Consider the following 61815-nt stretch of genomic DNA (forward strand, 5'->3'; position numbering starts at 1 on the left):
GTATTGTATAGCTCCACCGTCGATTGATTCGTATTTAGAATTTTAAAATTTATGAATTTTTAGCATTGATGTTAAATTTGAATTCCATCGTAAATTCGTACAGTGGAACCAAAGACAACAAATATTGTGGATGGATGGAGAGAGTATATGAACTTTGTCTGACTTAATTTATGTGACACATTTTTTCTAAATTAATTTATCCCTAAAAATAGTTATAACTTTATAATTGAAAATGAATTTAACTTTAAAGTTTCATTTTCTATCTCTAATGAAATAATTAACAGTTACACAAATAATCAAAGTATGTTTTTAAATCATAAATTTAAAAGTCTTTTATGATATAATTAAATCAAAACACATATAATGCATCTCTCTCTTTTTATATATATATATATAAAACTCGATAAAAATTATTGAATTCACGTTAATTCGTAGGTGAGGTAGGATTGGGAGGGGGGAGACTTCCTGATTCAAATCTGGAGTGTTTAGAAGATCGAGGTAAAAATGCATGGTGGATGATAAATATTACTAAATATAATTAATTACACATAAAAAACATGAATTTTTTTTTGGAATTTTAAATTAAAAAAAGTGTATATAATATGGACATATGGTTAACTGAGGTGGCAAACAGTAGATATATAGGGCAGTGGGGTTTGTAGTAACAGTGTACCCACAACCAGCAGGCAAAAATATTTAATTTGTCTATTATCATTTTTATTATTTTATTACTTCATCAAATAAAAGAGGCTAACAAATTAACTCAACAAAGATGGTTCCACAAGACCACAACAAATGGCGTGAACAGAGTCAGATAGGATTGATGAGGTTTATTTGAATTCATTTTAGTAAAAAATTATAATATTTATATATGATTAAATTATCATTTTTAAGTGTGAATGAAAGATGTTGAACTTTTTAAACTTTTTTATATGTTTATTTTGACATATTTTAAACGTTTTAATCGGAATTTTAATTATGTCACTTGATTATTTTCTCAATCTACAACTTTACAAACATAATTGTTGTGTTATTGTGATATATGTGTATATATGTATCTATATATTTCTATAGGTGGAGTAGAGAGAGGAGGGTAGGGTGGGGTGGTTAGTAATGGGAAAGGTAAAAGTGAAAGTTATGTCCATTATCCCCACACTGGAGCGGATATAGTCTTCGAAATACGAGTTCGATATGATTTAATAATTTTGATTTGTATTATATATTAGTATTCGTTAAAAGATGTTATTTTACATGCATAAAAATTAAATTTTGAAATTCAATTACCGACTAAAATATATCAGACAATGATGAAATAGTTAAAATCTTTCCAATATTTATTTGGTGCCTTATTTGATTAGTTGGGAGTGTGGTTTGTGATCATATAATGTTAATTTATATAGTAGTTGTGATCCTTTGGCTCTTAGTTAAAACCTTCAAACGTGAACCGCACTGACGAAGTCGTTAATAAAAATATTCCAACAATGATAATATAATAAAAAAAATTTAGGAATCAAAAAAATTGAAAGAATAGAAGAGTCACAACAAAGTGTATTAGTCAAAAAGACGTACTTAAGCTCATCGATGTGTACTTACTTGATAGTAAAGCAATTCTTGTAAAATTCTTTTATTTAATGAATATTACATTGTAAATTTATTTGTCTCGAGTATCACTAATTTTTATAGAAATGTATTTAGTCAAAATAAATTCAAATTAATCGAGACGTAAAAGAACCATAAATAATTTTAAAAGGAAATGAAAGTGTTTTTAGAGGAAATTGTGGACTAATTATAGTGGACGGGGGTGCAATTGTGGATCAATTACACTTTTTGTGCGTATTTTTTCTCATTTTCCTTTCATAAACTATAAATATTCTTGTATGTTTTTTTAGGAAAAATTATATAAATTGGTATATTTTAATAAATAATTATTGATTTTAGCGATATTTTTTATTTATTACAATCTATAATAAGTAAAATATGCAATATGAATTAAAAGTGAATTACCTATGCAAATATACATGGATTATAATTGGTTTTTGAAATATATTATGTTTGTAGTAAAAATTTGACACGTTGTATTGTAAATGTATTAAAATGTGTGAAAATGTATTATTCATCATTAAAACTTATATTATATGTGAATAATAAATGTTCTTTGTAATATGTATTAAACTTGTATTATAAATGAATTTAAAAATGATTAAGTAAAAAAAATTTATTATTGCTATAAATGGTAAATATTTTCTTATTATAGTATAGTTATGTAAGTTCCCCTTTTGTTTAATATAGGGCTCATTTAGTTTGATAACAAGATTTTTCAAGACTAATTATTTTAAAATTAGTTATTTTAGAATGTTATTTCATTTTTAATGTGAGATAAAAATAATATGTCAATTTCTTAATAAATTTTTTCGTAATTTTATCTCAACCTAATATGAAATAGACTCATTCTAAAATTAATATCAAAATTGATTTTCCTTTATCCATGAAACAAACGAACCTATAGTGTTCGAATTTTACTACGCATAGCTCAACTAATTTCATATAAATACCGAATAATTTTATTCGTTTGAATATTAAAAGAAAATGACCTAATATATTTTATCTGGATTAATAATTAAATTTAAGTGATCCATATTCTTAGGACTTAATATTTTATGATTTCAAAATTTAAAAAAGTAACACAAAAGCTAAACAAATGTGACATATGGACAGACCTACAAATTCTTTGGTGCGCCGGTCTTTAATTCTTATGCTGGTCTCTTAGATAGGGCTCCTATATTGACATAGTGTTTTATCTCGTAAAACGTGTAAACAAAGGCTCATATTAATTATCGAAATTAAAAATAAAGGTTTCGTGTAACATTTATAAGTATTCGTTTTCAAAAAATTTATGCGATCTTAGCTTGAAGCGGCCATTATTGATATATATTACATATACTGATCGTAATAAGCTTATAAGAGGTGATGGTGATTTTTTGACCTCTGTTTGTTCCGGGAACAAACTTTTAAAGTCAGAAGTCAAAACTTGTTAGATTTTAAGTAGTCTATAAAAAAAGTGAAGACAAAAGTGGTAAACCATCTTTCAAATTCATTCTTGTAGATCGACCAAAATCATAATCATATTAAATTTTATTCTTTTGCAAATCGAAACAGATTCTCAGGTTTTATCAATTATAAACTCATGGTATAAGGCGATTTCATCTTTAAAAATTCTAAACAATACAAATCTGAATCAATCGAAAATAATCAAAACCAAATCATAGCAATATCCATCCTTCATTTTTCACTATAGGCATCTAGTTCCATTCCTTAGCCATTCATTATAAAATTTTGTACCAAAAAAGCTGAAAACAATTTGTCAGTGTACCATATAATATATGGTTATTATAATTGCACAAATCACTTATTGTACCAATTTAACTAGGCTTTTGATTATGATTATGATGCTTGCATTTTCACAGCTTGTTAATGTAGATGTTACATGATGATTAGCAATTATTTGAGTTGGCAATGAAGGTATAAGGAAATTTGAATACAAATAACAAATAATTTTTGTAATTGAACAATAGTTACTGTTACGAAGGTTCAAATTTTTAAGGTGAGCGTTATTTTTTCTTTATAGATATAGATAAAAATTAAAAAATAATCACTTTTTAGTCATTGTAATGAAAAAAACTAATTGTGGCTTCAGATTTCAAAATTTGAAACTCTAGGATATTGTCATGGAGTTTCACTTGGTGAAATCTAAATTTTTAGATAGTCTAAAAGTGATTGTAACGGCTTAGCCCACTAGTGATCTGCTCTGAGCCTATGTCTGCATGGCTTTAAAATGTGTCATTACCTAGTTGATAAGATCTGCTTATTTATTTATCCAACATCTCTCTTATATTTCATCGATGTGAGACTTTTAATCTTAAGATGGGGCGTCACAATAATATATAACGAAATGGATAAAATCCGTTCATCTTTATTAACAAAACACATTTTAATTTCAATAACAATAATATAACTAATGTAATTTCCACAAATGATGTCTGAGGGAATGTGATATTTACGCAGTTTCATTGCTACGTTGTAAAGATAAAAATGTTATATATGATGAACGTAGATAAATATAAAGAAAAAGTAGCTTAACCATTAGTTTTGCTACTCATGTATTGTACAAAAAGGAGCTCAATTACCATTATAAACAAGTTGTTAACCCTAAGTTGTGATTTATAGGTGTATTATCTCTCAATAGTTGAAGTGGTTAGTTATTCTATTAATTTCACAAAATCTCACTTGATTAATTCATTAATTGTAACCGTTTTGGCAACGAGATATATCGATTCAGTTAAATTTAGTAAGTTTGACTTATATTTTATATTTTTACTAGAAAATAAAATATAAATAATTCATTCAGAATTATGATAACCAAAAAAGGAAAAAAGAGAGAAGAAAAAGTTAATGTCTAATATTTATATATTTAAAATTCAGAATTTGAAATAAATATAATTTGTGGTTGTTAAATCGACAAAGTTTTAGAATAATTTTTTTAAAATCAATATCACATGATTTAAATTTTTGCAGGGAAAATAAATGGTAAAAATTCTTCAAAATATTCAGAGAGACAATTGATTATTTTTTTCTGCAAAAATAATTTTAGTACTGAATATTATATGATTTGGTAATAAAAAAAAACCACAAAAAGTTTATTATTTTATTTTTCATTCTGTTATGCATTTGAAACATTAGGTAAATGAAATCTCTTTGATTTGACTTGGAAAAAAGTGGACTGTCCCACCATTGCAATGTACAAAATTTGAAATTGATACTAACATTGTAAATTTGAAAATGTCTACTTTATTTTTTTTAAAGAAAAAAACTATTACAATCATACTCATAACAAAAATAATTTTAAAAAAATACTAATATTGTCATATTAATAAGACAAAGGAAGTGGAGTATTTGGTAAATGTTAAAAACCCCACAAATTTAAAAATCGACATTACTTTTAAGACTCAAAGATCATGATTTTATGAAATATCGCTTAAAAAATCTTGAAAAAAATTACAATTTTATTTTTTTTATATAAGCTGCGTAAATTTACTTATGTATAGTAAATTATAAGCCACATAAGAAATGTAAATTATTACAATGCAACAAAATCAACTGGAAAAATCAATCGCCGACCTTTTTATGAAATATTATTTGTTGCACTAACTCAAACATCTTTACCTTATTAACTTTCAAATACTATTAATTATTAATTCAAACAATTTGACTTTTTTTTTTTATTATTATTCTTTCAAAATCTTTTAAATTGGGGAATGTTTGTGAAAAGAAAAAAGGACAATCTACTTTCTACATATTTTGAATTGACACATTGCTTTTTATATTCTAAAGGGATATATATTTCAAGAATGAAAAAAAAATAGTAATTATTTTACAGATAAAAAAAAAAATCTAAGAATATTCTTTCTATTTTTCACTAAGGTGGAATTATTTTATCTTTTAGTCCCTGTATTTTAGTGGCATGCCTATATATTTTCTGGATTTCAGCTTTCATCTTTGTCAGATTTAAGCTTTAACTTTTACAAAAATGTAGTCAATAATAATAATAATAATAATGATAATAATTTTATATTTATGTTTACAAGTACAACAAAATCTAATAAATTTTAATTTGAATATTGTATTGTATTAAGGAAATTTACTTTATACGTATAAATTATTTATATTGAATCAAATTGTTGTTCTATCTTAAAATTCAGAAATTTATTAGGTATGTAAATTTAGAAAAATTGTCTTCTTCCTCCTTTAATTTTTATGTTTTACTTTTAAAAAATTTGACTTATTTAAATTTTGTTATTTAATCCATGAAATTAGGATTAGAAATATCCACTAGTTTTTTTTCTTTTTTGACTAAATCACATATTAATTTATCTATTTTAAAAGATAAATTGTACATTTAGAGTCTATATAAGAAAGTTACAAAATAATAAGTAAAATTAACAATTGTCTCACAACAAATAAATTCCTTGATAACCTAAATAATAACTAGTCAAATAAACGTAGAGGCGGAATTATACAATATTGATCTTATATTCGTTCTTTATCAGAAAAATATATTGTGTTGATAATTTTTATAGCATATATTTTTATTTTAGATCTTATATTCGTTCTTTATCAGAAAAATATATTGCGTTGATAATTTTTATAGCATATATTTTTATTTTATTTTTTGGCTTCGTATTAAAATAATATGCCTTTTGCGCACTATATCCTAAAATAAGCTCTTTTTTTTTAAATGTAATTAGAATATTTATAGTACAAAAAAAATATATAAAAAGACTCTACTTTTAACATTAAAAGTTACTCAATTTTTTAAGTATTGTGCATGCTTAATTTAAATTTAAAGAATCAATAAAATCTTTTTCGTATTTGTTCTTTTTATGCCAACAAATTATTGCCTCTTTGCTGTTGAATATGTACTTTTTTCCATTTTTTTTAAAAAAAAGTTTATAGTATTTTGAATCTGTCCTCACAAGGAGTACAAATTTGGATTATTCAATATTAGCCATATATATAATTAAAAAAAATTAATTTTTTTTGGTGTCATCCATATTTGAGTATAATGACTTTGATATCAATTATTTTAAAACAATTTAAAAAATGCTTAATATAAGTTATATTATAAATTTGAGCTAAAAATACAAACTTTCACAAAATATTCAACACTTTATAAATAATTTTGTACACCCAAAACTTACAATGAAACAATTCCTTTACCATAAATCAACTTATTTTCTCTTTTTCACTATATTTTTGGTTTATCTATTTTTGTAAAAGGACTCAATTACTTAATTGAGTCAACTTTATAGAGAAATTTTGGGAAAAAAGGAAAAAATAAAAACAGAAGACAGAAAATTAAGATAATTGTCATGTCATATATATAAAAAAAGGTAGATGTGAAGGCTTAAAGTACAACACACAAAACCAAACATGTAAAGGGTATCCTATGCTTTTTTTTTTCAAAAAAAAAAAATAAATTTAAATTATCATTGTAAATTAAAATAAAATTATAGTAAAAACTCATAAACTTTACATATTTTTGTCCTTCTAATTAAATAAAGGGAAAAGAGACAAATATATTCCCGGACAATCGTAAAATAACGTGCAGATATCATTTGTCATACTTTAGGGACATTGGTGCTCATGCCGTCAAAAAATTAGAGCGTATATGCCCTTCACTCTAACGGAAGACTAAATAGGGACACGTGACACAATCTTATCCATCGTTCTGATATCGGATCGGTGGATGAGATTTTTACACGTGTATGTACATGTCCGTTAATATAAAGGGTATATATGCCCTAACTTTTAGACGATAGGGACACCAATATCACTAATGTATGACCGAGGATATCCGCATACCATTTACAATAATTCGATGTATATTTACTCTCTTTTCGAACTATTAAAATAGATATTAATATAATGCAACAATTATTCACTTGTCGATGACTTTGAACTGTGCTAATTAGCTTGTTGTCCCTAATCTGTTTTCCCCATGTTGTTCTTTTTTGTCATTTTCCTCATTAATTAAATGCTAATTAGCGTTTATCATTGGCCTTAGGTCAAATTAACTAAAGGGAATCCCTTAATTATATTGTGCATGCATATAATCGTGACAAACATTATACTTAATTAAAACAATTTTGTCTAGAATTTCACCTTTGATCCTAATATTTTAATGTATAGCAGACATAATTTGTGTTTACAACATTATTATTATTGTTAACAATTTGGGATCTTAAGCCAAGTGGATTAAGCTTTTTTTGTCATTACTATTACAAAATTTACTACTATCACTATTTATTTTTTTAATTAATTCAATTAGGTTGTAATAATGGAACTTAATGTACACATGTGATGCCATGACGAAGAATAAACTCATTCTGCTCTAATTTTTAGACGGTAGAGATATCATCATCTCAAAAATTTAATAGAAAATATATTTATATATCATTTACGATAATTTTTGAGAATATATTTACCTTTAAATAGCGAACCAAAAAAAATTGTATAAATATCTTTTATATCGTCCAAATTTATATTGTGAATGCACTTTATAATGAAGGGAATGTGGAAAGGTGGAAAAAAAAAAGTAGTCAAAAAATGATTGTGTGTATATAAAGAAGATATATTTTGTCTCTCTTTTAATTATTTGTGTGAACATATATAAATTTGTAGTGTTCATATTCACGGCATAAATAAGAGGTTGTTTGATTAATAAGATAAAAGATAATAATTTCGAAATAAAATGAAAAATATATTATCTCCTATTTTCTAGACATATTCATAGTACTTCGATTTTTTAAAACAAAATGCATGTATGCTCAAACACAAGATCAAATTGTCTAAAATCGTGACCGTAAAATTCGAAGTTTTAAATTTCAAATTTCAACTTCAAAATCTATAACTAAACGGTGGCTTGATTTATGAAAAGAAAAGAGCAGCTTTTCAATCAAATTGGAAAGATATGAGAATGAAACAAACTGAATTTTCACATAAAGAAAAGGTGTAAATGTCCCTTTCTATTTTTCATTCATCACCATTGTGAAAACATCTATTTATCTTTTAGTTTATGTATTTTAGTGGCATGTATATATATATATATATATATATATATATATATTTCTGAATTTCATGTATATAAACTTTTATCAGCTTTGTGTGTTTAACTTTTGTATCTTGTCAATTGTCAAGATAGATTTGTTAGCCCCCCTTGTGATATCCTTTGGTTAACTAGAGTAATCTTTTAAAATATTATCCGTGTCCGATACTTGTATTATATATGATATTATTAATTTGAATTCATGCCACGTAAAGTATATTACAAGAAAAAATAATTTCGATAAAAAAAAATAACACTTTCATATGTAAAATCATGATGCCACCCCTGAATGATCCAAATTTTTTTGAGACTTCAAACGCTAGATAAACGATAAAAAGATGATAATAAGGTCATATTCACCTCACAATAGCCCTTGGTGGTAACTAAAGTGAGTTAGTGAATATTTTGAAAGATTGGAATTTAGGAATGTGGGAGTTTGAAAAGAAAAATATTATTAGGAATGTGGGAGTTTGAAAAGAAAAATATTATTTTTTCTTGAAATACTTGTTTATCTCTATGTTTTCAATTTTTTTTTATTTTTCAACCTATTTATAATTTGATAATTATCCATGATACTTACCTGCAAAAGGCAAAGTTATTCGTACATAATTTCTTATTTTTAATTAGAGATTTAAGATTAAAGATCAATCTATATGTGAACTGATTTTTTTTTTTTATATAGAAAACACTTCTTCTTTTATAGATTATGCGCAATGCACACTTTCACTAATCCGACTTGTGAGTTTCGAATACAAAAAATAAGTATATATATAAATTTGTGTTATGCCCTACAAAACAACACTCTCCTTTTCTCGATATGAGATTTTATAAGATATGATATACATTTTTAATTTTTATCAAAATCTTTTTGAAATAAGATTTTACGTAGCCATCGACCCATCTCATCAATCCATCTAATCATCATCGTCATCAATACATTCACTTTAGAGATTCGACGTAATAATAATAACAACAACAATAATAATTAAACGTATTCAATATAGTCCAACGTATCGTTATAATACCCTCAAGTGCACATAAATGACACACAAAAGGGGTATCCTATGCTATTTTTAACCATCCATATTATTAAAATGTTTTCTCAGTATCTTGACAAAAATAAGAGATTTAATTGTATTTATAATTTGGTCAAAATTTTCCAAATATGTTACTACAAGTAGCTATAGCCATATGGTTAATATAAACTAGATTCTCATTGTACTTGAAAAAAAAAATTAAAAGTAGAAAAGAATCCAATGTTGTCCTCTCCTTCATAGAAAGTACATAATCAAAATTTTCTTGTAAAGAGAAAAAAATTTATGCTAATTTTCTTGGTCAAAGATAAGATTCCAAAATTATTTTTAACAACAATACATCACTATGGCATTCAAATTTTCTCTCTAACCGATTTCAATAACATGTTATATTATACGTTCTTTATAACAATCAAAACATACTTGAAAAAATGGTGCCGTTATAAAGAGGTTCCATTGTACTTCATTTCAATTTATTTTTCAGTTAGTATCCAATATCCGCTCTGATCCCTTGATTAATATAAATATATATCACGTAAGGCCTATTCAAGATGGAAATTCTCCATCATTTTTTTTTCCTGCTCAAATTCGAAATGTCCAGTTAAGAATAAGAAAATTCTATTCATCTCAACATAACTTTGAGAGTGATAAATTATTATATTGTTCTCATTCAAGTGAGACAAAATTATCAAAATAAACAAAGTAGAATCTGTCAAATTTATTGGAATTTTCATCAAACCTAAGAAGGCAACAAAATGCCTGCATGCTATGACTTGGACTGTGCTTATATCTCTTTGCCCTAAACTATTATCCCCATGTTGCTCTTCTTTGTCTTTTACTTTGTTAATTTAATCTTAATTGCCTTCTACTTGTTGGACTTAGGTCATATTAATTATACTATACATGAGCATAATTGTGATAAAGTTTGGATTAGTTATATCTACTTAACTAGTCTATGAGGGAGGCAGAGGTAGGTCAATGAAATATCGAAAATGACAGATAATTAGATAAGACATGATATATTTATAGCTTATCGAGGATATGACCTTAGATAAAAGAATATGAAGGTTGAGGATTAGTGTAGTAAATTCAATAGTTAGTCAATCATTATCCAGTTTTCCGTGTCAATACTTTTAAGTATTTCTCGCACATACTATCTTCTTCTTCGATTTCATTTTTACATATTATTTCTTTGATTTTGGTTATTGTATTTTGTATGATTGCTAATTTTTTTCTTTCACTATGTTCAGCATGACTGTTTTACTACAGTAATTTTTTTTCTTTATTATGTTCAGCATGACTGCTTCACTACTGAAGTTTTCTTTCCTTATTTGATTTCATTATGCTTAACTCGAGTCGAGGGTACTATATTGAAAACATCACATTTACCTTCATAAGATAGAGATAAAATTACGTATACATCATTCTTTCTAGATCCTACTTGTAATAATATTACATTCGATATATTCTTGTTGTTATACTTAATTATATTAGTCTATGGTTTTACCCTATATATAGTTTACTTAATTTAATCTTCTAGCAGATACAATAATTGCATTATGACAGAAATAACTAATTGTTCTAAGATCATACTTTATATATATATATATAGCTTCTATATTTTGATATGATATAGTAACAACTAAGATCTTGGCTAGGCCTAGTGGAGTAAGCTTTGTCATTAATCAGTCAAAAGTCAAGACAATGTATCATTTTTTATTTCATATGAAGTGTATATTGTATATTTTTGGTGTTATAAACATTTTTTTTTTTACATTAACTAGCTATATTGTTAGTTCTCATACATTCAAAATATTTTATGAATTTGTTTCTTGAGCTATCGCGCATCAAGTTGTGAATTACATGCGTACCATATAAATTTTTACTCGATTCATCTTTTTAATGTGCCTAAAGTATCGATCAAACGTACTCAATATACCTAGGACCCATCATCTACCATGGAGTCGTTACGTTGAACATACCTTCATTAGAAATACAACGTTTTTCGTCCCACAATTTAAATACGGATTTATAATTTAAAGTTTACAGCTCTTATATGTCATATTACTCTTAATTGTTTTTTCCTTCCTTTATATTCATGATATAAGACAAATATCACTAAAATGACATATAATTTGTATTATGTATTGATTGAACACGTACTATACTAATGTACACACAATTTTTCACATAAAAAAACAAGACAAATAAATGACAATGTGATAAATAGGGGCAAAAAAAATGAGGAAAAAAACAAATAAAATAAGGCATTTAATTAAATTCGTTTGTGAACGTTCATATATGAAAAACCAAATGAAGGTGAAGCATATATAATTATTTATTGGGGGAAATTAATGGAGAAAAAAACAAGTATTTTTTGGAAAGAATAAATCACAAACGAGACAATATTAAAGACAAAATTGAGAAAAATAAAAGAATTGTATTTGGACTTTACTAGTTTAATTAATTTTAATTCGATGCTCTAACGTCCATACCGGATATGGACATATATCGAAAATCTCCCCTACAAAGGTCCAAGCCTATTAGATTTGACTATAAAACTTACCTTTTTAACGTTACTTTCTTTCATAACAGAGTCGTTATTCCTTACGAAAATTGAAGTCTCTCGCATGGACGAGTAGGTTTCAAATTCATATTCTTATGGAAAGGGATGGTTGAGTTGCACATGGGCGGAATATAAAATTTGTGTTCCTTTAAATGATCTTAGACTATACTGAATGTACGAATTATTTTCTTGATTGAGTCTCAAATCTTATATATGCATCAAAAGATCTACCAAAATATGTACAAATGTTGAAATGTGAACACAATAACTCAAACAGTCGGTGGATTTAGTGACATCTATCGATAAAGTTTAAACTCGATCTGAAGCTACTATTTTATTCTCTATCAAAAAATTTCTTCATTTTTAAATCTCAAACTCGTCAAAATTTCTAATAAATGACAAAAAAATCTCATTCATCACAACACATTCGAGCTCGTATACCTTTAATACATCCCAACACGTCTCTTGCACGCATGCAAATAATAAAATGTCACATTTGTTTTGTCTCAATATATTTGTTTTGTTTTTTCCTTTGTCATGTGGGGGCTAATTAGAACTTAAAAAAAATTGTCTAAATGTACATGTGGACTCATACATAAATTATATACATTATGTCCTTATATTAAATGTTTGTTTTTTCTTTTACATATTTCTTTAAAAAAAACATAAAAAAAAAATACATAACCTTTTAAAGAATTGTGAAATAACATGACTACATACAATTTAAATCATTACAATCGATAATTTTCCCAAATTTATATTTTGGTGCATCAGATTATCTTTTTTTTTAATAAAAAAATAGTAATAACCTTTTATTGCTAGTACAAATTTTGTAATAAACATTAAAAAGACAAAGGGCAATTCATGCATGCTCAAAAAGTAAATAGTTTGGTCAACTTCAGAATTTTATAGTGGACTTGCTTTAATTTAAATCAACAAAAAGGTACTTTGTACCATATTTTTGGAAATATTTATTAAATAGAAACTATATTAAAAGTACTAAAAATCATATTTAAAGTACTACTATAAAGTTTGTTGTAAAGTGTTATGCATACTTTTTTTTAATTAGAAATTTCATGATCTAAGTTTTGAATACGAAACTATTTTTAACTCTTCATAATACTAATCGCAATCATATTCAACAAGTTGATTCAACCAAAACCTCCTAATAGAACTTTTTACTAGGATTGTATCTATACGTAAAATTTATATTTGAACATTTGATTAAAAATAACGAAATTGTATCTATCCCACCATGAGTCGTGACGATATAAATTGAGGATAGAAAGGAAATTTTGTTGAAGAGACACAATGTGACCACGTATTTAATTGCAGAACCAAATGTTGCATCTTGAACTTTTTAAGGGGACCATCGTATAATTTTGTCAAAAAAACTTTTTTATTATTGAAAGACAAAATATCACTAAAGGACAATACTTTTGTTTTATAGCAAATAAGAAATTTTTTATTTAAATGCAATAATTTTTTTTCTCTATTCTTTTTAATTAATACATATATATATATGTATATAAATATTGATTTATAGTAAATCCAAAACGTGTTTGGTGGAGTTCTACGTTAGAGACAAACACTTGTGACAAAAATGTAATGTTATTCATTGAATCGAGTTATATAAGTATTTTCGATGTTTTTTTATAAAAAGAAGTAAAGATCGTCAGATATAAACATTTCTAATCAGTAATTTACGAGTTAGTTCGAACAAAAAATATTTTGCGCAGATTCTATATACAAATACAAATGCATGTTGAACCAAGAAATTCAAAAAAATTATATTTGTATAAAAGATATAATTTTTACCTATATGAATAGAAAAATTACCACATTGCTAATGAAAAGCTAATCTTTTCTATTAATAAGTATTAAGGAAGTAATTATGATCACTGGGCCTTGTAACGTGGGCCTGTAACCCAAGTGGGAGCAATAAGGTGATAGAACATTAGGCCCATTTGGATGGTTATTGGGCTTTGTTTAATGCTAGTCTTGCCCCTATCCAAGCATTGAGTTGGGCCTTGTTGTTGTGTCCATGCGACGGCATGGACGCCGTGCCCTCTCCTCAAAAAGGAGGGCACGGTGTCAGGCTGGTTTCACGGAGCAGCGATATTGTCCTTCTTTGTGTAGTGGAAGGATGCCAGGCTGGCGCTTTCACGGCCCCTAGCTTGTCGAGATGGGTACTCCTAATTGGACCTTCACCTTTTTTGTTCCTCTAATTTTTTTCGAACTATTTGCTTGTTGAGGGTATTTTTGAGTTAAAAAAAAAAACGACGAAAGCATTTTTGAACCAAAAACATAAGAACAAGGGTATTTTAGAATCAAAATTATAACGTTAAAGGTAAATTTGACCAATTTCAAATAATTTAAGAGCAATTTTGTCCTTGTTACCTTAATCTAAAACCTTCTCTACTAACTATAATAGTCGTATAACAAATAACATAATGATTAGGACTTAAGAAAAAGAACTTATTGGTGCTATTCTTGTTGGTACGAGATTATTTCACACTTTCCAGTGCTTATACTTCTCATCTATTGAAATTCTGTTCAAAAGCTTCGTCCGAGAAAATTATTACATGTAATTCCAACTAACAAGAAAATAAAAAATCAAATTCCAAGCTCATATATAGAACCAAAGCCCCAAATATTCATAATAACATGGGTACTTTAGAACCAAAATTATAAGGTAAGGTAAATTTGACGAATTTCAAATAATTTAAGAGCAATTTCGTCCTTGTTAACTTAATTTAAACCTTCTCTATAACTATAGTAGTCATATATATATATAAAAAAATAACATAATGACTAGGGCTTAACATAAAGAACTTGTTGATGCTATCCTTGTTGGTAAGAGATTGTTTCACACTTTGCAATGCTTATACATCTTACCTATCGAAATTTTGTTCAACACTTTGCAGTGCTTATACATCTCACCTATCGAAATTCTGTTCAAAAACTTTGTCTGAGAATCGTAATTCCAACTAACAAGAAAATAAAAATGAAATTCCAAGCTCATATATATATATATAATCAAAGCCCCAAATATTCAAATAATTTGCAAGTCAAAATCAAGAAATAGGGTGAACATAACTCAAAATAGAATAAAGTGTTTGTAGAATGGCCAATACCAATAGCACAAGAGCAGCCAATGCTGAAATAAAAGACCATGGTGAACTAAAATAAGTATACTTAAAACTTGCCCAATGAACATGCCAACTACTCTTATAATAATCATTCACCTTAATAAACAATTCCAACAAGTAACACTCATCAATGTCAAACATAACATCTTTCCCAAGATTGTTGATGAAATTAGCAATTTCATAATCTGTCCCAAAATAATTCTCAATTATATTGCAATCACACAAATACTCAACATCATGTTGTGTGTTCACCAAACAATCAAGAAATGTTGCATATGTTGTCATGTGCTTTGAACAATCTACATGACATTGCTCATATGCCACACAATTTATCAAGAATGAACTCATGAAATCATCTATTGTGATTGTTGGCATCTCAATGAATCCATTATTGAATTTTATAGCCAAGAATGTCTCTTCTTTCCTAGGTCTAAGCTTGATCCCCGCGCGACGAAGCTTTGAGATGCATTGTATGACATTTGTAGGTGAATGGTCCCTTCTATTTTTTGGCTCAAGAAAAATGTAACTTGATCTAAGAAAATCAAGTAAATGTTTCCCTTCAAGATTACTAAACTTTTCAAGAACTTCATTAGGTCTTTGTAATGTGTTGTTAAAGAAAGTCAAAGCCAATTTGGCTAAAGAAGGAGTATTACTTGATTGGCTAATAATATTGGTAAAGTCAAACAAGAATTGAAGTATGAAAAATGGGATTTGATTTTCAAGTCTAATTAAATCCCTCAAGAAAAAAGGATATATCCAAGACATTGAAATTAGTGGATCATCTTTTTCAATTGGAATTACCCCTCCAATTTTTCTAAAAAGCTCAATTATAAAACAACCATCAAGTACCAACATTTCAACAAACTCATCTTTGTTGAGAACTATTGCCTCAGAGTAACATTCTCTAGCTCTCATTTCAAATGGTTGAATTGCCTTCAAATAGTCCTCTAAACTAAGCCCTTTTTCCTTTGTCCTCTTAACTAAATTGCCCAAAAATCGCCATTTATGCTCTTCGATCATCTTAACGTTGTCTTTTCCACGATGGTATGGACCAATTGACACGATTTGAGGCTCGTAGGATCGACCATTGACATTAATAAAACTTTGAGGTACACGAAAAATGCAACAAGAACTCCGCCCCGCGGATTCATTTAGGAGTTGAGGTGGTTGGGAGATCTTTTGTTGCATCAACTCTAGTTGAGTCTTGTTTATTTCCCAATTGATTGTTACAACATGTTGATCTTCAATTGAAATTTCACTCATTTTGAATTTTTTTTTGGAAAAGAGATGTCCAATTGATGATATGTGCATGTTAGCTAGTATATAGTGAGTTGGAGAGTGTAATTATTAAGAAACAAAATGATTGAGAGGTTAATATTTGTTTATAGGCAATAAATTGAGCACTTTTAATTATTTTATTGTTAAAATTGGTTGGAACTAATTAGAAAACAATTAAACATCACATGCAAGTTTTGTCAATTGATTGATAGGGAAGAGGACTAATAGGTGCAATATATATATTGTGGTGGTCAATTCGAGTTTAATATTTATTTATATATTATTTAAAATTTTATTGATAAAATATTAAACTGTCGTCTAATATTTGAATAACTTGCACCAAATTTTAGATCGTAATCTCATAAAATTTTCAATTTTTTTAAAAAAAATATATATAGACCATGATCTCAATTTATTAAAAGTTGTCAAAAAAAAAGGGAAGAAAGAGCAAAAGTGTCATTATTGGGTAATTTTTCAAAAGAATTAACAAAAAATAATAATTTTTGGGCTTTATGAATCACCTTGAGCTTTATTAAATTAGCTCGAAACTCATCTATTTATCAAAATATACCAATATAAACGAAATCATTAGAATTAAAAATTTAAAAGACAATGAAAATATCAAAATATGAGGCAAATAATAGCTACTATTAATAATATTGTAATTTAAAAGACAATGAAAATATCAAAATATGAGGCAAGTAATCTAATAGCATAATAACTTAAGTAACAAACTCAACAAATGCCCCTCAACCAACCTCTGTGTGTATATATATTATTATATAATATAAAGAATAACTCAAAATTATCTAGTTAGATAATCTTCTCATTTTATCATTAATGAAATAATTTATAAATATATAAATATGTGTGTCTAGCACACTAATAGTATTTTTTTTTCTTTGGTATACTATATTTTCAGACAAATACTGTCACATAAATTAGAATAGAGAGTATAATATTATCGATGTTATCCAATAGAAAAAAAAAGAGAGAATAGAGAAGGGGGCAGAATAGTAAATTACTAATTAGAAGGTTAGTTGTACAAAACCCTAGTTAGCTAAAATCTAGACCTCAATGATCCTAATTGAGAAAACTTTCTAAAATTGGTTGCTTCCACCTAACAAAATACAAATGTTAATGTCTCTATATAAATATCTATGCTTAGCTTCAAGTTCAAGCTTCCAAACTTTAGAACTCATCTTATGGTAATTAACATTCTTTGATTAACACGAAAAATTATACTGTGTAGATAGATCAAAACATTTTTTTAACACGAAAAATTATACTGTGTAGATAGATCAAAACATTTTTTTAATCACATGTATGTACTATATATATTGTGAATCCTTTTGACACTATATACATGTGTACATTTTAAATATTTGATATATTGCCCTTCATAAAATCTTGATTTTGGTAGTGTTTTGGTTTTGATTATAGAATACCATAATCATATCTTTATCAAACAAGAACAAATAGAAGATTAATACAAATAATGAAATTAAGTTTAAGCAATTAAGGGAGAGGGTTTACCCTGTACGCACCCAAAAAGTAGCAGCTGCGACTTTTCATTGTCAACGAACAAGAAAATAATCAAGAAAATAAAACACAAGTAGTTGCTTCCTTTGAACCAAAACCCTTTACAAGCAATAAAAGAACATTGAAATTAACACACACATAATTATAATTTACATATATATTTTACTTATCTAAGTTCAACATTATGTTAAACTCATGTTGCTTGTAGAAATAGCAAATTATTAGGTATAATTCCACAAGTTTTGGTAGGTAATAGTAGTTTGATCATCATCATCATGCATATAAAACCTTGGTGGACTAAGTAACATCCCTTCAGCCATATTAACAAGAACATTTGGCATATCAAATATCAAATCCTCATCCATAAACTCAAAATTTTGAATTTCCACATTCTCCAGTTTACCCTTTTCATTAATTACTACCTCCCTATGCACCGCAGCCGCGGCTAACAACGCGTCCCCGGCTGCCCCAATAGCTGCAGCCGCCCTGGCTGCAGCTGTCTGGATGTCACGAGCAGAGCTCGTGGCAGGAACAGGAAAAGAGGCAGCCGAGTTCGGGAAGTTAAGATCCGCCTCGGGACCTTTTAGGGCTATGGCTGCCACGTCATACGCGATGGCGGCCATTTCGGGTGTCGGAAACGTCCCGAGCCAAATCCTATTAGGGGATTTTGGCTCGCGAATTTCTGACACCCATTTTCCACTACTTTTTCTTCTCCTTATTCCTCGGTAAACGGGGTGACGCCCTGAATAAGATTTATTATTGGGGGCAGTTCTAGAGTTGTTACTGCCCCCGATAATAATGTTCTTTCCACCATAAGTAGTAGTTGTCATTTATAAATATATATAAAAGATTTGCTTGAGTATAATTAGGGTAAGGTTCTTGGAAATTAGGGTTAAGATTATTGAAATGGATTAAGGAAGCCATTTATGGAAAGGGAAAATTTTGTGGAATAGAGATGAAAATTGAAACCAGTTATTGATGAACTTGCAAGTGAGTGTGTTTTGTGTGAAGGATTTTGGGTGTAAGGCAAAAAGGTGATGGACTTGTGAGTTGGATACTTAAGTGTTGGAGAATAATTACCTTTTTATACATTTAGAATTAGGTTTAATAGTACTATTATCTTCTTGTTGTTTTGATGATTAAGATAGTTATATTTGTGAACCAGCATGTAGACATCTCAACTTGGTCTCGATTACTATGAAATTTATTAATATTGTGTTTCGTGGACATTTGACGCTGACGTGTCAAAAAACATTATTGATATCTCGATGATCATTTTGTAAGTTGAAATACTGTCCAATTGATGTGCATACTCAAAATTGAAATATTTTTATTATCAGTTGAGACCAGGTTAAATCTATATATTTATATTATGTGTAAATATAAATTATAGTAAGTTTAAATATCATGTAAAATAGTATGCAAGAAGCCATCTTTTTATGTAAATTTTCCTATCCAAAGGATAATCTCTATAGTGAAATTACAAGTAAAACTTATAATGATTATTTCTTGTGAATTTATTTTAGTGCTTAAGCTAAAATGCTCTATACACTTGCTGTAAAACTTATAGATTTCAAGTGTCTTTCGATAGTGACTGCACCTTGGTCTAGTTTGATGTATAGTTCGATAAACAAAGCATTTCGTATTTGTATAAAAGGCTCGGGAAATGGTTGTATGCGATGCATTGTCACGTAGACAATCTATTGTATGCAAAGCATTAATGACGATTTTCATAATTCGAACTCATGACTTTTATATTGTCACACGTAAAATTATTTTGTCGTTGCTATAAAATTCCCATTTTCTCTATATAGTTAAGTAATTTCTACAAATAGTAAAAAAGATTACACCTAAAGAATAAATACATCATATAATATAAAAAGATGACTAGAAAATAAATTAGAAAACTAAAAGACTAGAAACGTTGGAATACTTCGTAAAAAATTACTTTCTTGCTACCCTCTTTTCTTAGGAAAAAAATTATCGTATCGACTGTTTAATTCAAACTACATCAATTTATGTGTTTAATAAATTAAAAGTATTTACTAATTATTTATGATAAGTAAGAGACATATTTATACAAACACGTGTTATACGTATATCAATTTAATATAAATACTCGATACATATAAATTTTTACTTTAAGAGGAAAAGCCTTCCCCCACTAACCCTAATTTTCAGCTTTTTAACACCTTGAAGGGAACACCCAAAATAAAAAGATTTGATAATGTATGGAAAGTAAAAATGTATGGGCTTTGAATCTTAATCTTTCTAAACAGTAACACAAGTTCATAATAAAATCTTTGTTCTCTATGTAATTTTTTAAAAAAAAGTAGACCGTTTACTTTTCTCGTTCGATGTACGATACTTATTTTAAAGTAATGATTAATTTGAATCCGTGTCGTATACAACTCAGTATTGATTCTCAACTCATGTGTATATTGAGCTATGTATTGTATAACTGCAAATTGGGCCTCATGTTATATATATTAGCCCATACTAGATGGACATAAGAGAGGAAGATAATAAAGCCCAATAACAATGGGCTCATAATGGTTCCCTTATCTCATTACCCGTTAACAAGTGACTTTGTTAGGAAACGTTTTACTGACATAAAAAAATGCGAGATTTTTTTGATATATTTTTGAATTTAGTCGGACCACAATATGAAAATAGAACACTCAATGGAAATTCATGCTTAATTATTTCTAAATTTGTTTAATCAAACATACATTTTTCAACTAGTTGTTGGGATTTATAGTACTTCTCTAATTTATTTTAGGGGAAAGGGTTCGAAATATATCCCAATTTTAACTGAAACTGCTGTAACAATTTCAAACTTTTGGCAGAACCTATTTTCCGCTGCGCTATTCAGTAGTGTATTTTAAAAATATGTAAGTGTCCACGTGGACATCATAAATATTGAATCATTAAAAATAGTATATATTTTTAAAATACACTATAAATATATAATGCGGGGAGGTCTATCCCAAAGGTTGGGATAATTACAACAATTCCTGCCAAAGTTTGAATATATTTCAGACTTTTTTCTTTTTATTTTATGTGAACATGATATTATTCGGAAGTTAAACATTTTTTTTTCATGATTTATTTTATTAAAATAAAATATTGAATTTTGTACCATACAAAGGATTTGTAGTACTTTTTGTATGGTTTTAAATATACAAATTTTATTTTAAATATTAAAAAATCTACCTTCAAATGCATAGTAAAAGTATATTTTCTGAATCTCATATTCTGAATACCTTTCGTGTATTTTGAGATGGAGAAAATATTATTCAATATGCAAGATTAAAGAATTTAATTTTAAAATTAATCCCTCATTAAAGTATGAATATATATCATTTACTTACTTCAGAAAAAAATATAGATATCTATATCTTGTATTTGTATAAATGATAAATGTGTTTCATTTATTGTTTTGGTGAAAGTATCAAATTCGAGTAAATATTTAATTAGCTTTAATCACAAATTTCAAAATTTTATCTCCAAATATTTATTTAGATACATATTCTAGATTATCTATTAAAAATACGTCATTAAAAAAAATCCAAGTTTCAAAAAGTTATAAAAAAAAAAACACAAATACTTAGCCAAATTCTTAACCATCGCTTGATCGACACGTGTCAAGTTAGCCCGCGTTTTATTTATTCAAATCTCAGAATTTTCAACTAAAAGGTGATTATTTATTCATAATTTAGAAAAAGTTAATAATAATTTTCTTAAGTATAATGATTATACTTATTTTTCTTTTTCTTAGGGTTGACAACTCACTCCCATATAATGATAAAACAACTTTTTAAAATACAACCATTAATGATTCACCAAGAATGTTTTTTATAGGTATTGGATTGGTTATTTATCTCTTAAATAGAACTGATCGTTGTTTTGCGATAAAAGTTATTTACAATTGATTTTATATTGTTCGTCATTAATTTATCACTAAATCTAATATGATGTTTTTATGATAATTCTTCACTATTTTATTTTTATTGTTAACATAAATATAAAATTGACTAATGAATTTTTGTTGTTTAGCGATAGAAGTTATGTATATTTAATTTTTTTTAATCATATACTTTTCTAGCCAATAATCATTTTTTCCAACTTAACTAGCAAACATTCTTCTCACACTCTATAGTGCAACAATTAAGTTTTCTACAAAGAAAAATTATCGAAAGGGCACTTCTCACTTAATTAGTACTAATTACTATTTAATGATAATGACCTCTATGTTATTTTGGCAATAATTTTCTTAGCCTTTTTGAAGAAATAAATGAGAAAATAATAAGCATCATTTTCAATTTATGGGGCCTTTAATCGATCATGCTAATTATATATTCCATGTGGGGTCCTAAAAAATTATCTTGATAAACTCAAAATTATTCATAGGTTGATCTATCCTATCAATTTAATTGGATTGAAATACATATTTCTTTCGAATCTTGATAGTAAAATTATTGTCATGTGATCAAGAGGTCACAACTTTTAACATATACAAAAATATAAGATAAAATTGTACTTTATAAACTCTTATAATTTGATCATTTTTAAATCTCATATATAATAAAAGTTTAGTATATCAAAATTTTGATTTTCAAATATTACACACTTAACGATGATTAATGATTCAGATGAATTTGGACTTTCGTATGATCACTTGTCGTACAATATCTTATGATAATATATATTCATATGTGTAAAATAATTGGTTGAAGTAAAACTATTGGCAATGGAGTATTAATTAATATTTTCTCTTTGTTCCAATATTTCCCAATCATTATTTTTATATTCAAATAGGAAAAAGGGGTCTTGAACCATTATCAATGTTTTATTACTCTTTATTTCTAAATGACACACTATCTATGATCTAATATTATTTATTTGTATAATAATCATTGGTGAAATATTGTTGATTGTCGTTAATTTTATTTAATGATGAATTGCAAAAGAAATCATCCTATCAATTATAAAATATTTAGTGATAAATTAACGATGAATGACAATAACTTATTTATAGAGCTTTTAAATATATAGATATGTCAATTTTTATTGAGCAAATAAATGAAAGTGTGTTTAATTATAATCCTAAATGAATGGAAACCTAGTATGTATTGGACGTACGTAAAATTAAATTTAATCAGATTTTAGTGGAGATATCAATTACGGTAATTGAAAGGTCTTAGGAGAAGTCAAGTGGTATCAATTGCAAGTTAGTCTCTCTAATATAGATAAAAAAAAATTTAATTAAAATTTTTGGTAGGTCCCACAATTATGCAACTCAATTTAATTATTGTACCAAAATTGTACCCTCTTTTTTTTTCAAAATTATTTCGTCTTTTAGAAGAGGAAATTAAATTATTTTCCATCATACTTTGGTTGTCTTTTCTAGGAGAAAACCATAGGGAGTAACTATTAAAAAAACAAGATTAAGTAATATATAAATAAATAAAGAGACATTATTTTTAATCAAATAGACTAAAAATAATACGGTAAGACTAGGGGTGTCAAATGGATGGGTTGGGTTGAAATTGAAAATCTTATAGGTTGAATAGAAATTGGGTTGGGTCTTGATCCGCCCAACTTTACTTTGGGCTCAAATGGGCTAAAAAAAGGAGTTGGATCTTGACCCGCCAATTTGAGCCAATTAATCTAAAAAATTTAACATATTGATATTTAATTTTTATAATCACAATTTGAATTTCTGCTCAAGAATTTTTTGTTAAAAAGTAACAAATAGATAGATAAATCCTAAAAGAGGTTAAACAAATAATAATTCATACCTTCAATATAGAAACATATATTAATAAAAAGTTTTAAACCGAGTAGAAACTGAAGATTGAACTCAATTTAAATTATCTTAAGTCCAACCCTTGAAATTCCGAATGGATTAGACGACTTACCTATGTTTGGATTCATTTTTTACATCCCCACACAAAGGCAAACAAATTAAAATTAAAATTAAATTATATTAATTAATAACATATTAATAGTTTATCTTAATATGAATATTATTATTTATTTTTCAGACTCGAACTCATGACTTATAAATTACACGACGAAAGAACATGTAAAAGAACTAAAATATGTAGAAGAAATTATATATGTAAGGTTTAAAAATATTGAAACTCAGAAAAAAAATTGAATAAATACAGAGAGGTCAGAGCAAGGGCAAGTCAAAATTGTACAAATAGCAAATAAATGGGAGATTATGATCAGAGCCATGCATGCCATGCAGAAGAAGAAACACACATGAGGGTGCGTTAAATCAGAAATTTCGTTAAAAATATTTAAATTTAATTTATAAATATAAAAAAAATAAACTTATTAACGTATATATATAATGTAATACGATTTTTCATCTAAAGGTTTTCACTATCATTTACTATATATGGGCTCATTCAGGACAGGTTTAGAGATATTGTTACTACTTATAATTTATGTGTACATAATTAAAATCTTTCTTTTAAGATCTTGTAAATATGAAAGAAATCTAATTAATTTCTATAAGCACATATAATTTTGAATTTAATTATTATTTTAATGATATTAAATTTAGAATTATTATAAAAATTAATAAAATTTAAATTTTGAATCTGTTTTTCGACAAGCTAGAGGGAGTAGGAGGAACAGATGGCACCTGAGATCTAGCAAACATGTATTATATATTGGCCACTCAAACTCTACTACTACTACTACTCTTTGTAGCTCTATAGCTAAGATTTAACTTTTTTCTTTCGCTATTTATTTTTGAGATTCGATTTATTTTGTATAAAGAAATTTATTTTAAAGTATACATCACTTCTTAAAAAGGTAATTTCATTTTCATATCTTGAATTCAGAATATCTGATTAACAAAGAGAGAATATTTATCATTTTATCACATGTCGTTGGATAACTAATACTATTAAAAAATGTATAAAAATCGAATTCAAAATATCTGATTAACAAGGAGAGAATATTTATCATTTTATCACATACCGTCGTATAACTAATTCTACTAAAAAATGTGTCAAAACCGATGAACAGGGTTGGTTTCGTAAGTAAAAAGCAACATCATATCAAATTTTGGTGCCTTAATTTCAAAAAAACGATTGACAATCAATCCTGTCCATCGATTTTTTGAATAAGAAAAAAAATCCACGGATTGAATTATTTGAACTGATCCTATCCGTTGATTTTTTTTCTCCATGAGTTTTTGCATTATTTTTGGTAATGTAATAGGTTCTATGACTATATACATACTTTCTCTGTCCAATGACTTACATTTCTTTTTAGTTTATTAAAAAAAATGACATATTTCTATATTTAACGACATACAATTTAACTGTAAACTTCAAACTTATCCTTGATGAAAAATGATTTCTAGCCACAAAAACGTCTATGACTTATTTTTAAATCAATAATTTCAAAAGTCATTTTTTTAAACTTCATACTACGTTAAACTAACTCGTATAAATTGAAACGAAGATGTAACACTCTGCAAAACTGACTGACTATCAATGCTAGCTAGATGTGTCATGTTTGTGTATTATTACAACATTTACTATGTGCATGGATGTAACGCTTTGTCTTCAATTACAAGCTATCAGTATTATTTCACTATTTAGTGTGTGTGTGTGTATGTGTAATGTGTTGTGTTATCTTCTCATCTCTGAGCAAACACACACTCATATGTAATTTTTTGTTTCTCTAGAGGAGGCATTAGGTCACTACTCACCTGCATACCTATAATAGGCATCAAATTTCTTATTTTTATCAACTTAGGATATTATTTTTATCAACTTGGCTAACTTCTAGAAATTGATAAAGGGTAAAATGGGGAATATTAAGTTGATTATTTCAAAATTATAAATCGTGTCATTCTTGTTTAAACAGATTAAAAAGAATTAAAACGGAGTGATTGTATGTATAAACCTATGATAGTAAATGCAAACTTGCTAATGTCAAGGTAGAACAATATTTTCAAGGAGGTCGATAAGCAGTGGCGTAGGAATTTTAAATAAGGGGGTTCAAAATCTGTAGAAATAGATTCACAAACTAGTCAAAATTGGTTCAACATTTACTACATATACATTAAAAATTTATTTTAACCATAAATAAATAATATAAATTTTCACCGAAAAGGATTCGGATGAACCGCCTTATACTAAGGTGGCTCCGACCCTATCAATGAGGTTGCAAACCATCTTGCTAAGTTGGCTAAGAACCGTCGAAATGAGAAGGCAATCTTTTTTAAATTTCAAGATTCAAACAATTAATTCTTTTTTTATCGTAAACTTTGACTTTTAAAATTTAAATCGTATAGTATACAATGGAATAGTCCTTTTTAACTATTTTTGTTGGTACTATACAACTGGAAAAAAAAAGATGTAGAGGTAGCTGGAATTTTAATAAGAGTAGTAATTAATCAATTGATATGGAAAAATGGGGGCAGTTTAATTTGGGTTTTTCTTCTATGTGTTTGACATTTTGTAGGGCCAATTTTTACTGTTTTACTATAGTTTATCTCTTACTTTTTAATTTTGTTTGGATGTGTAGTGGTCCATGGACCTATATGCCTACCATTTTCGAGATCGGAAATAGAATATAACTTACGAGTTTATAAAAAAAAGTTAACTTGATATATGTATCTGAAACGTTTATTTAAATAATTTAATTCAAATCATTGATTTTGTACCTTTATAATCGAAAAAATCGTGATAAGATATTAACTATAAAAGAATAAATTAACGAGGTAAGATAACTTTATTGTTATGCTACAAAAGATCAGGTGTTAATATAATTTATCGATGAATTATCAAAAATCATATTACAGTCTAACACCAAATAGTAAAGAGGAGGTTGCCCTACTAAGCCTTATATCTCGAGCTTTGAAATTATATAAATTCTTTTTGTTTTATACCGTTAAAAATTCAGAATTTTTAAATTTTAAATTCGATCCATTTACTTCTAATAATTTTTTATTTTTTTTTGGGAAATAATAATATTAATGTGAGTTGTAACGTACTTTTTGTTCTTATCTTTGGATCCATTTGGTAGGTGCCAATTTATACTCTCAATTTTTGAAAAAAATTGTTGAGCCTTCAATGATTCACCTTTATATGAATCCCTAAAATGCCGGGTCCCGACCAAAATGGGTCCTTTTTAGCCCATCAATAATATAGGTTATATATGTCGACGACCTACTAATTGTGACGTTCATAACAGAATATGTAAATCATCAAATTAAGTTGGTCATTCAGAAAATTGATCGACTTTTAAATTAACAAGTTATTTAATAAGTGATGTATGTGATATTTCAAGCAAATTTTTACGTATTAAAAAAGGGTGAAAAGAGCTACATGCTACGTAGATTGCATAACACAAGTTATTGAAATTATTAGAGCCAAAACGGATAATATATGTCATGAGTTCTGATTTTGACTACACCAATACACAATGAGGGTTTGATTTAAGAGGATGTGAACTTCTAAACTCTTGTCATTTGAAATTTCACTACGAAAATATTTGAATCAGCTAGAGTTGACAAAATTTAACACTGTTCATTCAATCTGTTTAAGTTTAGATGGGTTATCGATCCGTCTATTTATCAGTTTTATTCATTAAAAATTAGATTCATATGTAATCAGAATCGACTCATGAGAAATCTTGATAAAACATTTTTGAATATAACTTTTTTTTTTCCAGTTTGATATGTTATATGTAGGAGTTCGGAGCCTAAATTGTATAAAATATTAACAAAAATTTCAAAATGGTATATAAGATTTTTATATTAACCAAAACGGCAAAATTGCTGAAACAACAACGATTTACTCCATCGAAAAAAGCAAAATCACTGCTACTGCAGCGATTTTGCAAAATGTGATTTTTTTTAAAAAAATCAAATCGCTACCTTGACACCGATTTTCAATTACTTTTTTTAAAAAAAATTCTTTAGCAACGATTTTCAATTTATTTATTTTTTTTAAAAAAAAATGTTTGAAAATCGCTGCAATTTACACTTTTAAAAAAAAAATAATTGAAAATCGCAGCGATTTTTTTTAAAAAAATAATTGAATATGCTCTGCCTAGGTAGCTATTTTCTTTAAAAAAAATAATTGAAAATCACTCCCTTTTCAAAAAAAAATAAATTTAAAACAATCGTTCTCTAGGTAGCGATTTGAATTTTTTTTTTTAAAAAAATATATCACATTTTGCAAAATCGCTGCAGTAGCAGCGATTTTACTTTTTTCGATGGAGTAAATCGCTGTTGTTTCAGCGATTTTGCCGTTTTGGTTAATATAAAATTTTATATACCGTTTTAGAATTTTTGTTAATATTTTATACCCTTTAGGCTCTGGACTCTTATATATAAACATTATATAAAGAAGAAAATAATTTTATTAGGTACTAAAATAGTTTAAAACAACAAATAAAACAAGCTTAGTAAAAATTGAATTGGATTGAGTGTTGATCCGTTATATAATTCATTACCTAACCCATTTTGGCCCGAGCAAATGTCTGTTGATCCAATTATTATCTGAACCGCTTATGACCTGTCTAAATTTGACACAGCCGTCCAATTACCACCCTTAGAATCAGCTAACAAATATTATTCATGAATATAAGCAATATTTTAATAATTCATTAATAACGTGTTATTACTAAATAGAATTTGCAACAGACTTTATTATTCCACTAAAAATAGAAGAAAAAAAATCAGAAAAAATAACAAAAATAAGAGGAACAGAAAGTAGTAACAGTCCCTTTGTTGCAAAGGTTTTAAGAGCTAATAGATCAATGGACGTACAATTCATACGTAAAAAAAGTAGCAGCAGAAAATAGTACTTTTTTTTTTTTAAATCACGTGGACTGATAATTATGTGACGGTATTTAAAATATAAAAATATAAAATATTATGTACAATAATTGATTACCACCCACCCCTTCATTTCCAAATTCACTCGAAATCGGGTGATTCGACAATATTAAAAAAAAACATATATTTTTAAGTTTTTAAATTTAAAGAGTCTCATTTTTAATAATAGTAGGTTATCAGTTATTAATTTTTAACAAATATTGAGTACTATTCGTAAAAAAAGTAAACTTTTCATGAAAATGAAAAAATTATTAGAAGAATGACATATTTGAAATACTATATCTCGTGAAAAATAATTTCAAATAAGAATGGTTATGTTATCAATTGAAAACTAGAACAAATCAATTATATAAAAGTTATTAACAAGTCAAGTTTAAAGCCCCGTTTGATTTTTGCTTTAGGCGACTAATATGTTGGAGCGCTCCAGTCTGGAACAAAGTCGAGTGGGAGAAAGAGAGTTCATTTGAATTATTTTTACGATATTTTTTATATATTTTTTAATTTTCTACTTTTTTATATTTTTTAATTTTATGATGAAAATTTTAACTCTGCTATTATTATTCGTAAGTCTCTTAATATATTTTTTGATAAGTGCGGCCTATAGCTATAACCACTCTTGTATATAATTTGGTGATAATATCCCAAGCATAGTATAAATGCATGTACCTCTTTTTGTGGGATTGAGAGGATATATATATATATATATATATATATATCATTTCTCGGTTGCATTTTCATGTGTTAAAAATTGAGTTTGAAATTTATTTTTCATACATATTTTACGAATTTTTAATACATAACAAATCTAAATCAAATCTATTAAATTAGATTGAACCTATATATTACCTTCTAAAATCACCCCAATATTTAATTTATTCATTTGAGCAATAAATTGTCTCTTTAATTTAAAAATTATTCTTAATCAAACGATTTACTCCAAAATGAGATAAAACTAAGTGATTTACTCTAAAATAATGAGATCTTTTATCGATTTCAGATATAAATCTCTAAAATAAAATAAAATATCTTTTTGAAATTGGCACTTTGAAAATAGATCCAACAACTATATGTTGACTCAACTTTAATTTAATCTCAATATATTTATTAAAAATATCCAACGATAAACTAAAAAATGAGTCCACCATATCTTATAGGTCATTTTAAATTGTTCTAGCTAGTACTACATGTATATATATATATATATATATATATATATATATATATATATTCCTTTTCTATAATAATATCCAATGATTTTGAAAGACAAATTTAACTGTTTCTTGTTTTAATTCATGCAAATAAATAATTGGTTATGGTGAGCACCTGCAATTGGCAAAAAAAAGGCAAATGGGTTCATAACCTATAGTTTATAAAAGGAGGCACAAGTTTTCAAGACATTTTTTTTAAAATTAATTAATTTAAAAATATTTCCTTTGACCACTACAGTCTATAACTAACATGTGAAAGCCATTAATATATTAAATTAATTTTGGAAACTATTTTCCCAACATTACTTTTTAAGGAAACTTTCTCAAAACTTGTAAAGTTTGCTAAACTAATTGCAAGATTTTCAAGGGGACCATAGTGATCAATGTTTGAGACTTGAGAGACATGTGTACATTAATCTCATTTTTGGTATTTTAAAATCTGCGACGCTCTAAAATGAATAACGAACATAAAATGAAAAATCATATTCATTCTCGAATAACTTTTACTTTTAAGTGAGATAATCATATATAACGACATAATGTCAAGAGGGCATAAAAACATTATGAGTTTAAATCTATTGATGTCGTTGAAGAGAAAAAAAAACTTGTACTAGTATTATTATACTTTTTAAATCTAAAACAAATGGGGGTTGACGTATTTTACATAAGTATCTTTATGGTTTATTTGTGTCAAATTGAGATCGATAGTACAAGCAAGCTCATATATATATGATACAACAGATGTTGCCATCCAAGAGAAACAATATTTTTATATTTTGTCCGAAATATTTAATTATTTAAACATTTAAACGATATAATGCACATAACATAGTTAGAAAATATATAAGAAGTTTTAAGTAACATATAAGGAGATAATACTAATTAGTAATTATAATGCAAAAGTTAATGCTCTTTGCCTCATAATATCATTGAAGCATATGGCTAACAATGATGAAACAACCAAATATGGAAATTCTTTTGATGATTTTTGCCATAATGAATGAAATTCTTTTGATGAATTTTAAAGTATTTTTTTAAAAAAAAACTTAATTCAACAATAATTACTTAATTAATGAATTTGAATAAATTTAAATGATTAAGTTTTAATATGCGTTTAAAAAAATTCTATCGAGATAACTATCATTGATCATATTTCCATCCATTATTATCACTTAATTACTATCACTCTATACAAAAAATAATCTTTAGTGGTAACTAATTAATGATTATAGTTTAAGTTGTAAAATATGCAATTTTAGCGGTAATTATCATTATTTTTTAAATGTTTCTAAAGACTATACCGGAATGAGATCTCATGACAATTAACTAATGATGCCTATAAAAAATCATCACTCTTTATTAATGTGAATATTTATTGTCGCTAAAGGTCGTTTTATTATAGTGTCACCTCAGGTATCACCAATTCCCCATCATCGATGTCATCTTTTATCACTTTCAATTATCATCATTCACAATCACTATCATCACGAATTACCATAATTAATCGTCACCAATACTATCTATTTTTTACAATTATTACCATAGACAACAACTACCACAATAACTATATCAATCAAATAATCAGTCATTATCATTAATTATCACTATCATCGATCAAAATCAGCGACACTACTATAAAGTATTATCACCATTAATCACTATGTACTCTTTTTTTTTTAAAAAAAAAATGAACATAGCATTCAATGGATTAGTATTTTTTAAAAAAATTATTAAAAATATTTAACTACTAACATGCATCAATATGAACCATGTGAATAAATTTTTTTTTAATTTTTTTTTGACATGAATTCAACAAAGGCAAAAAGACAGACTGCAGTATGCCTGCATTAGATGTGTTTCATCATTTCATTGACCATTCTAATCATTTTCCTTTTCCATAATATATTCATTTTTCTTTACTTCTTGAGAAGAAAGTCATGTGCAGGAAATACCTATCTTCTCTCATATAATATAAATAATATTTATAAAAATATTTTTCTTTTTAAAAAAATAAAAATAAAAGAGTTTTACCAAGTGTAGAATAGGCTTAACTTGACCACAATATTTTTTGAATTTTGACATAATACTTAGTTAACATGCTAGATCGATAGACTTTGAATCTTATTTCTAACTGATATTATAAATTCAATCAGATACTCTCCGTCTATTACTATTCCTTCCGTCTATTTTTATTTGTCATGTTGTAATTTTCGCAAGTCAATTTAACTAGTTTTCAAAGTTCAATTGGATTACATTAATTCGATATTTTAAACAAAAAATTAGATATTTATAAACTATACAAAAAGTACTATACATTGTAATTTCATATGAAAAAATATATCGTAAATTGTTAATCAAGATATTCATAGTTTGACTCTAAAAATAGAAAGTATGATCGTTACAGTAGACGGAGATAGTATTGAATATTCAAATATTTATTCAACTTCCTTTTTTTTTTCTTTGGTCAATACCTAAATTCCATTATATACATTGTTAGTGGACAAAGCTAAGCTAGGGGAACAAAAAGGAATTAATGTGTGGCTAGTAGAAATACATCAATATTTTTTTAGCCTTATATACATCTTTAACTATTACACCTAATGTTAATGTACAATAAAATATAGACAACATAACTTAATTCAATATATTATCTTGATACCTAGCAACTAGACCAAATGTCCTAATGAATGTTTAATTTTTTTTCAAAGCTTTGATTGGTGTATTTTTCTCATGTAAGTAGTTTATATATATATACACCAATGCATATATCACTGACTAATGAGTAGTTTATAAACAAAAAAATCTTAATAATATCAATATGAATATATATACTGATTTAGTATCAACGAAATGAAATTATCAGTTTTTCGAAAGAAACATAAAAAGGGAAAAAAAAAGGAAGAAATATAGCATTGGTCAAATCTCAAAGGTGAAACATCCTTTTCATTATTAAGCTAACAGTACTTGTTGCCCTCTTTTTTGTCTTAAAAGTTGTCAAGCTAACTAATCAACACTATTCTGGTATTTAAATCATCTTTTTTCAAAAATAAAAATTATTTGGTATCCAATATTTACGTTAGTTTAGGCAAATTAAATAAAAAAGCGCATTATTGAGTCAAATCTCGTTATTATTATACTATTAACTTAAGGTTAATGTACAAACTCATAAATTTTAATTTTAAATCCGCAAATGATAAAAACTACATATGGAAAGGGCATATACTATCACACTCGTTAGGGTTTGATCGTTCTCTGAATTTACGTAAATACAAAATACTTTACGCATCAATAACAATTTTTTTTTTTGCATAGTTAATTAACCCCACGACTCACTGAAAAAGTACTGTTAATTAGGAAAACAAAAAGAATGTAAGTAAGTTGAAGCTTGGAATAAAATTTAAAAGCCAATAAATAAACAGTACTACCAATTAATGATTTTATTATTTTTTAAAGAATTTAAATTTATATGCATGCTGGTCCTGTACGTACACTGCAGTGTCATTACCGTATATATATATATAATTGAAATATATATATAATACTTTTTTATTACTATAAGTGAGAGTCAGTATATTAATTCCACTGTTGTAAGTTTGAGTAACAAAAGGTCAAAAAAGCAGAATCCAAAGCACTGTTCTAACCTAATCTAAACCCTACTGCTATAAAGCAAACTAACCCTACTTTTGAATAAGACACGAGCTCGTCTGGTAGAACGTATAAAAATAATATTGAATGTAATATATGTACACGAGGTCATTCGGTAAGAATGTATAAAAATAGTTTTACGAAGATATTAATTAGCTAATATTAATATTATATTGAAATCGAAATTTAAGATTCAAAATATGAATAAGTGAACATACTAATTAGTCGAAAGGGATTTGTTATTTACTATATAAGTATGAAAAATAATTTAAATCATATATAAATAGAATAATTTTCTATTGAAGGGAAATAGATGAATACTTAAAACTAATCTAGCTCCGCTTATATACATACAACGATTACAAAAGCATTCTAGTGTTACTATATATACTATGTATTTTTATGACTTCTATAAGTATCCACCATTTAGGTTGTGACGGATGAATAAGATGTTCAACTCTTAAATAGCGAATTTGGATTTAAGCTTGATAATGAAGAAAATTTTGTTATAGAATAATGTTGAACGAATTTATATTAGTGGACCCGCCAAAATAATGGTCCAGACATCGGATGAGGAAAAAAAAAGAAGAAAACCTTATGTATGTGTTCATTTATATGCATTCGCCACCGAGAGTTTTCTCTTTAACGAACCTTACTTGATGCGAATTTGTACTAATCGAAGTTCAAAAACAGACGTTGAATACCAGATGAAAAATAAAACATATCTTACATATTTTTCCATAGTATATAAATATTGTTATTTTTTCAAATTACTAATCCCATAAAATATTAGGTGATTTCTCTCAGTTGTATAATCTTAACAGACAGAGTTACATATTACTTCTTGCTTATAGGTTAGAGATCACAAATATATCGTAAAACAAGTAAAGATACACGTAAACTGACTCAGATACCACGATTCTTAAAAAAAATAGTTTAAACTATAGTAGTGATTTTGTGTTCTCGTGACCTTTCCACTCTTATCTGTCCTTTCTTCACTTTGGATCAAATTTGTCCCAAAAACACCCTTTCACCTTACACTATTTTTTCCTGTATATCAAACAAAATATCTTTATAATCTTTTTATTATATTACTCCAATATCTTTTATAAATCATTACACATATAAAAGAGTGACTAAAGCTTTACAACTCCATCAAAAAAAAGAGAGAAAAAATTGGTTCCATTTTTTCCAGTACTACTCCTTTTTTATACTCAAATTCAAACCTTTTTTCTCTAGAAAAACACAATCCAAATCAAACTCCGCCGCCCCCTCCCCCCAAAAAAATAAATAAATTCTTTCATCTTTTTAAAATATATACAGAGTTTGAACTAAAATTACTGGATTTCAAATGAGTGACTAACTCATAAGATTTGATTTGTTGAAATGGAAGATCAATATGGAATGGCAGATCTAAGACAATATATGAACGGTGGGCGTTCGATTTTCGGTTCGATCCAACAAGTACCACCAGAACTATTACCTGCTACTTCTCACCAGCAGCAACAACACGGGAATCTCGGGCCGGGCCATCACCACTATGACATGGTGATGGGACTGGCCCAAGTTCCTTCGTCTTCATCTGGTCACGGGCTTACTACTCCACATCATCACCACCACCACCAGCATCATCAACATGAGTTCCTTACGGACTCGAGTACTCCTGTAGCTGTAGCTGCTACAGCTACAGGAGCTACTACTACGAGTGCCGGATTTAGTGGGATGGATCAGATGGAGACTGGTGGTGGTGGTGGTGGAGACGGAAGCGGGCGGTGGCCCAGACAAGAAACACTTACACTACTTGAAATCAGATCAAGATTGGATCCAAAGTTCAAAGAAGCTAATCAAAAAGGACCCTTATGGGATGAAGTTTCAAGGTACCATATAATTAAAAAAAAAATATATACACACAAAACCTAATATGATTATTATTATTTTGTGTGTTTTTTGTTCACTTGTGTCATTAAATTGGAACGATACAAATTAGTATGATACAAATTAAATCTAGATATGGTTCAAAATTTCTTTCTAAAATAATTTCTTCTTATGTTCTTGATATATATGATATTTTTAATTTAATCCTAGTATTTTTTTTAATTTTACGTATAAATACAAAAAATAGTAGATAAAAAAACTATTCCTATTTTAGTTATAGTGAAGAATTTTTTTTTCCAAAAATCTTACTCTTAAATATGTTCTTATTTTTTAAAATTTTAATTTTTTCAATCCTTTTATTTTTTCTCCAACAAAAACATTATTATTCACTTGTTCTTGTAAAAGAATTTCCTACAAATTGTTATTTTGAGTTATTTACGCTTATGTTGTTCCGACTCTTCAAAAACATATATCAACAGTTACATGTTACTATTTCTAGAGGATCCAATACAGGTGGTGGTGCAACAATATTTTTGAAGAGTCGGAACAACATAGATTTCGAAAAATCTATTCATATTTTTGTGTACACTGTGGAAATGAAAAAGGAAACAATTGAGTTTTCTAGAGAAAAAGCAGCACTTTTAAGCAAAAACTCATACAGTAAATAAGTTGCCAATTTTGTGTTAGAAAATGACACTACATTGAAGTTCAGTTAGAGAATCAGGTGTTATTTTCATCTTTATTAATACATCACATACCCTTTTTTTTTAACTTCATTTTACCTAGATCAAAATTCCTTTTTGCTTGTAATTAACTATATATATGTATTATATATTCCAAATAGGGGTTTTGTATAGTTTCTATCTTTAGGAAAAATATCAATATTTCATCACGTGACACATTGAATCATTTGTGGAATCAAAATAAGGGTTAAGTCAAAGAAATATGAGAAAATCTTTCTGTCGATCCATAATTTGTTAGAATTACTGTTTTTACCTTCCTTCCAGAGTAATCGTAAATTTTTCACTATTCCTTTCATGTAAATACAATTCGAGATGAGAATTTTCAAAAAAATTAAACTTATTTTCCTTTATAACGACTCAATTTCAAATAAGTTAGTAATTGTAGTTTCCCATTTCTTATCGGCTTATGAATATGGTTTTGATGATCCTTTTCTTTGATGTCAGAAGTCATTTTGATATAAGATTTTATTTTCTTTCGTCTTAAAACCCTTATATATATATCTTACTTAAATCATGTCACTCCATTTAAACTTTTGTTCAACCTTCTTACTACTAAATAAATTTCACATTAACTAATTATTTTCTCTTAATTATTGTAGGATTATGTCTGAGGAACATGGATACCAAAGGACTGGAAAAAAATGTAGAGAGAAATTTGAGAACTTGTATAAGTACTACAAGAAAACTAAAGAGGGTAAAGCTGGAAGACAAGATGGTAAACACTATCGATTTTTTCGACAACTTGAAGCTTTATATGGTGAAACAAGCAATAATATTTCATCTACCTCAACGGATATTCTTCATCAGGGAAGTCATTTTCCTTATAATTCCGTTAACAACATGAGTCAAGATCCTCATAATTTTCACCACCATCAAGCTTCTAAGCTATCCGATAGCATGAGCTTATCAAATTCATCTGAACTCAATACGTCTTCCTCAGATGATAGTGATCATCATGATAAGAAGAAGAGGAGGGGGAAGAGGAGTTTAAAGGCGAAGATTAAAGATTTCATTGATGGACAAATGAGGAAGTTGATGGAGAAGCAAGAAGAATGGATGGAGAAAATGATGAAAATGATTGAACATAAAGAACAAGAAAGGATATTGAGAGAAGAAGAATGGAGGAAGCAAGAAACGATTCGTATTGAAAAGGAACATAATTTTTGGGCTAATGAGAGGGCATGGATAGAAACACGCGATGCTGCTTTAATGGAGGCTGTGAACAAGCTAAGTGGTAAAGATTTGAAGAGTACTAGTAGTAATCCACGTAGCCTTGATGAAGAAATGGTTGAAATTCATAACAGAAACGGAGATGTAACAGACAGTCTGAAAGATGATGTTGACCAGCACTGGCCTGATAGTGAAATCACTAGGTTAATACAACTTAGGACTAGCATGGAATCAAGATTTCAACAATTGGGAATTTCATCATCAATAAATGATCATGATCATGATCATGATCATGATAATGATCATAGTAATAATCATGATCATGTATTATGGGAAGAGATTAGTGCAAAAATGTCCATTTTGGGGTATGATAAAAGTGCTACAATGTGCAAGAAAAGATGGGGTAGCATTAATAGTTACCTAATGAAGTGCAACAAGAAAAGAAAAGATCAAAATTCAACAAGTTTGTTATGTTACAATAGTAATGTACAAATCAACAATCAATATTATGAAGCTGATGGATCATCATGTTTTAGGTACTTAATGGGAGATCATCATCAAAACTTATGAGAAAATTATGAATTGAAACTAAAGCAAGGGTGCTGGTGATGGTGCTGGCGATGGTGGTGACGATAATTGATGATGTGTCACAACAAGTACAACAAGACAATTTGTAAGTTTTTTTTTTCTTAAAAAAAAGAATAAAGATTGGTTTGACATGAAGTTATTTGTCTTGGGTTGCTAACTGTTTTATGAAACATATAATTGATTTGAAGTTAACTTTGTCCTAGCTAGGAGGTTGATCAATTTGGCTACCTAATTTTACTATTTTTATGAGATGTTCTATTTATATTTTGTATTTAAATTAAGTAATGGATTGATGTGGTAATTATTCTCTTCAATTTGCTAATTTTCTTGAAGTGTTTTGATTATTTTTTGCAATACAATGTTATCCTTTCTTAATTTGGAGGTATTTCACATGTGAAATTTGAAATTTTAGGAGTCGAGTAGTGGTCTGTGGATTATTTAATATTGCATTATTTTATAGGGCGTTGGGGATCAGAAATAGTTGGTGATAAGAATGTATTTGATATAAAGAAAAATATTAAATGAGAAAAAGAAATACTCTTTTCGCTTATATTATTCTTCATTTTTCTATTTGAAATACAAGATTTTGAAATTTAGTGTGCTGGATGGTAACAAAATTTTTATCTGATAAATATATTGCGGAAAATATTATTCATCTTATCAAACATGTTGTAAGGGTTTGATTATCTTTGCAATACAATGTTATTCTTTCTTAATTTGGAGGTGTTTCATTTGTGGAATTTGACATTTTAAAAGTTCGATTGGATGTTGAAGAAGGGAAATAATAGGTGACTAAGGGTGTATTTGATATGAAGAAAAATATTAAATAGAGAAATATTTTCTATTATATAGTTCTTCAATATTCTATTTAAAATATAAAATATTGAAATTTTAAAGCGTTGGATGGTAACAAAGTTTTAATTTGAAAAATGTTTTCTATTAAATATTTTTGGTCATATTGAACATGTCCTAAGTTAGCCGTTTTTAGAATAATGTTTACTTTTTATAAATAGGGAGATATGTTAAAACAAGTATAACCATTAGCTCTTTGGTTGGTAATATTTCTTTTCAATTATGAACGTTTTTATTATTTAAAAGATGATCTAATATTAAATTCGAAAGACGTGATTTTCAGTAAGCATCTAAAAAGAGTTGAGTTTGTCTCATAAAACCACGTGAATTCGGACTGTTTTCAACATCGAATATATAAAAAAAAAACATTTTAGGATATTGTAGCAAATGATTTCGTTTTTGTAAAAAAAAAAAATCTATTTTAGTAATTAATTCAAAAATATATTCTTTAATCAACTTTTCATTCATAAAAAAGATGATGTGATTATATTCCACTCAAGTAATTTTACTATACTTTTCTTATTTTGTCTGCCATTAACTGATGCGAATAGTAAAATAACAGCTCATAAAAGGATATTTAAATGAATTTTATAACATTTTATGATCCTCAAATAAGCACTATATGAGTAATCTATTATAAATTTTGTACTTAGAGAATTTTCAAGATTATAATAATAATGTAGATACATAGAATATAGACACCATCCTACAAATGTTACATTGTGGTACTTGAAGAATAGCATAGCCTTAAACACAATGTGTAGGAATAATTTCAAATTATATCTTAAACATGAAGGACCTTAATTTCTTTTAATTAAATTGAAATCATCATTGTTGAAGGACAATATTTCATTAATAAAATGAAATTTTTGGCAGGCAAACTAATCCACATTCATAACGTAGATTACTGTTTAACTCAGTAGACCTGTCATACTTGTCTTATCTTGTCTGCCACTAACTATTAAAACACGATATTTTATCTTGAAATAAGTTATTCCCCCTCAAAATTGCATCTTAGGATAACCCTCCACCCACCCCACCCCCACCCCCACCCCCAACAACCTTTTTAGTAGCTTAGCGCTATGTAAGATTTTATTTCTCAAATAATGCACTAAATATATGCAATAACAAGAATCATTAAAAGTTTAATTCTCAAAATATGCAGAAAAATTGAGACTTTAATGCAATTAATTAATGAGCTCTCTGAACTTGTCTTGATTATATAGCTCCAACCACTACCACTGGCAAAAACCATTTGAATTAAATAAGACTTGATTTTCATTTTTTTTTCCTATCAATATGCTAAATCCCAAAGCCAATTGTTATATATTTGGATCAACCAAAGGGAAGAAAAAATTGTTATTTAGGAAAAAGATTAGTTATATAAAGCTTTTGTAATTTATTTCTTGTTTTTATGTTCAATTGTAAGTGAATTGTTTAAATTCTGCTTCCATGAGCTTGATCAGATTGTTAATTTCGAGTTTAAATTATATATAAAAAAAGACTTATGACTTATGATAGATTATTTATTTAGAAATTCACTATATATATATATATATATATAAAATAAACTGTGAATCAAGTAACATAAATAGCTTGTGAGTGTGGTGATAAATTTTGAGACATCAAATTCACTATAGATAAATAACATGATATTTATTATATTTATGTATATATAATGAACATTGAATTTATTTGATCAATATGTTTATTTCTTTTTATTTTAAATTCTTTAAGTGGTAATTTTAATCTTTTTTATTGTTTGATAGTTAAAAAAATATTTCACTATGGTATGTTATGTGTTCTATTATAATGTTAAAGAGTACTGAAACACTTGAAATAGCAAAGGTGATATATTGATTTTTTTTCAGAAGTATTCTCTAAATATTTCTTGTTTCGTATATTGTATTATTATCTTTCAGTTCTCTCTAGTTTTTAATTCCAACATCAATATACTCGGTGTATATCAGCTTTTGGAATTAAAAGATAGCGTATATGTAATTTGACCTCTAGCTACATAGATATAGATGTTACTTTCGATAGACAATCGATTTAAATAAAACATATCAAAACGATAAAAAAAAAGAATATAATAATATAAAAGTCATGATGATAGAACTCTTAAAGAAAACTTAAGATAATGTTTAACATAAGATACAAATCTAAATAATCTTTAATTAAAAATTAAAAAAAAATTCTTATTATTCAATAGTAACCCTTTTTTTTTCAGAATTTAAAAAAGAAAAAAAATATATTTTTTTATATAAAAAAATAATAATAATCTTGTGATGTATGATGAGGGAATTTGATATGACTAGTAACTGAGATCACAAAGCTATGTACTTGTTTGGTTTTCACTTCAAATATCCTAATTTAGAAAATCTGACCATGTATTTTACTTAAAAGTATGTTCTCTTTATAACTAAGAATGGTAATAACACAAATTTTTTCAGACTTTATTATATTTTCAGAGATTGTTGGAAAAATAAATATTAATATTATTAGCATATTATATATATATATGCTTCAATAAATGTACTGTTCAACAACAAGTAACACAGGTTGATGACGTTTTATGACATAAAAAGCTTTTTAAGTAATTTTCTGAAATTATCAAATGACAACTTAATAATTAGTTGACCAACCCTTCCAACAACTACAATGCATAAATGTAATTTCAAAAGTATCGAGAGAATAAAGTGTATCGAGAGAATAAAGTGTATGTAAATTATATATTTAATTCGTGAAGGTAGATAGATTCTTAATTTTTAAGTTTGTCAATTAAAAATAGTTTGATATGATGATATCGATTATTACAGACATAGATTAGTAATTTTAATGTTATTCGGTACAGATATCAAGAGACAAGAAATTATATGAATAAAGCTAAATACTATGAGGTATAGTAGAATATTAGTACGTAATTGAGTATTGTTTCACTTTTCAATAGGATTGAGCTTGGTGATAATCGGGAGTGCTAACATCGTATATATCATAACTAAGATCATGTTTTCAGTAAAAAAAAATTAAAAATTTACCAACTTTCAGAACTTATGTTATGCAGCATGGTTGGTAGCATGGAAGTTAATAATTTTAATATATATTTGATTAGTGAATTAAATATATTTTTTAAAAATATACATACATTAAATACTAATATTAGTTATACTAGCAAATCAAAAAAATGCTTTGATGGAATTTAGAGTAAGAAAGATTAATGATGTTGATTAAGTATTACTTAGAGAAAGTATATATATATATATATATATATATATATACATATTCTAATGAAATTAAATTTCACTCAAAAAATGATTTTATTAATAATACACTTAACTATATTTATCATCGTATTGATATAAGAAAAGTTGTAACTAAAATATTTTGTGTGTACTTCTAAATCTCGTGTAAGATCTTCGAAAGGCCAATATATGTTTATTAACCATATATGTTTTTTAGTTTCGAAAAATTATTTTTCAAACTTTAGCTCCTAAAATAGATACACTTTATTATAAATTAGTGAAACAACATATTTGAAACATATTAAATAATTAAGAACTCAATTTTTCTGGATATTACGGGTTTTAAATCATTCGATTATCTAATTTGCAAAATATGTATAACGCGTATACCTAATGTATAAGTTATATAAGTGTATATATTGTGTATATTTCGAACATGTTGATAAACTAATGACGCGAACGATATACATTGCTGAAGTTCCTGTAAATTAGAACTTCACATGGATTTGGGCTTTACCCATTCTTCCTCTTGTATAAGGCTGTTGGGCCTGTGTTAAACAAATGGATTTACTATATATGGGCTTTGTTACTTTAAGTTTAAATATGGGCCTTGTATAAATAGCAGCCCAATCAAGCCCCCGATAATTTAAGAAAAAAAGAGGATCTATCTCTTTTTCGTACCAATCCTTATTTACTATACATCACAATACGTAAACCTACGTCGCACTTCACTTCACTATGAATGTTGAATATTGATTGACGTGATATTGTTTGTTTTGAAATTCGATAGGTTTATCATAAACGATCTGGTAATCGATACTCGGTATTTGTTACGACTAATGTGATTATTCTTAATTTAAAATTCAACTATAACCCTCGTAATTCCTTATCTCGTTAAAATTTAAACTTGAAAACTCATAATTTCGGCGATCTTGTGCGACAAACCAAGAACACCAACCCAAAAGAGAAAACGAAAAGAAAAACTTAGAAAAGAATTTAAACTTTACACCTAACCCCACAAATATCACATGATAGATAAGTTGGTAAAATGTATGCAAACAAACAACCCCACATGTAGAAAACTACATTTCACATTAAAAAATTGGGACCAATGAATCAAGAATCATATAAAGTACACACCATAAGTTTAAAAAACCCAAAAGATAATATTCCATTTAATAAATCATATCCCAAAAACTGTTACATGAAGATTGTCACAAAGCCAATATTGTTTACTCATAAGTTTTTTATTAAACGAAAAATTATAGAAAAAAAAAAAAAGAAGCCTTACACATTATGTCCACATATAAGACATTTTTGTAAAACCATATCGTCACATTCTCATTTTCAAAGAGAAAACATAAAACTAAAAACTTTGTTGATCTTAGTACTTGTAGTCCTTAACATGAAGGCTCTCGGACGCGCCCTCGCTCAAGTTAGAAGCTCCGACGTACTTTCCGAGTGTAGCCTCGGAGTTGGCCTTGCACCTGGTGAGGAATGCAGCTTGTGCTTTCTGAACATTCTCTTCTTTTCCTCCCCATGCCTTGAGGGTACTCTGCTGAAGAGCACGTCCGAAGGAAAAGGAAAGCGACCATGGCTTCTTGGTTTGAAGCTTGTTCATGGCGTTGAGGTTGACGGTGGCTTCCTCTTCACTCTGACCACCAGACAGGAACACCACAGCGGGAACAGCGGGTGGCATTGTGCGTTGCAAAGCACGGACGGTGTACTCAGCGATCACTTCTGGTGCAACCTTGGGAGATTCAGAACCAGGAGTGACCATGTTAGGCTTCAACAAGGTACCTTCAAGGAGGACATGGTGGTCATTGAGAGCCTTGTAGCAAGCAGCAAGAACGCGCTCGGTAACATCAGCGCACTTTTTAATGTCATGGGCTCCATCGACAAGGATCTCGGGCTCAACAATGGGTACAAGACCATTCTGCTGGCAAATAATGGCGTATCTGGCAAGGCCATTGGCGTTATCATTGATGGCGAGCTGAGATGGCTCATTGGCACCAATCTTCAACACAGCACGCCATTTGGCGAACCTAGCACCAGCCTCGTAGTACTTCTGGCAACGTTCTGCGAGACCATCAAGACCTTGAGTGGTGGTCTCACCATCGGTCCCGGGGAGTTCAACGGTACCCTTGTCAACCTTAATACCAGGAAGGACTCCAGCTTCCTTCATGACTTCAACGAAAGGCTTGCCTGCCACCAATATCAGATCATCAATGTAATGCTACTACTACTACTACTAATCCTACACTTTCTGTCATAAACGTAAACGAGATCGAGCCTACACTTAAATTCAACAATCAAATAAAACAATAATCAATGCTAACAAATCAATTTCTTCAAAACATACCAGCAGCAGTCTTCTGGTAAAGTGTCTCCTCAAACAAGATCACACCGCTAAGGTACTGAAGACAACCAGGGGTGCAAAAGAGAAGCTCACGGAGAGCCCTCCTGTTTGATTCTACATTCTCGACATTGATGCTCGAGAGACGCTTTCCAATGGTTCCAGTAGATTCATCAGCAGCAAGGATACCCTTTCCAGGGGTACCAATGTATGTAGCATTCTTAATAAGCTCATCTACAGATAATCAACCATTAATTACCTCTTATCAATCACAAATCACTTCATTTTTAATGGATTCTCCAAAAATACACTATCTTTATGGATATAAATCTAACAAGCATGTAGCAACATAAACTAAAACATAAATCAACAGATTCAATCAAGAACAGTGTAGACAACCAAATCCTAACCCTAATCCTAATTTTCATGGACAATTAGTACCATTTGTTAAAAAGATTTGAACTTTAAGATCTATAAACTATACACAAATTAAACTAAAACAGGAATTAACATGCTACAACAAACTATCACAAGTTTCAATCAGATCCAGACTAAACATACAACAAAAATTATATATTAAAAAAAAATCAACAACTATATTATGATTAATAATTAAGCAAATAACAATCATAAAGATAAAAACAAACACAAAGATCTATAAGTGGGACCATGAAAGGGAACCTTCAAACACAAAGATCAAAACTTTTTTTTTTCTTCAAGAAAGTTGTAGTCTTTACATCAAAACAAAAAATAAAAAATACCCAACAACCAAGATCCAAAAACAACACAACCCCAGATGACAAAACAACAAGATCTATCAAAAAAATCAAATCTTGGATCAAAAAATCAAGATTCGAACAAAGTAAAAGTACTTACCAGCATACTTTCCCTTGTAGCAAGACATGATTAATAAGCTTAGATTTGAAGAAAGTGAGAGAAGTTTATAGAGAGAATGAGAAAAATGGAAGAGAAAGTTAGGCTTTTATAATACGGCATATAAGGAGTTGGTGGGGGGCTGCAATATCATCGATGTTATCGACCCCTTGTGCACGCAACCAGCGGTTTTATGTCATTTGACCATTTTACCCTCACGTATTTTTTTTCTCGATTTTTCACTCGGTGTTCGATACACGTTTTTTGAGATGGATTGGATTCGATACGTGTCTAGAAAGCTTCGTTATAGAGTGAAATGTTTTATACGGGAGTGAAAAGTCGACTCTATTTTCAAAGCTCGAGATTGTTTCTTCATATTAAAAATAAAGGGACATTTATTATCGACAAACGTTTTTATCCTCGCACATTTTTTTCTCATTCTTCATTTGGCTTTTGATATATTTAGAAATGGATTGATTTAAATATGTATCTAAACAACTTTATTTTAGAGGTGAAATATTTTCTATTAAAATCGACTCTATTTCCTTTCGACTAAGGATTAAGAGACACTTATAACTTATAAATAAATACATATATCTAAATTGTGTTTTGTAACCAACTTAATAAGTAAAAATGAGATATCTTGACGATCCTTAAATTTGATTGAATACTGATTAAAAGTATTTGTATTAACCATTTTCAACTCAAATTTTGAAGAAAAAAATTCATAAAGTCGATTAGTTATTTAAATTTTCAATTTATTATGATATTTTTTTAATTGAGAGTTTGATTTTTTACCTTATAATTTCTTCTATCTTCTAATTTTCTCTGCCCTTGTGTCATTAAAAAAATGATTTCCCACTTGTTTTTTTATATTTATATTGGAGTTCGATTAAATTTAAAATCATATTGAAAAGTTTCACAATTAGATAAAACGCTCCTTGACAAAGACAATTTTATATTTAAGAAGATTTGAACATGAGATTTGTTGATTAACGATAAAGAAGTACTTATTACTCTATCACGATAAGGCGAACTGAGGAATTAATGACAAAGTTAAGGGTAGTATTACCTAAAATTTTATTTTATTCAAATATTTAAACAATTAAGAGGGGGAAAAGGAAATCAAAACAATGGGTAGGAGACAAATGGGTGGTGTTATTGAGTGAAAACAACTTAAAAAGCCCACAAAAATCATGTGAGGAGAAGAGCAAATTTTGCCATAAAATTAGTCTTTTTTTTTTGTGTAGTAAAACTAGAAAAAGAGGAGTTAATGGTAAGTAGAAACCAAGTGCTTAGGTCCCTTGTTTTCTCTTTTAACTTTATGGTCTAGTCAAGTGTCAAAATCTTCACTCATCTAATTAGGAAATAGATAAAAAAATATTTTTTTAAAAAAAATTGTTTTCTGATATTTGATAAGTAATAAAAAATATTATCTAAAAAGAATTATGTATATGTAATTTTAACAAAATACTATGTGGGATGAAATGGTATGGTGAGTAAAAGTTTGAGGGTGGAATGGTCAAGAAATGGAAAATTAAGTGTTATTAATGAAGTTTTTTTCTACTTTTATTAGAGAGATTATTTTTTTTCTTATTTTAACGAATTTGTTTTTTCAAAGAAAATGTTTTTCACTAATATATTAATCAATTAAAAATGAGAAAATTAAACACACCTTAAATCAACATTGATTCTGTAAAATTGTAAGTCTTTTGAGACAACTCATTATATGTGATTTTAGTTCAATTTTGTTCTCTTTCAATACATTCACCATAAGTTTACATATACATATCGAATAATTTTATAAATCAAATGCAAAATATCACTCAACCATCATAATCGATCCTCAATTTAAATCTTTTAGTGAATATGGTCAATTTCAATACTTCTATATTATATGGTCATAAAACCATTTTAATATTTCAAAATTTTGCAAACACTCATGTTGTGTATGTATATAAGATTTTCCCATCCAAAATTCATAAACATCATATAATTTCGTATTATAATTATTTTTTGAACTTACTTTTCACTTTAACAGATATTATTATGTCATATAACACTCCATTAATTTTTCTCCACTTCAACTAAATTAACCAACTAGTTAATAGTCATATATATTAATATAACTCTATTTTGTATACTTTTTCATTAGCATCATCAATCATAAATCATGCTTAGCATTAAAAAAGAAACTAAATCAACATTAGAAAATAAAAGAGAATATGTATCTTGTATTTTAAATTTTTAATTACATAACTCATCTTTGTGAATTAGGTATAAAGTTAATAAGTCTTAATCAAGATGATGACATGATGTGCACCAACAAGAATAAAGTGAAACAAATAATACTAAACCTTTAATTTTCTAAATACAATAACATACTCAATTAAGAAAAAAAAATTATTTAATAGCCCTTCATGCCTTATTTCTCACCAACCAAGACAAATATATAAATAATAATTTTTTAAAAAAAAAAAAAAAGAAAAGGGAAAAGACCGTTAGAGGAGGGGACCAAAGTACAAAGAAAAAAAAAAGAAGATACCATTTCAAAATAGCATATTCCATATAATTTTGTAATTAAGATTCGAACAGATTAAGATATAGCAAATTAGAGAGGTTATTTCCTATAAACTTCGTTTCGAAAGAGCTCGTAAAATGAGAATAAGTGCGCATGTATATATATATATGATTGCTCATCTTCATAAGTTTAGACTTTAAACGATATCCAATTATTTTGACTTTATACGATATATACGATTATCTTTTTAATAACCATTAATTATAATAAAATAAATTATACTATTCTTATAATATAAGGCCAACAATTGACTCTTTTTCTTTTAAATTTATTTATAATGAAAGGCAGAGAGCATGTTGGATCTTGAAACTTAATGCTTTGTCATTCTCCATGTTTCTACATATGGAGCTACTAATCACTTTAATTTATTTATTTCATTATAAAAAATAATAATTGAAGTTAGTAACAAAGTCAGAAGATGCATCAAATAATAATAAATAGTTTATGATAAGTCCAATTGATGATTGATAAGTGAGTTTTAATATTTTATTTTTAAAAAACAAGAATGAATAGTGACAACACCTACACCTCTTCCTAATTAACATTTCATAAGTTTTAAGGGACAACATTCACTAATATGGTTAATAATATTTAAAATAAAGTTTATTATTTTAATTATCTTGTATTGGTCTTCCATTGTTGAAAATATGCTTCATCCTTTTAATAGATCTAACAGAAGTGAATTCAAATTAATCGACCCATTGATAAAGACAGATTCACACATTTGACATTTGAATTCGTTAAACTTTTAAATGCATGAATCGTATCTACTTTAGTATTGATTGCAAGTTTTAGCTACGCCATGAAAACATAGATTTCAAATAAACCCACGACTACAATATCAGGTCTTAACACTTTGATTTTGCCTCAATTAATCTTAAAGGTCTTGAGTTCAAGCATTTGAAAATAAATCGCGCTTTTATAGAGGGAACTTAAGATTTTGTTTAGGTGTCCTAGGCGTTGATCTCAACATGTAAAAGCATAGGTTTTGTTGATTAATCCTACAAGTTGGCATTGATTTGTAATTAGGATATGATATCTACAAGGCAATATTCAAATGCCAAGGACCTTGATAGATGGATATCGTGTGAGTCAATGATTCACGTATCAAACATTAAACTGATAAAAATAGATACTACTACACGTTGATCTTAGCAAAAAGACCGAGAAAGGTATATTTTCGTCTCCAGAAATGTTCTATATCAACTTCAAACATTAAAAAATTTGTAATTTTCGACTCTCGAATTTCGAAACAAGTGAATCAAAATAATGACAGTAGCCTTCAAAGCAATTACTTCAAACTGTAGTTACCTATCAAAAAACAAAAGTTTTTGCTCAGTTCAACTGAAAACTCAACAGGGAGAGATCTCTTAGGGAAGAAAAAATGATCATTATCAAACGATAGCACCCAAATAGTCTTTGCTCGGACCTTCCAAAAATGTTGCTACCCACGGAGGTCCTCGAAAAGATACATAGCTTGTGGAGGATTCGAATCCGATACACATCAGTTGGTATCTTTGAAGAGCCCAAGCATATGTCTCAACTGTTCCACTCCACATCAAATTCCACTGCAAGATTAATCGGATCCGAGTTAATTTTCTTTGATGAAACTGCAGGACATGCATCACAAGGTTTATTTCCGAAAACTATCTTATCTACAATCGAAAATTAAGTGGCTTGGGGATGAATTATGATAACTCAACCCCAAAAGCTAGCTTGAAAGGAGAGAACTGTCCGAGTTTATATAACTATAAGTAATCACAAATCATTACCAACCAAAGTGGAACTCTACCCCGCTTAAATACCCACACACCCAGACTGCCAACTAGAATGTGGGCACTATAATAGGAACTATTATAGGCATGATATAGTCCTACCGTCAACTCAACCACAAAAACTAGGTCGGGGGTGGGGATGGGGTGGGGAATTGTTAAAGTTCATATAAGGAGACTTAGCTCATTTTCACACCAATGTCGGACTCTGATACCTCCGGCACACCCAGACTGCCAAGAGTATATGGGGGCCAAAACAGGACGAACTAGACTCCGATACACTCAACTCCAAAGGTTATCTTAAAAAGAGAAATTGCCCAAGTCCGTGTTAGGAGACCACCAACCCAACCAATTCAGGACTAACCCACTCTAACAGGGCTAAATAAAGAACCACTACCCATTCTGAAATCCAACTTATTTCAAATTTTCATCTAATTCTCTCCTTTCATTTTTAGTTGTTTTGAACTATGAAAGGAAAAAGAGGCTGTTTATATCTTGAAATGAGAGGAAACAACTTGCAGTCTATTTATTTATTTGTTTTCAGTATAGTGATCAATGAGGTCTAAGGTACTAATCCCAGCAAAGGCAAAAATACGAGGTGATTTCTTCCAACTTGTCCAAGCTTTGGACAAAGTTATCAGCATCTATATCCTGTGAAAATAGTCTAGGTGCACGAAAAATAACCTAGACACCACAGTATCAATAAAAAAAATTGAGGTCTTAAATGAGGTCAAACGTTATTAACCACCAACCCAACAATCCCTATTAACTGAAGGACCTAACAAGAGTGTTCGATGCTTTACCTTTTGTTAAGTATCAAAATCTCTGCAGGTTATCATACTCTTCCTTCCTCCTAATTTATATGACGTTCTTTTCATTTCAAGTCATCCCAAATATGCCTTGTTAAAATACATTTCCAAAATATACCACACCATCCTACTAATAATATAATTGTATACAACCTCCACAACTTTCAAGACTTCAAAATTACCTTATCAAAAAAGGTAACAAAAGTTTCAAGGTTTCAAATTCACACGAGTAGAACAAATTCGAAAGTCACTACGATGGGCTTTTTTTTTGCTAAACTAACTTTTAGATATTACTACCTTCTTCCTTTGCCATAGATGATATATATATTATAGACAACAATTATATTGAGCCTCATGCCAAATCAAACACTATTACCAAGGGAGAATCAGTCTTATCAAACTCGAAAAAATGCAAAAAAAATCTCTAAGGTCCACTATAGTTTTAAGTGCGAATGAAGTGTTGACTTTAATAAAGAAGCGTGCAAATGAAGAACAAAATACAAATATGTATGGGTAATCCAAGACAAATAATTATAAGCATGAATAACAATATATGGACAAAGAAATTAGAATTTTTTTTTGTGAAAAAAGGGAAATATCAGTTTTTGACCTCTCATGGACACTACCTTTGACTATAAGGGTAGGAGTTGAAAACCTGAATTCTTGGAGATAAAACAAAGTACCAAGAACATCTGGAAAATGATCCCTAGCTGTATTTTTCGGTGTGTTTGGATAGAAAGGAATAGAAGATGTTTTGAAGGGATTTCGACAAAGTTTTGGTTTTATCACCATCCCGTAATAGATTCACATAATATGAAAACACCAAATAAACGTGAATACACGTCACAAATAGACTCATAAAAACAATCAACAAACTTAACAATTTAATTTTCATTTATCTTTAGATACAATCCAACATTATTACTTAGCAATTGTAGCAGAATAAATAAGAAGAAAATTTTTGTTGGGATTCATGGTAATCGCATCATAGATTCACATAATATTAGAACACTAAATAAACGTGACAATACACATGGCAAATAGACTCATAATGTGAAAACAACAATACGTGTGACAAATAGACTTGCTCAGGTTTATTCAGCCAAAACATCTTATTTTCTTCTTTAATTATTTTATTTTTTTTGCAATGGATACAGAGGATTGGGAAGGGTAGGCAAAAGATTAATATGAAATTGATTGAGTCAAAGGAAGCACGCACTGTTACTTTCTCGTAAGGAAAAAAGGCTTGATCAAGAAAGCAAATACTATTCAACTCTGACCGGAGCAGATGTGGGTGTTTTACTCTTTTCACCAAGTGAAAAATCATATTCCTATGGCTCCACAAGTATAGAATATATTTCTTGAATAGATACTAGACGATCTCTAACATGATCATACTGATGTAGGCAAATCAAATGTCTTTGAGGCACTCAAATATACTGTCAGTCAAACTTACGTTGGACCAGTTCATGGCAATCTAGTCGTGGTTGGACAAAGTTAAAAAGGGAAAAAAAGTAAATGTATCCCTAAACCAGAAGAGGAGGAGACTTCTTAATTAATAATTATCATGGAGGTGGTATTGGAGTTGTGTTTGGAGGAAACTTACCAGCTATCAGTCTTTTAATATGGTCAAGTCTTGTATTTGTTAGTAAGTCAATTGCTGTTAGTTTTCAGTCCTCCATTTATCTGAGCCCTCTTTTGTTTTTTATTAGCTCCCTATGCTTCAAGGTCTGTTGTTGTAAGAACTAACGTATCTTTTGTAACTTTGCATCTTCTTGATGCCAGCTATACAAAATCTATCTTCATAAAAAAATAAAAAAAGATAAAAGGCTCATTAGCCAGGAAAGTTAAGTCTTAGAGCCTTGATGACAACATTAAAGTGCACACTAAGCGAGACGAAACACTCAATATGTTTTGCAACTCGATTTAGGGCTTAAGCGCACCTTTGACAACACTAGGAGTAACGCACCCACCCCTCCAAGAAGGTATAGTTTAGGACAAGCAACAGTCTCGAGTAATTTCTTCAAATGAATGACTAGAAATAAACTAATTTACAGACATTTTTGTCCATTGATACTTAAACAAAGTCAATGAGAATTTATTGATTTTCTCTTCACTCTCAATGTAAAATGTATATGTCTAGTTCATACTATGGTAAATACCACAAGAACACAATTCTATAAGGAGTTGCTTAAAATTTCCCCACTCTAGCTGAAGTTTATGGCACAAATATGTAGGAGATTCGGTAAATTCCAAAGATGTACATCTAATTCAACTTATAGAAATCATTCACATAAATGGCATCTTATGTGACTTCAAGCTCTAATACATTTAAGAAGTTGTAGTCCCAAATAGTTTTTGTCAATTCAGAGAGAATAAATGGCTTACAGAACTCCTCAACTGAAATGCCTTTTGAGGCATAGCTAGACAAACTAGTATGGGAAAATGAAAGTGAATTAGGAAAAGATTGTGTTCACAACAACTGTATCTTCCGAATGGACCAATTATAAAGTTATCCCCTCTATACACCTTCAAGTTCACTCTTTTTAATCAAATCAAGCAATTAAGCTTCACTTACTGAAGTTCCACGCCAATGTGACAACAAATGAACACACCTCCAAACAGCTTTAATAAGAGGGATACATTTAGGAGCTTTTTTTAACTTTTGGCAACTGAGATAGCCCCGAGAGCCAGTTAGGGCACGGTTCAAAACTCGGTCATGGATCAGTTTTGGAACTTCTGATGATAAATTTATAAGTGGGAGCAAATGAAGCATGGCAAGTACAATAAGTTATGTAGTATACAAAGATATGATAACTTACAAAAGGACTCACTGGTACAAATATCCATCTCAAGCAGAAGTATATATTTAGTATTTGTTACAATTCATCTCTTTGAATATATTGACATAAGCTTATCATTGGTCCAAATGCCAATTAGACGTGCAAAGACTCGTAAAGAAATTAAAATATTGGGGATACCCATTGTCAGGAAAATCTCTCAAATCACACAATGCTTTTGCTATCTAACAGATACAATCATTGAAGAACATACAGAGCTATGCCGTTATGTAGTGTCAAAATTCAATGACATATTAATCACAAGCAACCTACCTTGAAAAAAAACTAACCTCTTCCGTCCATAGTGCACACATAATCCAAGTAATTCAACATCTATGACAAAGTATATTGAGACAGCCTAGAAGCCATATGAGAAACTTGAGCCTGCATCTGAACAGCCTTAACCTTTGACGCCGTGGCACGATGAATGAATTGTTCACGCGACAACAACCTTACATTCCTCAAGTACTGATCAAAAGGAATTGCCCCATCTTGTATAGCTTTATCCAACGAATAAATCACATCCTCCATAGCTAAATCCGAGGCTGTACAATCCAACATCTGTTTCGAAAGTCTATCACAAAGCTCAAACGCCTCGTCCACATCCACATTCCCTATTTTCTTAACTTTCGTTTCGTTATCTCTAACCCACCCTTCCAACACATCAGCATTCATCAAAACCATCAGTAATTGCTGCTCTAACCCCTCCTTTTCATCCAGCATTTCCTTAACACCTTTCCTCAACTCCTCCTCACGACGCCTCAACACTCCTTGTGCATTAAACAACCCTTCCATATCCGACTCCCTCGCCTTCCCCAACCCTTCAATATCACTATGCAATTTCAGCATAAGCTCATCTATTGCATTTTTCTTATCCACCTCCGACGGATCATCCATTTTCCTCCCCACTACCCCACCACTCCCACTCCCATAAGGTGATGGTGGATACACCCGAGGTGGTATCGCAGGACGAGTCGACCCACTATTCGAAAAACTAGTACCCGGAGGAGGATGCGGGTTTGGGCTCGGATTCGGGTTCCGTTTGGTGTACAAAGGGGGATCACGGCTAAAAAAATGACTCAAATTACGAGCTAATTCAACAAGATTCGAACTTGGATATACCCAATTTTTTAAATAAGGGATTGAAACAATACCAGAAGAGTTCACAAATGGATGTGAGTCTTTGATGACCATATTACGCGTTGGGTTCACGAATACCAACGGCGATTGACGAGGGTAAGATTCCAGTAACCAAATAATGACCGGAATGTTGTAGGTTGCATCTAGATAGACCATCGGAACTGTGCCGTTCGCCTGAAGGAGATTCACAGTTCTGCCGTCGTTGTAAGTGAAAGTAGCGGTTCTAGGTTGAAGAGAAGGACACGTGTCGATCAACGAAACGAGGTGTTGACGGATTAGCCATTTTACGTCTTCGGAGTAAGGGAGAGAAGAAGGACCTCGTTGGGAGAGAACATTGCTTAAGAATTGTTGAGTGTATTGGGGAGATGACGGAGAATGAATCGCCGCCGCCGGCGTTGGTGGTGTCATTGTGATCAGAGGAGAAAACGCCGTCGGATTTGGTAAGCTCCGGCGAATTTGAAGTTGATTTTAAGGGTTCGATTTTTTAAATAAGATCTGGAGTTAGTTTTTATTAAAGCTATAGTTTTTATTAAAGTTATAGTTTTTATTAAAGCTAACTCTATAACTTTATATTTGAAAATTTGTGAAGCAAGCGTAATTTAAAAGTGTATTAATATCAGATTTTGCTATTTACAGTTCACCTAGAAGACACCATTTCAATTTATTCGAGTTAAATTACAGTCATCATGTTCTAATAAAGAAGAAACAAAGTTCACCAAGAAGACACGATCGATTTGTTCAAACTGAATAACATTTATCATTTCTAATAAAGAAGAAGCAAGTGAGAAAGTATGAAGTTTTTCAATACTCGCTACATTATAAATTCAAGGACTGTTTAGTAGTTGTTTTGAAGATTAATTATGCAGATATTACATATATAACTAAATAATATCAATGTTTAATAGTTAGTTATGGAAGAACATAACTAATGTTACATGTTTAAGAAAATCTATGTATTATTTATGCACAATTAATTCTCGTCGTAAAATGACATATGAATTTTCCTATAGCTAATCGAGCATATAATTAATACTTGCATAATCATAATTAACTAATCAAGCATACAATTAATACCTGCATAATTATAATCAAAACTAAACTAACTTGTTAGTTTTTAAAATGGATAGAATGTAAATAGAGGTGCCTAAGTTGACTATCCAGTGTAAATTCATACCTAGAAAATGCAACTCAAATACTTGGGCTGTTAAAGTTGAATTTTTAGCCCAATTAAGATGACCCAATTTATTTTTTTTTTATTTTTTTTGTATTTCTCTTGTTTAGTAACTTGTATTGTACAAAATATTTCAATCTATTTCAACTCATACTATGCATTTTATAGGGATTACCTCATTCAATCCTCTTCCAACTATATGTTGTTATATGTTCACTTTCAAGTATTTTTGTTTAATTTTATAAAAGAAAGATGGATAAAAGCGGAAAGCATTGGAGAAATAATAAATTTTACGGGCACAATTTGTTTGACAAAAGACACAAATCAACTTTATTGACTTCACCTATCGTCGTTATCTCTACATCTATAACTGGATAACACATAGCATATCATTAACCCTCCCTTGCCCACATGTTAGCCAGAGAAAGAATCACCACATGCACTGTTTAATCAGTAAATGTTTAATTAGTTTTTTTTGTTGATTTGTATCATGCTTACTTTTTATAGTTCTTATTCATATTTCTCGTTTTTATCTTTGTGAATTTTTGAAATCCTTTTTTTTTTAACATACGAAATATAAGAAATTAAGTCATTAGATCTTATTTTCCTGTTTTTGATTTTTATAATAACGTTTTAAATAACATGAAACTAAAGATATAATTCAATTTCGCGAATAAGCGATTCAACTTTTTGCAATCTTAATTTAACAAAAAAAAAATATTTTCTATCTTAAAGCATCTATTGGAGCGCTAATTAAATTTGAATTGCGCGATATAAAATTTATGTATGAGTTGATTTATGGGTCGGATTAGGTGTTTATGAGTCCGAATATCTTTTCATTTTCATATAAATGTTATGTGGTAAGGTCAAAATGATATGACAATTTCATGTGGCATTTAAGAAAAATGAAAAATGAGTTGGATATGTCCAACATGGCAACTAACGCCCATAAGGACATATTTGGACCAAAAGTTGGACGGCGAGGGCATGAGTGAACTTAACTTTAAACGAAGGGTATATCTAGACCTTTTCAAATAGTTTAGGGGCATATTTGACTTTTTTCCCAATGAAAAATGAGTTGGATATGTCCAACCTGACAATTAATGCCCATAAGGGCATATTTGGATAAAAAATTGAACGACGAGGCATGAGTGAACCAAATATTAAACGGAATGTATATCTAGATCTTTTCAAATATATTTGACCCTTTTTCCTTCTGATAAAATATATGGAGATGCAAGGTAACTTAACAAAATTTAAAACTATAAAGAAAACTTTTTGATTTTATGATATTAAATTAAGTTAATGACTTATGTCAAACTAGTTTAAAAAGTATATATTAGTACGGATCAATATATATTATTTTATTTATTTTAATTTACTTAACAAATTTTTATGCGAGTTTTAAATTTAAATACTTTAAGATGTTTATTCTTATAGTACTTCATAATACTTTTTTAAAAAAAAGTATATTTTTTTCGTTATTATTTATATGACAAATATAAAATTTTGAGCATTAAATGAATTGGTAATTTATTTTAAAAAATATTTAAGTTGTGTATCTAATTTATAATAGTTCGAAAGTAATTTTCAAGTGATGTATATTTTGCCTCTGCCTCAATATATCAAAACTTATCTTATAATATGGTAACAAAATAAGAGTTGCTAAATCTAGGATTACGCAACCAGTGGTTAAGTTAACATGAAATTAAATTCAACTCCTCACCTGCAAGTTAAATAATTTAAAACAATATTTAAAAATGCAACCAATAAGATAAGAACAAACAAAAATTTATATATATATACAGAACTAAATTCATATGTAACACTATTTGATTGTATAAATATTTATATATAATTTATATAATTTTTAAAGCTTTTGAGTTCAGGGCTTCATCTGAATCGTCTTTGATGGAAAGATATATTATTTATGTATTGTTAAAATAAACTTTTTATGTATATAGTAGATGTAGAACCTCTTTTGGCTTGTTTGTGTGTCCACTCTTCAGATTTTGAACTCCTTTAATAAAAATTCTTATTCCGCCGCTGATTACTATGCATCATTTTATTCTTTAATTCTTTACTATTGTCGTTATTTTTACTTTGGTTATCTTTCCTTGTTACTACTTACGCATCTTCAAATTTTCATCATAGAATTTTCGTTGTCACTATCTTTTTTTATTTTTTTTATCAAACTAGTCTCAATAATTATTTTCTTAAACTAAAGGTCGAATCGAGAACAATCTCTATACTACATCAATTAAAATAAGATTTACTTAAATTTATCTTTCTCCAAATTCCATTTATAAAATTATACCGATTACGTTATCATTTTCGTATATATAGTTTAGGGAAATTTTACACAAGAGACAAATGAAGCCCATGTTATCCACTTTTAAGGTTCACAATAAAGAATCTTTTTAGCCCATCCTATGCCATATGCTGTTAATTTTGTACCTTCTTTTTATATTAGGAAAGTCTACCTCATATCTTTCTGCAATAAATTCTCTTTAAACCCTTTCTGACACAAGAATTTTCCAAGAAACTACTCAAACTAAAATTTAAAAAAAAATAAATTATTATATACAATTTTATGTTATATTTTCTTAATAAAAAATTAATTTCGTTCTAAAATCCGTAACCTCTTAATTAAATTACAATTAACACCTAAATAATAGTCATAATAGCCATCAACATTTTAAATATTGCTTGAAATCATTAGAAATATATATTTACATAGAATCCTTCAAAAATATCGCTACTCTTTGAAAAAAATCAAAAGACACCCAACGATATTCATCAAACACCTTATAATTCACAATAGCCATCAACATTTCCTATACTATATTCAAACTCATCAAAAACCTATCGAGTCCTTCATAAACATCACTACTCTTCAAAAATTTAAAATTACCTAACGATAATTTTGAAAAATCTGAGCAAATGGGCAACAATAAACAATTCCTATCTTCTTCAACGAAAAAAGAAGAATATAAACAAACAAAGAACTCAAAAAGTTGAAGTCTTGAAAAGTAAAATTTTCATTTACAATTCCATAATCAAACACCTTATAATAGTCATAACCATTCCCTATATTTCTCGAACACATCAAGAATATCGTCACATCTCTATCGAATCCTTCAAAAAGATTCGAAAAATCAAACAAACACCTAATAACATTTTTAAAAATTCTAAACAAAGTCAGCAACACAAACCATTCCTATCTTCATCAACAAAAAGGAAGAAGAAGATTCAGAAGATAAACAAACAAAGAACTAAAAAATGAAACTTTAATGATTAAAGATTAGTTTTTCTTTTTGTGATGAATTAATCAGGACTCTTAGTAGCACAAATCATCAAAGAAAATCCATCTTTTTCTTCTTCTTCTTCTTGTTGTTGCTCCAAATTCTTCTCTTGATCAAGCCACAATCTACTATCCAATCCACTTCTTGTCCTAAACATAAACATTGCACATCCAGATTTTGGATTACACAACCAATCATGAACATCCCACATAAAATCCACAACCAATCCATCTAAGAATATCGTTTGATTTCCGCGAAAATTCCATTGCAATCTCTTCACTTGTATCACACTTTTCTTATCAATTGATACAAACAACATTGATGATGAATTCTTGATCAAGATGTCATGACATTTTCCATTATCACTAAACTTACCCTTAGTTACCAATACAGAACTACTTGAAAAATGTTCATTTCTTGAAACCAATCCAAATCTTGAAAATTTGTCATCAAGATTCAATTTTTTCAACTCAAACTCATGCCCCATGTCACCAAGAACCAACCCCACCTCACAATTCACTAATATCTTCACAAAGAACCCTTTGATTGGTTCAGGACCTCCTTCATACTTGGCGTTGCACAGATCCCAATAAACGTCGAATCTTGAAGAATACAATTCAATTGTTTGTGAACCTTTGGACTTGTCTAGTATTGTAACAACTTTCTTGAAATTCTTGATGTATCTTTCACTTATACTGATTGAAAATACATGTTGTAGTAAACAACACCATGTAATTTTGATCAAGAATTGTTGCTTCTCTATTGATGAAATCTTCACTTTGTAAATACATGTAACAACATTTTGTAGTGAAGGAATGTTATATACTACTTGATTTGATGGATTGGAACAATGTGAATTTGTTACTTTTATAGCATGTTCATTGTAACAACTTGCTATATTTCTCATTCTTGATCAACAACAACAAAAAAAAAACACAAAAAGATGGAAAAAAAAGGGGTGTTTCTTTAAGTGTTTGATTTAATTTTTTGGGGGACTATACTTTGCTTTTGTAGAAAGGAAATAATGGAAGATATTTGATAGGTTCTTTTCTTGTATAAACAGTTTAGTTTAACTATAACTTGAAGGAGTTGTTTTAATATGTAACAATAAGATAGAAAATTGAGGTTTTTGGCCAGGTCATAGGCCAAATAATAAGGGATACTCTGACCTGAACAATTCTAATACTTATATATACTAACTAACACACCTGGTATTTCGGTATTTGTATAAAGATTCGATTAAAACTGAAGAAAGTCAGGGTAAAGCGTTATGTTGATTTTTCTTGATTTTCCACTTGGTGTTCGATATCTGTTCGAGTGAATACGAAATTTACTTTACATCAAGATAGTAGTGCAATGGGCGCGCGGGTAAAATGGACTGAGTTAATAAATACGCGGATAATTGATCCATCTAAAAGTTATTTAGGCTAAAACATGAATAAAAACTCTAAGTTTGATAGGTTGAACTTATAAATGAGTGAGTCAATATTTTTTTGCAAATATGACTGAAAAATACATCTTAAAATGTTAGTGAAAGTTTTTATAGTTTGACTCAATAAATAGAAATCATGACAAACAATTATAACTAAACTAGTCATTATAATAAATTAAAATTAAGTGTGAGTTTTTTTTATACCATCATATTACTTCTAGCTACTTTAATATAGTATATCACATCTTATTTTTAAGATTATAAATCTCATATTTTAAAATTTGATGTTTATCCAAGTAATTTGATAGTGTAAAGTTTATTTATATTAACGGTATATAATTGTAATTACTTTGTGATGAACTTAATTTCATTAATGTGGTTTGCATTATCTCTACACAAACTCTATTTTTTAATCAAAAGTCAGAAGAATAGAAAGACCTAATTAATTTCTAAGGATTTTTTAAATTAAGAGTACTACTACAAATTTCAGTGACAGGTCATTAGTTTTTTTTCCAAAATATAATTTAGAAAAAAAACTGTGAAAGTTGACTTGATCTGATTCTTCAGAAATAAAAAATTAAAATGCTAGGTGTTGTACTTTATTCTTTAAATTAATTATTATTGTGCTTAATTTGTCCTTTTCTGTGTGCGTCAACTTCTGAAAAAAAACAAAACATATATATTTATAGTTTACTTTTTTAAAAAATAATTCTTTTTTTTAATTCATTTTAAAAAGAATAAATTTTTTGTTATAATAATTTTATCCAATAAAAGTAGTGCAGTTGAGAACATTAAATTTAGTGGAAATGAAAGAACATTGAAAGAGTAGACTAAGGGCCCGTTTGGAAGCACTTCTAATAAGTAGTTTTTAAAATGTATTTTTGAAAATATTGAAATTTATTTTTAAAATAAATAGTTATGTGTTTGGATAAAAGTATTGAAATTAAAAAAAAAAAGTTGTTGATATGTTTGGCAAATAAGTACTGATAAACACTTTTTAAAATCAAAATATATGAAATACCCTTAAAAGTTGTTAACATGATAAAAGTTGATTAATTTAATAATAATAATAATATATAATAATGAATAATAATAAT

The 61815-nt window shown here is 28.3% G+C and overlaps 7 protein-coding genes and 1 pseudogene across 9 annotated transcripts in view; 1 reads left to right on the forward strand and 7 right to left on the reverse strand.

The window, feature by feature from the left end:
* The window catches only part of TRM27/28A (TONNEAU1 recruiting motif 27/28a), a 5042-nt gene extending 4863 nt beyond the window's left edge, over positions 1–179 (reverse strand). Inside the window, exon 1 of the mRNA XM_004246509.4 lies at positions 1–179. This exon is cut by the window's left edge and continues 1091 nt beyond it. The gene's annotated coding sequence lies outside the window, so the exon portion shown is untranslated.
* A 15085-nt stretch (positions 180–15264) lies between these two features.
* Positions 15265–16701, reverse strand: LOC101263148 (UPF0481 protein At3g47200). Its single transcript, XM_019215628.3, has one exon. It carries the CDS (start codon positions 16675–16677, stop codon positions 15340–15342), a length of 1338 nt encoding a protein of 445 aa, XP_019071173.1. The 5' UTR covers positions 16678–16701; the 3' UTR covers positions 15265–15339.
* Positions 16702–18230: 1529 nt separating this feature from the next.
* Positions 18231–20304, reverse strand: LOC101262848 (ethylene-responsive transcription factor ERF024-like). The gene has a single exon (XM_026032927.2). The coding sequence runs from the start codon at positions 19062–19064 to the stop codon at positions 18456–18458; it is 609 nt and encodes a 202-aa protein (XP_025888712.1). The 5' UTR covers positions 19065–20304; the 3' UTR covers positions 18231–18455.
* Positions 20305–35066: 14762 nt separating this feature from the next.
* Positions 35067–38659, forward strand: LOC101267050 (trihelix transcription factor PTL). The gene is made up of 2 exons (XM_004246508.5): positions 35067–35846; positions 37187–38659. Exons 1-2 carry the CDS (start codon positions 35356–35358, stop codon positions 38325–38327), a joined length of 1632 nt encoding a protein of 543 aa, XP_004246556.1. The 5' UTR covers positions 35067–35355; the 3' UTR covers positions 38328–38659.
* Positions 38660–43588: 4929 nt separating this feature from the next.
* Positions 43589–45754, reverse strand: FBA7 (fructose-1,6-bisphosphate aldolase). The gene is made up of 3 exons (NM_001321372.1): positions 45672–45754; positions 44802–45029; positions 43589–44644 (listed from the first exon to the last, which is right to left on the reverse strand). The coding sequence occupies exons 1-3, from the start codon at positions 45697–45699 to the stop codon at positions 43824–43826; spliced, it is 1077 nt and encodes a 358-aa protein (NP_001308301.1). The 5' UTR covers positions 45700–45754; the 3' UTR covers positions 43589–43823.
* A 3566-nt stretch (positions 45755–49320) lies between these two features.
* LOC112942242 (U2 spliceosomal RNA) lies at positions 49321–49425 on the reverse strand (annotated as a pseudogene).
* Positions 49401–55473, reverse strand: LOC101266551 (protein ELC). Of its 3 annotated transcripts, none has more exons than XR_011211490.1 (3): positions 53961–55349; positions 49679–49817; positions 49401–49560 (listed from the first exon to the last, which is right to left on the reverse strand). XR_011211490.1 is itself a non-coding variant. In XM_004246506.5 (2 exons), the coding sequence occupies exon 1, from the start codon at positions 55216–55218 to the stop codon at positions 54004–54006; it is 1215 nt and encodes a 404-aa protein (XP_004246554.1). In that variant the 5' UTR covers positions 55219–55473; the 3' UTR covers positions 49401–49817; positions 53961–54003. The 3 variants fall into 3 exon arrangements, 1 of the variants encoding a protein (XP_004246554.1); XR_011211491.1 differs by having other exon boundaries at positions 53944–55349; XM_004246506.5 differs by having other exon boundaries at positions 49401–49817; positions 53961–55473.
* A 3525-nt stretch (positions 55474–58998) lies between these two features.
* On the reverse strand, positions 58999–60724 carry LOC101262554 (uncharacterized). The gene has a single exon (XM_004246847.4). The coding sequence runs from the start codon at positions 60191–60193 to the stop codon at positions 59309–59311; it is 885 nt and encodes a 294-aa protein (XP_004246895.1). The 5' UTR covers positions 60194–60724; the 3' UTR covers positions 58999–59308.
* Between the last annotated feature and the right edge of the window lie 1091 nt (positions 60725–61815).

This window comes from Solanum lycopersicum, chromosome 9 (genome assembly GCF_036512215.1).
Source record: "Solanum lycopersicum chromosome 9, SLM_r2.1".
In the NCBI taxonomy this organism is placed as follows: domain Eukaryota; kingdom Viridiplantae; phylum Streptophyta; class Magnoliopsida; order Solanales; family Solanaceae; genus Solanum; species Solanum lycopersicum.

What these genes read in the sequence shown, in the direction of transcription:
- LOC101266551 (XM_004246506.5), bottom strand. Translation starts at nt 55,218, where the DNA reads ATGACACCACCAACGCCGGCGGCGGCGATTCATTCTCCGTCATCTCCC.
- LOC101263148 (XM_019215628.3), bottom strand. Translation starts at nt 16,677, where the DNA reads ATGAGTGAAATTTCAATTGAAGATCAACATGTTGTAACAATCAATTGG.
- LOC101267050 (XM_004246508.5), top strand. Translation starts at nt 35,356, where the DNA reads ATGGAAGATCAATATGGAATGGCAGATCTAAGACAATATATGAACGGT. An exon ending in TTATGGGATGAAGTTTCAAG is followed by an intron (nt 35,847 to 37,186) that starts GTACCATATAAT and finishes TAATTATTGTAG; the next exon opens with GATTATGTCTGAGGAACATG.
- LOC101262848 (XM_026032927.2), bottom strand. Translation starts at nt 19,064, where the DNA reads ATGACAACTACTACTTATGGTGGAAAGAACATTATTATCGGGGGCAGT.
- LOC101262554 (XM_004246847.4), bottom strand. Translation starts at nt 60,193, where the DNA reads ATGAGAAATATAGCAAGTTGTTACAATGAACATGCTATAAAAGTAACA.
- FBA7 (NM_001321372.1), bottom strand. Translation starts at nt 45,699, where the DNA reads ATGTCTTGCTACAAGGGAAAGTATGCTG. An exon ending in CTACAAGGGAAAGTATGCTG is followed by an intron (nt 45,030 to 45,671) that starts GTAAGTACTTTT and finishes GATTATCTGTAG; the next exon opens with ATGAGCTTATTAAGAATGCT. An exon ending in TTACCAGAAGACTGCTGCTG is followed by an intron (nt 44,645 to 44,801) that starts GTATGTTTTGAA and finishes TATTGGTGGCAG; the next exon opens with GCAAGCCTTTCGTTGAAGTC.